We start from the raw sequence: 67,900 nt of genomic DNA, 5'->3' as shown, positions 1-67,900 counted from the left end.
ACAGGACATACATGAAATTTTACAAGCCATGTGACCAGAAGAAAGGCATGATCAACAATCAACTATTACAAATGCAAAATGCTACAGTAATGGGAAATAAATAGATACTATAACACTAATTTAACCAAAGTAAAATAGTGCTGCAACATTAAGAGAATATTAGTATTATTCAATGTACGCCTTTGTCACACATAACTAGGTATACCCATATCAAATTTATAAAACCCACAATGTGTCATCTGAAGAAACTTGAATGAACTTGATTCGTGCATGCAACGTTAATATGATTTAACAACCTCATCGAGAACTCCAAGACTTTTATCCCTTTCCTCAGACAAGCAGAGCAGGCGAGACTGAAGCTCTCTAACTTCTGTAGCCAAGATGGCCTTCTCACCGTATACTTCTCCTGCATGCTGCAACAACAATGACAAACTTTAGACAAAGAACACAAAAAAAATGTTCAAATAGTCGAATGAAAGATGCCACCGAGCAGTCAACAGAAAGAACACAACCATGTCATTTGCTTCTTTGGCATGTTGCAGCATTTGTTTGAGATCTTCCACCCTCTTGAGCATCTCTAAGCCACCATTAGCAGCATCTTGTTTTGCTTGTTCAGCAGCTTTCTCTTGCAATTCCACCTCCATCATCAAACTGATGACAGTCTCCATAGCTGAAAGCAGGGTTTTCTGCACCATTTTGATAATGGATATCTTAAGATACATTGCAATAAAGGAGAATAGACCTACCTCCTGTTAATCCCCTCTGACATATGCAGTGATTTTTCCTACCATAATTGACACAACCAAAGATAAGTGAAACTCCTAATTAGCATCCAATCTCCCATTTCTCTATCTTTTTTGTGCTTTCACATCATCCAAGCTACTAGGAGTTCAAAGCCATAAAAATTATCTTCATGCAGGTTAGCACAAAAGGCTGAAAACTGAAGGATCCAATGGAGCTGTACTCATAAATCAGGAACAATATTTAAAATCATCTAACCAGATAACATGAACTGATAAACATCAACCAAAGTGATCAGAGATCTGAGAATACTAATATACTGAGCCTTGCACATACAACAAAGTCCACATGACCTTTCATGACACAATAACTGGGAATGCAAAACAGACAAATATGCCTTATCACAGGGAGAATACCTTATTATTCCTTGCATCTGCAATAATATTTTCAAGAAGATCAATGCTAAAGACTTGGCCAGATCGTGTCACCACTGTATTCAACATAGGTTCTTCAACATCAACCATTTCATGGAAGGACTCCGTGTTAGTAGCAGCATCTTTAGGACCATTAAGTTCTTTCTCCAAATTAGTAATGTGATTGATAGGTATGTCTACCAACTGAATCGTGCTTTCAGAAGAAGTTCGAGTTACAGGTTCAAAGTTTGACTGAGAAAGAAGACCAACAGAATTCCCCACAGGAATGTTCATTTCAGAGTGACTATTATTGCAGTCAGCATGCAGACAATCATTTAACTTCTGAATGGACTCCACAGTCTCATGTTCCAGTGGTCTGAATGTTGGCTGCAAAATTTGATCATATCCAACTCTGAAGCTGCTTTCTTGAGGAGGAGTTGCTTCACTTGCATGGTCTCCAGATATTTTAACACCATCAGAAGTGGCCCCATTCCCATGAATCACTGAAACAGAAAAGGACATATCAACACCACTTGATATGCTTTTTTCATCACCACTTGATATGCTTATGCTTTTTTCATCACCACTTGGTATGCTTTTTTCATCACGTTTTCTCGCTGAGGTCACTATCTCAGGTCTGCTAACTAGATTCAAGTCATATGTGTCATCAAAAGTTTGATCGTGTTCATCTTTTGCATCATAAAAGGGGCCATGTTGCTCTTCATCTGGACATCTCACATCCTCAACAACATTATGTCCAGAAGAGTTTCCATTAGCAAAGACTTCCACGGCTGCAATAAAAAAGTTCAGCCACTAAAACCAATTAAACAAGATCAAAAAGCCCAGGAACAACAGAAACTCCAAAATCATGAAATTAACAAGTCAAAAGCACATAGGGCAAACATTACCTTCAGGTGATTGAAGTCTAGCTCCACTCTCCCAGGATAAGCTAGTAGTAAACATAGATCTTTCTGTCAGGAAAGGGATGACCTCAGTTAGAACTACCTCAACGGCTGAATCAGCATCTTTCTGGTGCTCAATTGCAACAGCCCTTAAAGCTCGAGAATCAACCTACCCAAAACAGAAAGAGTTAAAACATCAGTCAGAAGCATACTTTATCAAGTTTAAAGCAAACTAATAACTTCTCACAATTTTCAGATTGACAAAGCTACTCCAATCCAGATTGTCACAAATCTCTCTCTCTCTCTCTCTCTCTCTCCAGTTTTTTCTTTCTTGTTAAATTAAGAATCAGTTAAAAAGAAGTATTGAACCAAAAAAAGATATTCATTCATCCAACTTTAGACACCAAAAAAAAAAAAGTGCACGTATATCAATCTGAAATTTTCATAATAAGATGTATTTCCACCTGCTATACTTCTACGGTGCAAGAATTTAAGTGTTCAACTCAGCCTTTTTTTTTTTTTTGCCAGTGTACTGTGCAGTGCAAAAATAGTTTCAATACCACATGCTCCACTCACTAGTTACTACTTCACTTATAGTACACGATGGTTCCTTCCCCTCCCCCTTTCTGCCAGAAACACCCCAACACCCCCCCCCCCCCCCAAAAAAAAAAAGAAAAAAAAACTTCTCCAACAAGTTATAGAGATAATGTACAAATTAGTTTAAAGGAAAATAAGACCGCATAATACAAATGGAAGTGAAAATTCTCCTACCTCCGGAAATATTTCCAGCAACACCTTGTAAACTTTGTTGAATCCCATTGTCAACAACTGCTGTCACTAAATTCTACAAAAAAAAAAGGCGGAAAAAGAATCCTTTAAAATCACAAAAAGAAATTGGCAATACATAATATCAGTACCGCATTCATTTACAAAGATAAACATACAATCGCGTACCACATAAAACTAAACCAAAAAACAGAGTGATGATCCAATCGCCAATTTTTGTAAAAAAAAGAATTACAAAACTTTGAATTCCATTGCCTAATTTTGGAAAAAAAAAAAAGAAAGAATTGAAAAAAGAAAAAGAATTATAATCAACCAACGCAAAACAAATTGCTCTGCCAAAACTGACCCAATTCTTGAGACAGAGGACTCTTCTGGCTAAAATGAAATGCGGTGATAAAGAAAAAAAGAAAGAAATAAAGCGCGTGGAAATCAAGGGAAGGCGATGATTGAGGGAGCATGGATTATCAATATCATACTTATCACCGAAAATAGCAAAATCAATAAGAATTAGAAAAGAGTGAACCCTAATGCGATGCTAGGGTTTAAAACCCACTAACCTGTATTTGATGACCGCTCTTATGTGTGGTTTAACAATCCTGGTGAGAAAAAACCAGAGTCAGAGCCCTCTTTTAAGGAGTGGATGTATTGATTAGTACTGTTTATTTATTTCCTACACTACTGATCGGGCCTCCGGGCCGGGCTACTAGGTGTGGAGCCGGAGGAGGAGATCTACGTAACAGCTAAGGAATTGGGCATTTTTGACTAACTATTACTATGTACTTTTTTTATTACTAGTAGTAAGAGCCCAGAGGGTTTCCGCTTCCGATTACTTGGTGGAGGGTTCACAACTCACTGAATTACTAATCAGCTATCACTCTCTTCCCCCCCCCCCCCCCCCCCCCCCCCCCCCCCCCCCCCCCCCTTCCCACTTCACTACTTCCTATCCTATGCTACTTTCTACTTCTTGACCCTTTCCAATTTCTCAGTCCCACGAGAGAACGCCAACATGCTTCTGTCTGCTTTATGGTAACTATTCTATTTGGATGGATGGCTAGAGCTTTGTGTGGAATAATTATGGGAAAATGGCCATTTTCGTCCCTAAACTTTTTTCTAGAGTCGATTTAGTCCTTAACTTTTATTTCTGGCCAATTTAATACATAAAGTTAATTTTCGGATCCAATTAAGGACTTCTGCGGCGGCGCCACACCTGAAAGCAATTTATCTCCTAATTTAATATTAAACAAGGGCATTTTTGGAAACTTCAAATTATCTCATCTCCACTGTCAACCTCCGTCGCCAGTCACCCACCTCCTCCTCCTCTTCCTCCTCCTCTTATCCTTCTCTTTTCATCCACCTTTGAGTTTACATTGTAATTGAGAAAGTAGAAGAGGAAATCTGTAAATGCAGACGAGTGGGTTCCTCAATATTCCAGTGCTCAATATTCCAGCCCTCCATTTCTGAAGAACAAAAGTTGCACGATGTTCAACTCCCAAAACTCCCCAGCACCAGCACCAGCACCATCAGCACCGGCAAAACTCCCAAAATGATCTTCATCCTCAACAACCCAAGCTTGCTAGATCACCTTCTATTCTCCAACGTTTGAGGTCCATAAATTTCTACCACTACAGATCCCATGATTATAGTTCAATTGCAAAATTGTGATTCGGCATTCGGAAAATTGTGATTCGGCACCTTCTTCTTGTCTTGCTTCTGCTGAAGCCTCTGTAGCAGGCAAGCAATGAAAGACTAAGAAGGAACAACCCCACAACCACAGGCCAACAGGGTGATCGCCGCTCTCTTGAACTGTGCATCCATTTGATGTTAGATGAAAGTACTTGATCTCCTTAGACATCACATCTTTGGAGGGTTAACAGGAAAGAGGGGTGGCTGAGAAAATTAGTCGACAAGAAAGGAAAGGAAAGAAGGGGAGGCGGTGGCGGTGGCAGCAAGGAAGAAGGAGGGGTGAGGCAGAGGAAGAATTAAGAAGTTAATTAAAAATATTAAAAATCCCTTCAAAAAGTTTTAAATTTAAAAATACCCCAAATACTAATAATTTTTTTAATTTACTCAGTTTGATTACAATTCATACTTGAAGTTCCAAAAATGCCCTTGTTTAATGTTAAATTAGGAGATAAATTGCTTTTAGGTGGTGGCCCCGCCGCAGAAGTCCTTAATTGGATTCGAAAATTAAGTTTATGTATTAAATTGGCCAGAAATAAAAGTTAGGGACTAAATCGACTCTAGAAAAAAGTTTAGGGACGAAAATGGCCATTTTCCCAATAATTATTCGTGATAATTACATAAACCTTCCTTGATGTTTCTAGAAATTTCACTGAACTCCCTTCAAGTTTCAAAAATTAAACTTACCTCCTTTAATTTGATACTTCTAGCAGCCAAACCTTAGACTCGGTAAAAATTTTAAATGAACACCCTAAAAGACTCTCAATTTATGAAGTTTATACTACTTTTGAAAACAATTGTAAAATATATAGCACAAATATATAAAAAAAAAAAGTATCAGATCTTCAATACCTATATTTATTATTTAACAACCAATTATTATAATAGTTTTATCAATTAATATGATAGGCTACTACTATACATAATGCTTAACTAGGGATGCATGTTCCTTCTAAGTTAAAGAAGAAAGTACTGTCTTAATACTTTTAGAGTTTGTGGATTTCTGAATTGTCCGAACTATCATAATTGAGTAGTTGTTTTCTATAGTTTCATTTTAAATTATTGTTGCTTTTGATACAAAGAAGAAAAAAAAAATCAACAAGAAAAATTGGATCACATCCAGAGTTGTGAAAAAAAGTCATTAATTTAACATTTGGCAACGATAGGAACTAGAGTTAATATTTATAGTTTATAGTTCCATAGTTTTACTCCCAAAATAAAAAAGAAAAGAGAAATAAGAAGAGAAAAGGAAAAAAAATAATTATAAATCCCATTATTTCTATATGCATAGCCAATAAGGGAGTTTTATTAAAATGATAAGATTAATATCGTCATTTTATATGGATAAGGGAGATAGGTTTAATTTCTTAAATCTCGAGGGAACTCAGTGAAATTATTAGAAACCTCGTGAGAGGTTTCTCAAATTGTTCCTAATTATTGTTGCATTTTTTTTAACAATATGACAGATGTGGAATGAAAAATAATTAAAAATAGAAAACGCATTTACTATACAAATAAAATAAATATTTAAAAAATATATGTATCCAATCACACGTACTTCAATTAAAATAACATATGCTAAGGCTTGTTCCTTACTTTTTTTCCGCTTTGGGCATATGAACTTACCGTGAGAAGGGGAATAGAAAAAGGGGAGTGTAGCAATGAGGAATGGCGAATTGTTTCTACGTACATCAAATTGTTGATTTAGCAATGGTTAGCAGGTAAACAGCATGCTTTCAAACGCTTGATATCTGAATCTATATGAGCACTCACTCGTATTAACACACTTCACAGTTCAGTAGCATTGGTAATTGATGTGGAATCCACAAAAAAATTATTCTGTAACTAATGTAGAATCCCAAAAATTCCACTAAAATACTATAGGAGATAAAATAAATTTCATAAAACTTTAAATTTTTGAGCCTTGATTTAACATGTCAAGGTGTAATACAGTTTGTTTATTACAACACAGGCAGCGAAATTACATCCAGTCCGCACATAAATACATAATAGTATCTACACTCCAGCTTCTTCTTCTATCACTAACATCTATTCTACAGCCGCCAACATATACATTATTTTCTTTTCTTTCTATCCCTTTTTCAGAGGCTCCAGACTGGACTATGGAGCATTTTATGGAATCATTGCCTTGTCCATTTTCCGTTTTATGGATGACCAAATCTACAAAATTATCTCTTCCTTTAAATTACAGGCAGCATGACCTTGAGATCTCCTCAAATGCACATCATCCTTAAGTGGCTTCTTTGGGGTTTGTCCTTTCTTTGCCAAATCTCCCTGGAAATGATATAGAAGATTCAGCATAGACGAAAAATAGAACAAACACATTGAATCCAACTTCTGGTGGGTGGAAGAATTAAAAATTCTCAACCATGCAGGTTCGTTATCCTATTAGGTTTAAATTTAATAGGATAAGACTAACATCATAAACACCAAATCAATCTGAAAAGCATTTATGTTTTGGTACTCACCTGAGGGCTTTTGACCAGTCAGCCTCCTATTGGAAGGCGCTCGAGCAACAGATGAAGCAGCTGCAGCCGCAGCCACTCGTATTCTGCAACAATTACAGTAATGAAATCATCAAAATTCAACAAATGGCTTAAACAACTAATATTCACATATCTAAGTTAGGTTGAGTCCAAAGACATTAATAGCATGCAAAGCTCATTCAAATACCTTTTGTGCACGTCCACATATACATCTGTCTCATCTACAATTTCCTCCTGCATCAACGAATTGATGGTCATCAAATATGCACTAATTACATGTCAAGTTCGCATGAAATTGGAGATTGAGGTAATCAAGATTCTTTTCCTTGAAAGATGAGCATAGCTCCTTGGTACACATTCAATTTTTTATCAGTTGAAAGAGGTTAACAAAAGATGCCTTGCAGCAACTTGAGCAATAAGAAATCCCAGGACAAAACCCAGTTCAAGACTGAAATCTTGAAAAGCGAACCAAATAAAGGAGTTACTTGGAGAAGTTCTTCAAATACATCTTCCAGGGTAATGATGCCAATGACTTCCCCTTCTTCAATATCCTCAGGCAGATGGGTCAAACTGTTTGTCATGGCAACATTTTGCTTGAGAGTATGTTTGTCTATAGTTGTCTGAGATGATGCCTTATCCATATTGATTACAATGCTATCTGATTTTTCATCAACCTTGTGTAGCAAGGGGGAAGTCAATTGTGAATCTACACTGTTGACTTTCTTCTCTCCAACTTTTTCTCCTTCACCAGGAGGAAGAGAGTTACTGTCTTTTGCTTTAACCCTCACAACAGCTGCCATGTGACTGCTTCCTTTTTGAAACTCATTTAGAATATCATACAAAGGCATATCTGCTGGAACCCTGGGATAAGTGGATTTCATTACTAAGCAAGAGATAAGAGAAAAAAAATAAGCAGAAATATCTACCTTGGTATTCTCCTGATGGAAACAGAGCTAACTGGAGTCTCTGTTTCTGCCCGCACAGTCAGAAGACTTTTCACCTATTCCCCAAAACAGGAAAGTTCCAACCAAAAAAAAAAAAAACCAAATTTACAATCTGTTAGACAAATAGACAAACTAATATCTAATAGCCGTCAGAGTCTTGTACAAACCAGTAGAAGTCCAATAATGTTCTTTGGATTTCCTGCATAGACAGGAACTCGACTATGACCACGTGCAAGAATTTTTCCGATAGCTTCCCTGCATGTAAGAATATCCACAAGATAATCTACAGTCAAAATAGAATAATGTATAGTTTTGATCCGTCCAAAAGTGCAAGAAGAAACTATCATTTAGTAATCAGGCATATGAATTCAGTCATTCTATAAATTACTTCGTGTTGAATTGAAGGAATGGCCATTTAGTAAATAATGCTCATTGAATTGAAGGAAAAGAGGAAACTAAGAACCAAAAATAACTATGTAGGTAAACTAGAATATCTTAGGGTGGTAAGAATATGGCTAAGGAGAGAAAACAACTATCAGTTCCAAAAATCCACATGTTCACAAAGTGGTTAAACAAGAAGATTACAGAAACTGAGAAGAGGTGGCATAAACTCATCCTACGACTTCTCTTGGCTTCAAACAAAATCTCAACCTCATTCCAAGTGGAAACAAAACCCATGAAAACAGAAGTCAAGCCAACACACTTCGAAGAGCATTTGAGGGTACTGAAATCATGAACCAACCATGACCATTCTGAACATGTAGATGTTGTAGTTTTGAACTTGAACAAATGCTTTCAATGATGAACAAAATGAAATACAAAAATCAGGCCTTCTTTATGCATCCCTTAATGTGACTTTAGCATTCAATAAGTTTGATATTTTTCCTTTACTATGTTTCCTAAATGATTTTTTTTTTGTTGGGGGGGGGGGGGGGTGGTGGCATGTCTTTATACGCATTAATGACTTGTTATCTCTGGATACAATAGAGCCTATGCATGGCCATTTATTTTTCTATCAACAGTTGAATTACGCTAAGACAGCTTATAACCCTTGTGAGAACAGTATTCGATCCAGTGGGAGACAATAGATTAAGCTTGCAATCTTTATACATGCATTTTGGCTAGGGAAATCAGGTAAAAATAGCAGAATATCATCATCATCAGGTCTAAACAATGGTTTCATTGTAAACTAGGTCCTCGAACAATGAGACAAATGTGAAAAAATCACCAATCCAACTTGGAATTGACATCGAGGGAGAATGTTGATTCGATGGGTGTCATTGCCTCCTCTGCAGTCTGCAAACGTCCAAAGCACAACTTTAACCCAGACTATTACAGACAAGCACTAAAATCAGAACTTAAAATAAACATTACCAAGTCTTAAGACATCTAAAGAGTAACATGGTATGAAAAGCCTCTGAACATTTTTAGTGTCACTACAATTAGAATCAAGTGGCAAGAATTGCATGCATTAAAGAGATCCAAGTGGATTTTGCTGCAACTTACACAAACAAAAATTTAACTCAATAAAGTTAGTATGAAGCCACATTCAGATCATTCTTGGTAGGTATGGAACTAAATCATTTTCTTTTTAAAAAGAATAAAGAAATATGCATGACCAATTGACTTCACCAGAGGTTGGTGCTGAACAACCCAATACACGAGATGGGAGAGGTCAGCAATCTCATATGAAATCATATAAGGAAAGCTATAACAGTTTCTGCACTCCATCTCCATCAAGACAAACCTTTTCAGTCAAATCAAGTGCTCCACTTATAATAGTAGTCTCATCATGCGTGAGTTCACCCCCTTTGCCAGCCTAAGATGGCGCCAGAAAACAATTACTGACGTGAAAAGAAAAGAATTTACGAACTTAGACAAGTAAAAAAAGATTGTTCATTATTCCCATGAGATTGAATTGTTTTGCAATCATGCACTCTCACACTGAATTTACTGCGAGCATATCAATCTTTCATAAGATAATACAAAACTTTACGCGGACAATTTTGTCATTTTCTTTCCTCTCACCAATTAAAAAGCCAGCCTGAACTATATTACTATGAGTCTTCACTTTGCCCTAGCATATTTGTATCACTCTTCATTTTGCACTACCGAAGCTGAGTCCAAAGCACTCCGATATCCAAGTCCTAGTAAATTCAGGCCTGAATATTACATTAACAAAATGGAATAGATGCAGCTAAGAGTTATTACCTCCTGGCCATGGATTGAAACAAGTGCTTTCAGCTGAGCTCGTCTGAACAGAGCATCATTATGCCCCAGTACAGCATCCAGAACCTGGAAAGAGAATACATTGAACATTCAAACAGCAGTTTCTCTTTCATGTATCAATTCCCACAGACCATTTACAAAGCAAGGCAACGAGAAATCTGCAGAGAATTTACCTTTCCTATAGGGTAAGCAATAGGATAGCAAATAATCATCAGAACGCGGACTAGCCATGCAAAGTTTGCACCCACAGCAAGTCCGTACCTTGAGCATATTGATTGTGGAATAATCTAACACCAATGAGATGAAGCATCAAATAAATATCAGTTATTAAGTTCTTTATGTTCACGTGGTGCAGAAAATAAGTAGAATGTCGTAAGAACAGAACAAACCTCCCCAAAGAGTAGAACGAACGTCACAGATAGCACAACAGCAACAGCAGGATGAAAAATCTTATCCAGGTAAATTGGAAGAGCCTGCAAGGAACATGACCAAGTGAGTGAAGATGATACATAAATTACTTACTTTGCACAATCAAAATGTCGGGATATATGAAAAGGATCAAAACTCATATCACGGAGTTCTCCGAGGAAGAAGAAGATGACATTTTCCAACATGATAAATCAACAACTCTTGAGTCAAAAATGGGGGGAAAAATCCAAAGAAGGAATATCATCAATAAAAGGGCAATGCTCAAGTGCTATTACTTTCCTATGTTAAAATTCCCAAACTGCGTCCCCAGACCCTAATAAAAGTAAAGAGAACCACAATCTTACGTATTAATATGTAACATCGTCTGAAAAAGAAGAGGTCTGAACACATTCGTTCCATGATCATACAGAGGAAATAATAGCAAAACTCCTAAAAAAATTTTCAGTTGCGATCGAGACCAGAATTCGAAAGACCAAAATTTCACAAAGAGCTTACAAGAGTGTAGTCAAACTTAGACTCACCTCCATGGCAGCAGCATTACACAGAAGCAAGGTCACAAGAAGCTGGTGCTGCTTTTGCACAACTGGCAGAATAATAGCTGACGCAGGAAAAAAAAAAAGAAAGAAAGAAGTAACGAAGTCTTTTTTAGCTCCCATTCAGCTGAAGAAAAAAGTTATCCTCATCAAAATTTAGTAGCCCTCTCTAAGTACAGAACGCTCCCCCTCCCTTAAGGAAAACGTCCCCAATCAGAAAAACAAAAAAAAAGGTAATTAAATTAGGTGGACCTGCTTGCTTCTTTTCAGTGGTGCTGCCGCTTCGCTGAAGAATTTCAAGTTCGACAAGACCGAGGGACATCAATCCCAAGGTGAGGCCGGACATTATACCGGCAAAAAGCACGAGGATGCAAGATATTCCGGCATAGACAAACCACCATGGGTTCCCGAATTCAATGTCCTGAGAGTCCACCACGAATGCCCTGGTGGTGGCCGTCAACCCCACTAGGGCTAAGGCATTCACTAAAGACACCTGCATTCCCTCTCCTCTGCCAACAAATACAGTTAGTACTCCACTATTAGGACAGCACAGGTCCTCGTCTTTTGCAGCAGCAGCAGTATCCAGAAGCGGTCGGGAGCGGAGACGGTTCCGTTGACGGTAGCGGTGCTGGCGGTGATGGGGGTACTAGTTCATCCCCTGGTGTGGACTGTGGAGCCAGGTACTGAAGTAAAGAGGAAAGAGACGGAGAGAAAGTACGAAATTTTTAGTGTAGTGCTGAGGTGGACCAGCGTGCTTGACCCTGAGGGGCTTGTCTTTCATTGGGAATCAGGCAATTGTTTATAACGCGATTTACAATATTGCCCTTTCCCTCCTAAATCAAATCGTTACGGGCTTACGGCCTACCCATTTCATCAAAGTCTGAACCCGTGTTAAAGATTTCGGACTATTTGAGGCGCCCACGTCCCCCCGAGTATTCGAGCAACATCACCCGCTCCAAAGTCCAAATCCTCTAGGTTGCAGCATTTTACAACCTCCAAAACAATCAATGAAGTAGGGACTCTTTCATCTCGAAATCAATTCATCTTGGAGTAAACGAAATCTAGTAGGTTAGTTATGCTTTTCAGGCCCTATTCTGTATCTTCTCGCTCAGCCTCGAAAATCTCGATACTCAAATCTTGCATTCAGTTTCGAGCTTCAATTTCAAGCCTCAGAGTAGCGTGGCGGAAGGACCCCAAGCTAGACCAAGCGATTGAGAACGACAAGCAATGGAGGCTCAGCGCAAGGGTGGTCAGAGAGGTATTAAACGAACCGGGTCAAGTAATCCCACTCCGTTATTTAGAGAAACGCCGCGAAAGGCTTCGATTACCCATCAAAATCCAAACTTTCCTATCCCGAAACCCGGGATTATTCGACACTTATTCGGACCGGATCAGACCCAAATCCGACCCGGTTCCATTTATCCGCCCCAGCCGCAGGCTCAGGCAGTTCTTAGAAGACGAGAAAAGAATTCACCTCGAAAACGAGCCGTTAATTGTGTCTAAATTGTGTAAATTGTTGATGATGTCCAAGAACAGGGTGGTTAGTGCCGATAAGTTGGTCGAGGTGAAGAGGGAATTTGGGTTCCCCAGTGATTTTTTGGTTAACTTGGTTCCGAGGTATCCGGAATATTTTAGACTGGCAGGGGCTCCTGGTGAGGGAAAATCTTATCTAGAACTGGTGTCGTGGAATTCGGATTATGCGAAATCTGTCATCGAGCTGAGGGCAGAGGAGGAATCCAGGTTAACTGGGATAAAGATCAGGCCTTCTTTCAACTGGAAGCTTCCGCCTGGTTTCTTTATTAAGAAGGAAATGAGGGAATGGGTTAGAGATTGGTTAGAAATCCCGTACATTTCGCCTTATGACGATGTTTCGCATTTGGAACAATCATCAAGAGAGATGGAAAAGAGGAATGTCGGAGTTTTTCACGAAATGTTGTCGCTTTCAATTTATAAGAGGATTCCAGTGCCTGTTCTGGGAAAGTTCTGTGATGATTATAGGTTCTCGAATGCATTTACTAGTGTGTTTACTAGGCATTCTGGGATTTTCTACATGTCTTTAAAAGGTGGAATCCAGACTGCAATTCTCAGGGAAGCTTATAAGGGTGAGCAGTTGATTGATCGAGATCCTCTTATTGAGATAAAAGATAAATTTATTGAGTTGCTGGCCGAGGGGCATAAGCAGAGGACTGAGCAATTGAAGTTACAGAGAAAAATGATTGAGAAGGACATGGAATTGATGACAAGGAAAACCGAAACGAATTGATTGGTGCAGAGCTGTTAAAGTTTGTGAAAAGCATGCCAAAATGTCTGCACTTCCTAAACTAAAGCACGCGCTAAAGATGGTATGAGCATTTTCAGCTGGTGGTTCCACTGATACGAGTTAAAATTCCTTTCCATTGAAAAATACAGTTGTTGAAAAGCCTATTTGCACATTGAATTTACTTTGAGGGTGTGTATCTCCCAAAACTTGTTTACCTGTTGCGCAGATTGGATCTGTTGGAATACTAGAGCTGTGAAATGACATGAGATGCTCTTGGACATTTCTTTCATAAATCCTTGTTCAACATCTGAACCTTGTTGGTTGGCTAACTTCAGTACTGTTCTGGCGGTAGCTTTGTTTACAAAGCCGACGAACTTGGCCCAAAGAAAAGAGTAATCAGCGTCTTGAAAGAACACTTTTGGCAATATAGAGCTAGCACATTGTTCATTTGTTTCTGCAGTGTTCTTATATTTGCGGCCAACGGAATTATCCTTTCCTTTGAGTAAAGATTTTTTACTACCTCGTCATACATTTCGGGATGGTTTTGTTTTATTAATCAGGTACTTGCGGCACTTGGAAAAGGCATTCTTGCATTGCAGCTACCCGAGTACATCTTTGCTTTGGGTAAGAAGTTTTGTTGAAGAACTCGTCATCCACTCCTGGGATGCTTTTATTTGTATTCGTCAGACTTGATAGCACTCGGAGGAGGGGTGGGTGGTGCAGGGTGGCGGGAGTTAAGATTAGATGATTCAGAAGCATTGAAATCGTGTCTCATGGAGGAGTTGAAGCTAACATGGAAGATATAAATCTGCTGTTGTCTTCTCTCGAATTTCCTGGTACACAAGCAGGAAGCAGAGAAATCAGTGCCTGGTAGGGATTTTGCCGGACTCGCTGTCTCTAAGCATGTTCTCTTTAACATGCAAACCATAATGAACTTATTCAGCAAACAATATCTTTTTTGAGTTTTGGAGCTTGGTAGGAAGTTAGGATATTGATTTAGATCCAAAGTCAGCTTTTATTCTCGTGTGTGCATTATGAGTTGCAAATGCCTGTTGAAGAACCGGGTGTGGGGTTGCGATTTCATTTTTTTGAAAACTTATTCTTGATTTATAAATTCATCAGCCATGCATACTTTCTAACCCTTTTTAGTTTTTTCTAGTAGTTATTTTGGGTAGAGGTTCTTTTTCCTTTCCCATCTTCGAGCTGTTTTAACAACTGAACTGCTGCCTGGCTGTTCTCATGGCGTGTTTCTTCTATTGGGTTTCAGCATCATGGTAAAAGACCAACGTTTGACTTCATGTTGACCGAATACCATGAGAATGGTACTTTTTGTCAAACTTTGTCCACCGAACGTGAATTGATGGAAGGGATCATCTGCAACAAAAGCTTCACTTTGGAGGGCTTAAGTGTGATTTAATCAATTTCAAGGGTTGAACGGATACGTTATCTGCTTTACAGGGCCGAATCAAAATTAACCTTAAGATACATCTCTCAAGGTGGACGTAGGTTTTGCAGTTTTTAGCTAGGTAGCAGAAGTTGCTTCGTTTTGCTGTTTCAAGCCACTGCTCTGGCTCTTCACACGAAGTGAATGAGACATTTTTTAACTGGGAATGAATCACTTTCAAGGGTTGAATTTACACATCATCTGCTTTAGAGTGCCAAATCAAAATTAACCTTAAGATATAGTTCTCGAGGTAGATGTGAGTTTGGCAGTTTTAAGGTTAGACAGCGGAAGATGCTTCACGTAAGCCGCTGCTCTTCACACGAAGTGAATGAGGCATTGTTAACCACTTTGAGCCCATTATACTATGCTAATTAACCACCACACTTACCCAAACTTGTATCTACGTCATTCTGGAGAACGGCCAACTAGAGAACACGAAAAGCTTATGACAATTCTGGTATATAAGCAAAAGAAGGGATGCTTTTTAGCCACTCTTTTATGGTGGGTTTTCTGTTCTGACTAAAAAGGCAGGGGCATGGATGAACCCAAGATCCTGAAGCTAGCGGTCTTTCTTGTATTTCTGGTTGTGCAGCCGAGGACAAACGGCCAATGGATACCAAGGCCCATTCCTCCTCCCATTGCTCCTCGCCCGCTTTGTGCATCCCAATTTGCACTGGCAAGTCATGCATGTGCATTTCTGCCATATGTTCCTAGCCCTTCGCCCTCTCCTCCTCCTCCATCACTGATTGAGCGACATGACAGCCTAAAGCATCAGCTCAGTCATGACCATGAGCATGAACACCTGCACGGGCATCAGCACAGTCATAAGCATGAGCATGACCACGAACACGAGCATGAGCATGAGCATGAGCATGAGCACAAGGATGGGCACAGGCATGAGCACAGGCACAGGAGGCATAGGCACACAATGACACCTGTTGAGGCAAGTTGCTGCCATTGGTTGGGAACCATTGACAGTGAATGTGTCTGTGATCTGCTGGTTTACTTACCTCCCTTCCTTTCCAGGCCGGTCCATCAGTACACAGTGTTGGTGAAGGACTCATGTAATGTGACTTTTCAGTGTGCATCACGGTTAACAACCTAGTTATTACTCGTGCATATGCAGTGTTAAAAGTGGGAACTTAATGTTCTGTTGATGTCCATCTGACTCTAAGGTTAATAGCTTGAATTATGCCTTGTGCTTTCTCAATCACTCTCTGTAAGAGATGATAGCTTGTATGGGTTACATGTTGAAATTCTACCGTGAAAAGAATAAATTTTGTGCCAACATTTTCTAGATGAATTAGGTGATGATGCCTGTTGCATAGTCTTCACTTGGAGGCTCAGGGAGACTGGCTTTCAACCTCGCTTCCATATCAAAGATTTTTTGTTGGAATATCTAAGGCAGTGCCAGTACTAAAACTTGTGAATCTTTTGGATCTCCAATCTGCTGCTTAGAAATCCAAACTAAAAATTGGGATTTTGGCGTGCTAATATTTTGTTTGGGTGCTCGGATAATGCCCCTCGTAGGTCCACAATCTCCCACTGAATACTTGATTTTCCAGTGGAAGCTGGGTTTCTGCCAATCCAATAATCAAATATTCTACAGCTCGGGAGTTAGGGCATCTTTGGGCCTTACTTTCATTTTCTGATCAAAGAAAGTCAAGAATCAGTAAAAATTGGTTAATCCTGAGTGCAAAATTAAAGAAGCAAGCAAGCGCACCAGTCACACAAATTCATCGTCAAAACTAACTTTATTTCCTTTCCGAGTCTAGAATGTTTCTCAGCGAGTGCTGCCAGATACTAAATACTTGAAATTCGATTTCTTGATCTGTATCTTCAATTTTTGGAAACTTATAAAGTTCTTCCGCCAAACCCTGATCAATAAGCCTACAAAAGCCTTCAAATTGTATCTGATTAAATCCAGGTATTGTAGCCATTCCCTCATTTCCATCCCCGAGCATTTTTAATTTCCCATTTGTCAAAAAAATCCTACTATTAGTTCATTCTTCGCCGAATTATATAGATGATCTAGCAACAACGATGGAATTTATATTCCGTCCATCCTGTTTACTGAATCGCATGAAATTTTACCCAACTCCATATCTGGAATAGAAGATATGAAATGACCCCAATGGGGTGATGGGATTCCTTCAGTCAAAATTTAGAACCACAGAAAGAAAGAAGATTATTGCTTCTCGTAGAATGTTGTCTTGCCTGTGGATCAATACCGATATGGCTGAAGTGACATCGGTCTCTGGATTCCACATAGATGGAGTTTATTAGATGATCATCTCCCGATTGAATCCCCATAGATGGAGATTAAAAACCTATGATAGACTCTCTCAGTGATAGCGACCCAAGTAACTGAATGATTGATGAGACTTTATTCCACGCTTGTCAGAATGAAGTTTTTGGGAGCCATCATGGCAGCAATTAAATTGACAGATTGAGTGACCGCATTCGTCCTCATAACATGCACGACAGCGGCAACCAAAGATACTTCCAACTGGCAATATATATTATCGTCATTTGAGGTGGATCCCAGAATTTCCTGGGACCAACAAATGGCCTTGATTGAAACCTAGGAACTATGGTCACTTTTATGACAGTTTTTTTGCGCAACGTTATCTATTAGGAAGAAAAGGACGGTGCGTGGCTCCATAGACAAATTGCACAATTTCGTAAGAAAGCTGGCTCTGTTTACATGAAGATGACTTCAAAGGCATTGTTCAGCCCAAATTAAGTGGTACTAAACTTAGTTAACTTTTGGATTGTTAGCAGACTTCACGTTCAACTGGCCACTTTTATGAGCAGGACTGATCGCATTAGATCACATAAAACGAAAGAAAGAAAAGCTTGATTGGATGAGAGTTCAGACTTCAGAGTGCTCCACGTTAGATTATTTAACTTTTCCAAGATGACAGATTTACTCTGGCTCTCTAATCCAATCTCCCGCACACACGGGCGGCGTTTGAGCAGCAGAAAGTTGGTATGATATCAAAGGCAACATAAAATTAAGAGTGAGTAAACATGAAATGAAATGATGATTTATCAATCACATCGCGCATGTTCGTTCCACGGGCAAATGCAAATGCATACGTACGCAGGCGCGAGTCCTCTCATGCATTTGGGATACTACGTTGCTTTCACTGTCCGACTACTAGCTACTCATCGTCTCATTAGTTGAGCCGTCATTTTACTTACTACTACTAAGGAAGCAAGCAAAGGGACTTGCACTTGGGACCCCGGCAACCTACAAATTCTACTGCTATGATTGAACAGAAACAAATGAATAATACAGCAGCAGCAGCAGCAGTAGCAGCGCCTGGAAAAAATCTTCGCTAGCCACAGGAGCACCACCACTTGTTGAGTCTGGGCCCTGAAATTCCATTGCGATTCCTCTGACTAATGCTGAGCATCTGATGGATTTGTCATTGAGTTCATTATTTCTTCCAAAAACCATTACCAACTAGCACGATGAGGGCATAGGGCGAGGATAGTAGTGAGTCGCGTTCAAATCATTAGGATGCCGGAAGTTGGGTTTCGAAAAGTTTAATCTCGACTCATAAAATAAAATAGAATTTTCGGACTTTTGAGTTCAGGTTTCGTGTCCAATATCTAAGACTCATGCCCAACTCGCGCTTAATTCAGACTTTACTCAAACTCGCGCTTAATTCAAAATTATATATAATACGTATATAATATTCATTTATTTCTATCGTCAAATGTAGATATAAATTCTGCACGTTATTATACTTATAATTATTAAATAATATACATCATTATAAATTAAAAAAAAATGCTCATATCCTTAATTGGTCGGGTTAGGTTTCAATCGGGTTGAGTCTCATTAAACCTTTGTGAATTAATCAGGCCTCATGTTAAAACATAAACTCTGTTCAACCCAATAATATACAGGACTTGGTCCTAACAATCGGGTTGATCAGACCAAATTTGGGTTGTCCTAGCCGTGAGCAGTCCTAGTTGAATTTGAGTTATCGAGGAACACGCATTAAATCCTAGCCGTGAGCAGTCCTAGTTGAATTTGAGTTATCGAGGAACACGCATTAAATGTCACGAGTACTATTTTCTCGAAGAATAGGCTAGAAAAATGCCACTCTTAGCATGGATGACATTAATTGTAAGCCAGACAAGATATTGGTACAATTAGTCTTGTACTGGGAAAAGGAAAGAGTAATGGAACTATCTAATCTAATCTAATCTATTAAGAGATTCGAAAGAAGCTAAATAACCTTTGACTATTGGCCTGTTTGGAAGCTAGTTTTTTGGGCAAGTTTTTTAACAATTTTTGCTACAGGAACCTCAAAAAACTTCTCAAAGTTTTTTACCTACACACTTCAAAATACACAAAACACACACAAATTCCTCCACCATCCCAACCCAATACACAAAACACACATAAAAAAAATTCCCTTCCCTTTGGCTTTCTTCTTCCTTCACTATCCCAACCCGTCCACCACCTCCATCGCCGACCACCACCACCTCCCGCGCCATTTCCTTTTTTTTTTGGCCTTTCTCCCTCTCCCTGCCATCCTCCCCCTTTATCCAGTTTGACTACCTTCCTCTTTTTTTTTTTTCTTCCCTCCCTCGCAACCCTCCCCCTCCCGCGACCAGATCTGGTCCCGTGACCAGATCGCAAAAGTGGAGGGGAGGGGGGCTGCGATCTGGTCGCGCGACCAGGTCGCAACTAAGGGAGGGCGACGGGGCTGCTAAGGGTGACGGGGATGGGTGAGGGGAGGAGAAAAAGGGGTGGCGGGTAGAGGGGGTGGCGGGGGAGGGAGAAGAGGAGTGGCAGGGGAAGGAAAGGGAAGGGGAGGGGTAGGGGTGCTGCGTTGCTGCTGGGAGGGGGGCTGGTAACGGGGAAGAAGAAGAAGAAGAAAAAGAGAAAGAGAAAAAAAAAAAAGTTTTTCTCCTTAAAAACTTCTACAAAATTTTTCACATTACAAAAACTTCTACAAAAAAAATTTTCATCTTACAAAAATTTCTACACAAATTTTTTCAAAAACTTCTACAGTGTACTACAATAAAATTTTAGATAAACTCCCAAAAAATTCAGGTTCCAAACAGGCCCTATATTTCTTCGGCGCCCCCAGGGAGTCTCCTCTGATAGCCAACTGAGGACAAGATGATATCAATACACAACATTGGGTTCATCCAAGTGAGGTTAGGCTCCTCTCCAATATATTCTCTTCATTACATCCTAATAAAATTAATTTAAAAACTATTTTTGAAAAGCAACTCTAGCTGTTAATTTTTGAAAAGCGAGTTTATAATTTATTTTATTACTTGTGTTAGTTATACACAAAATTTCATATGAATTGACCGAGTTTTGCGTTTGATTAATCATTGCAAATTTTGACCCATATTTCACCATTCAAATGTCGAAACATTCTCAAAAAGAAAAAAAAAAAGATTTCTTAACATATTGATTTAAAGATCAAAAGAAAAGTAATGACACAATCGTATAATTGTATAATGTTATATAAATTTGGATATGAATAAATGGAGAGAATTTCAACGGAGAGATCCTAACCCCATCCATGTCGTGTCCTCAATAATATTTTCCCTTCGCGGAGCAAACAATAGAATAACCACTCCTGAGACAAAGCTAGCATTTATTTATTTTTTCACAAAAGAAAAATTGGAGGTAGTAGTACTGTATTAATTAACTGACCTTGTATAACCAGCAATATTTTCTCCTCTTCATCACACAACCATAGAGAACAAGCGATCTCATATTACAGCCCAGTCAATGGGCAGAGAGGTGGACAGCAGGGCTCGATTATTTGACGCTACTGCAAAGTATTAGTGTATTACAGGGGCAAGATGATAAATCCTGTAGTGTACAGATGTGACCTAAACCGAAAAGACGATGATATCATACTACTACTACTAGTGCAGTGCAGTGTCAACACTCAAACTGTCAGGTGTGGTCACTAGACGAAAATGGCTACTACTACTACTGCGGCTACTACTTAATTCAGCAGACATCAACATCGCCAAAACTTTGCTGCATCATGTAGCATAGTTGCCACCGGCACCGCATGATTATAAGTTAATAACAGTGCAACTCGTTCTCTGGTGAGTTGCAGCAGCTGCCACCGGCACCGCCTTCCCCACCCCCAACCTCACCTGCGCACTTGTGACGGTGGCATGGTTGTACAGGAATCTAGAGACGATTTTCGTGCTGGGACCCACCACAAGATTCTCCCACTCTTTATCCGCTTCTTCGCCACGTTTTCTGAACGCTGCGGTAGCATCTAGCCGGTGGATTTTCCATCCCTTCACATTTCTCAGTCGAATGATTTTATCCAGTTGGCGACAGGCCAGTTTGCACGTGTTAGCCTTGGTCTGATTTATGGCTTCCTCTCGCAGCCTGGCCTCGCAAAATGGTTTAGCTCGAAAGTACCGATCGAATTCAGCCACCCCAATTGATCTTTTAATGCCTCTCGAGTAATCGCAACTATCCGGGTTGAAAATTTCCCTTATCTCATCCACCATTCCTTTCTCAACCATCCGATCCACTCGCTCGGATACGAAGGAATGTAGCACGGGCAATGACACGTCCACCCAGAGAAAGCAACAATTGTATCTCGACCGGCCCTCACCACCTTCGATCAGGGTCTCCACAAAAGAATTGGAGCCCCCCACGATGATTGGAAGCTTGCCCCGGCCGACTATAGATTTGGTGACGGCCGAAGCCTTGCTGCAGAAACTTGTAGCAGTAAAATCCGCATTAGGATCGATCACTCCTAGCAGGTGGTGCGGGACCCCGCGACGCTCGTCATCAGTGATTTTATTGGTGACAATGTCAAGCCCTCTGTATACTTGCATTTTGTCGGAGTTCACAATTTCAGCAGGGAAACGGGTGGCGAGGTCGATGGAGAGTCTTGATTTGCCGGTGCCGGTAGCTCCCATGACCACCACAACATTGTCTAACCGCTGCGGCCGCTGATGGATGAGGAGTTGCATGTCAAGCCCACCACTGGCACTGGTAGGAAGGCGCCGTAAAGGTGGCGGCTTTGGATTCAGCATCGACATTGAGCTCATCGTCATTGTGTAACTATTTATACAGATGGTACAGTGGAGATTGATCGGGGATGAGAAATTAAATTATGCAGACGCAGAAAACAAAGCCAGAAGACCAGACTATATGCGATGAATAATCCTTCCTAGCATTCGGATCAGTTGATGTCGCATTATATACGTATATATATATATATACATATCAAGTGACGCGGCGCCTCAAAAATGTGGTGGGGAGGGTCAGGGGACGGTAGTTGATAGGCAGCTTATCTTATGCCATATATAGGAAAGTAGTGACAATTGTTTTGTTGCTCCCCTCAGCCGTCAGCCCCCACTAGAAACAGTAGCACTAATTGATATGGAGGAGAAGGCGCCGGTAAGATGAAAAACAAGGCTAGATATCAATCAATCTATAAATAGGCGTAATGCGAAGAAGATTTCAGGTATATATGCGCGAAACCGAAGAGGAGAAAAAGGAGCCAAAGATTAGCCACAAAATAGGCATGTCAATTGATAGGGTTTGGGTTGGGTCCCTTTGATCCAGATTCAAACCCATTTAATTTAATTAGACTCAAACCTAAATTCAGACCCTTTTAGATCTGAAAAGGTAAGTTCATGCTCAAACCTTTATGGATTTAGGTACCCAATGGGTATCCATGCGTGTTTTCTGAACATATTAAAGTAAAAATGTAATTAAAATATATAGAATTCATAAATAATATAAATACCATCCAATTTTTGTTTTCAAATAATAAAATTAACATTCAACAAGTTGAATGTAATACTGTGAACTCAAAGAAAGAATTATTATTAACTATTTCTATATATTTTAAAAGATTCAACTGCATACACATCCGATATTTTATTTGTTTGTCTTTACCTTTTCTCATTTTCTTGAAAAAGTTGGTACCAATTACAATGACAACTAAGATTAGTTTTTAAAAAAGAAAACAACCATAACATATATAAAATATTTAGTCTTATTAAAGAAATGTAATTTTTTACCTCTTTTCTTATTTAAACCTCAATGTTGGTAAATGTCTCGCAATCCAGCACTAAAAGACTGAATGATATAAAAGTCATTTGACTAAGGACCGATGGCAAATAAATAATAGAATAAGAAAATTTATAAACACTTACTCATTTTTTTTTATTCAATTCAATCATCAGTAATCATTAATGTTTCAACCACATCTAGAAGCAATTTGGCACGAGTTTCATCAATCACCTAACTACCAACACTAAATGCAAATTCTGATACTATAAAATCTTACTGTATTCGATCCAATAGCTATAAAATATTATATTATTTTATAAATTTACTAATATATATTATTTAATTAAAATATATATGGGTTTGAGTAATGCCTGGTATGGATCTGGATTTAATATGAATTCTAGAAAATCAGACCCTACCCAGACCCACGACTCTCTTACAGGGTCTGAGTCTGGGTCTGGATAGGATCTGAATTTGAGAAATTAAATCCAAACCCTACCTAGATATATTAGATCTGAGTTAGTTTGGATAAGACCCGACCCATTAACATGCCTAGCAACAAAGTTAAGCATATCCCTATCAGGCTATATATATTCTCCAACGTCAGTCGCCCTGTGACTTTGGCTTCCCGCGTCAAGCAGCAAATACCAAACTGACACACCTGGTGGAATATTTATGGTGGACTGGACTCTGACCCTCAACTTAACTAATCAGTAATCATGCTTAAGCTCATCTGCAACATTCGTCCCAGATACTTACTGTGATTAATTCCTAGCTTATAGTCTGATCTTTTCTTGTACTATGAAAGCCAGCTTCTGTCAAGAACTACTCACTCTCTTTTCTGTTTCACAAATGTCATAAACACCGAGTGTCTTGAATGAAGTTCGTATGGTTGGAGATATCTTGAAATTTCAAAATTCTCATTTGCTTGCAAATTTAGCAACGATCAAACAGAATTTAAGGAGTTTTTAAGAGTGTAGTTCCGATTTGATCGAGCATCTAACTTAATTCGTTCATCTTCGAGTAAAATCTCAAAAGGTGGGATTTTTCAAAATCAATTTCTAAAAGATAGTACTTGGTTTTCAAACATCTTCCCAAATGATAAAAAAATGAATTTAGTAAATGGATTGTTTCCTCAAAAAAAAAAAAAACACATTCACAATGCATCATTGTTCTATCTGCCCGGGTTTTTTTTTAATTAACGAATATATTTAATAAATACGATGTTTTACAATTCGCGCTATCTAAGAACTCTCCTTTTAAAACTACCCGAGAATTTACTTGTTGATCTTCTGTTTCCTTGACCATAAAGAATCTCATCACAAAATATTATAAATTGTCATTTGCGGATTCATTAGTTTTCGTACAGAAATAGAAACTCGATTCTGTGTTTCTCCAAGAAGTAAAGCAACGGAGATTCCTTTCAAAAGCTCTACAGTGGGTGGGATCGATACTTCCATTTTTCATGATTGTGGTAAGGATATGATGGTAAGACTAAAAGAAAAGGAGCATTATTCGGATTTAATTCTAGTTTTTTCTCTGCATAAAACTTCTCCATACACAGAGTTGCTTTTATTTGCTGGACAGGTCGCTAGATTGTGCGTTATTTCACTTTATTTACATCTTATTTACACACACTGATTTGCTTGCATCATCAACACATTTTTCAATCACCTTTTTATCTCACATATATCATATCAAAAAAGTGCTACAGTACTTTTTCACAAAATTATCTCAAATAATTTATAATCCAAACACACTCCACGTTTTCAACTAAGTTGTTAAAAAAAAAAGATGATATAAAATACATCTCTTCAACTTTTCTTTTGATTCAAGAGACACGATAATCCCTTCTTTTTTTTTCCTAGGGTCGAAAAACGGCCAAAGCAAATAAAAAATATAAATATGCTTTTTTTAGTAGAAATTCGATCACATTAATGCGTTGCTTTGAAATGAAGTAGAAGCTCCAATATGCAAGGAGAAACGGGGGGGCTAGCTAACCAGCTATTACAATTTTGGAAACTCTTAATTAATTACCGCGAAATGAGGAGGAGCATGATCGTTAGATTACTGTAACTCACTAGTACTACTACTAAAACTCTAATTGCTCCTGATGCGTAATTAATGGAAGTCGGAATCCCGATCCACCTTTTTACTGGCGTAATGGAACCCTTCTCTTATCTTTTCTGAATCAACCTTAAAGTTGACCAACCTTATCTGCCAAAAAGTCAACCAATGAGCCAAAGCTAGTGGCCACCAAAGTCGGGAGCGGTAGGTCGGATATTCGAATATCACATTATTAGTAATAAAAAAATTTTAAAAAGGTTGTCAGAACATTTCCTTTTACTTAGGCATGGCCACGGTTCCAGAACCGCCGGTTCTGGTTCTTCAAAGGGGTAGAACCAGAACCGCACCATATAAGATGGTTCTGGTTCTGGTTCCAGAACCGGCGGTTCTGGTTCTTCAAAAAGGTAGAACCAGAACCGCATAGTTCTGATTTCGATTCCTTATGGTTCTGGTTCTGGTTCCGGTTCCGTATGGTTATATACAATTTTATTTGATTTCTTATCCTTACCAATTTTAATACGAATATAACAATATATTTAAAATTTTAAATAAAATGTAAAAAAATAAATACAAAATAAATATCATATTTTAATTTTATTATTATTCTACAAAGTACGAAATAATAAATAGATAATAGATGAAGAAATTGAGAGTAGTTTAGAGATGGAAGAGAGAAGATTGATTTTGGTGTAGTAGAAAATAAAATTTCAAGTCTTATTTATAGGACAAAATGAAATTAAAAATTTGGAACGTTGTATTGTAACGTTCCAAATTTGTAACGTTGTATTGAAAATTTGGACAAAATTACAACGTTGAATTGTAACATTGTAAACTTGTAATTCACCCTAACCCCCAATTTGTCAAATTTAGCAGGCAGCCACCTTTCTTGTTTTTTTTCTATCCTTTGCTTTGTTTCTTTCTTCCGTTGAGAGCCTGAGGACCTTTGTGCAAGTCAGGAGGAGCCCCCGAGAGCAAAAATTGTGGTGGCATCATGGTGACCAAGGTCATCATGATGTCTTTACTTTTATTATTTTTTATATTAATTATTTTTAAATTTTTTAACGGTTCTGGAACCGGCGGTTCTGGTTCTGGTTCTATTTTTTAGAGAACCAGAACCGGAACCTTTATCCAAGGTTCTACTACGGTTCTGGTTCCACGGTTCTGGTTCCGGTTCTGGTCCGATTCCAAACGGTTCGGTTCCGGTCCGGTTCCCGGTTCCAAGTGAAACCATGGCCATGCCTACTTTTACTGAGTCTCCTTTCTAGTCAGATTTATATATTTGTTAGTCCCTTTTATTGATCCTCCTTTTTATAGAATAAGATAGATTAGATTATATAGATATTATCGTTAACGACCAAAAAATCCGCTAAAAAGTTGATTCTGACAGATGGCAAATTGAAAAACAGGGACTAGTTGATGGTGATGGATGGGTCCCTTCCTAGTATCAACTTACCTTCGATTCGATTCCGTGTGCAAGTGGGAGTTGCAATCGTGCGTGAGCAAATGATTTTCCGTCAATTATCTTGTGTTATATTATTATTATCAGTATAATAGTATTGTGACAACTACTGCCAAATACCAATAGACTTGAAGAAACAAAAATTCACCTAATGAACAGCTCGTCTTCTTCTAGTTTACTCACAGTCTAGTATCAATTATTAGAATAATTTTTTTCAAAATCTTAAGGTATCTGCAGATGTTCTTTGACTAATTTGTCTAGTATTTTAAAATGTCAAAATCAGAAGATGCTCAGTCATTAATAAAAAAAGAAAAAGAAAAAGAAAAAATTCGCTCTCGGGGAAGCAACTTTTCGTTTTTCCAACTTGGAAGTCAAGAAATAGATGCGCTCAAAATTTCAAACAACTTTCGGAATCACTTTTCATACTCTACTTTTTAGCATAGAGAAAAAAAAAGAAAAAAGAAAAGTGAAGCTCACAAGAACGGATCCTTCTTCAAGTCTTACTAGAACTATTTTACATTTATCAATTTACAAAATTTCCTTCGAAATAAGCACCGGTCCACATAGCTCAGCCAAGTAGTTATTGACAAAAATCCAGGAGCGACCAAAAGTAATCCGTCTGGTGAAAATATTGGGAAACGAAGATGTTTTTGAGGGAACCACTGGGCCAATGGCTCAGTGGCCATCAGAGAGGGGTTTAAGTCTCTTCTTGGACTGTAGGTGAGGGTTCAAATTTCATGTGCAGCGAAAAAAATATAAGGGTTGGATCTGTATACCCACTAACCCCCAACCACAACCTCCTTACGCTCCCCCTCCCCCTAAATTAGGATAAAGTATGTTATACAAATGTATCATTGCTGACAAAAAAAAAGAAGATATTTTTGAGAGAAATTATCAGATAAACTCATAAAAGGGCGACGACCCTCGGTGATTTTTGGGGGAGGGGGGGGAAGGGGTGGGGGCGGAGGCCTGTGGGAAGTGAGAAAAGAAGAGGGAAGAGGGAAAGAAAGTGAGTTTGTTTGGACAAAGATAATTTGGTTTGCAAAATTTGTTTTCACAAATTCCAATCACCTTTTTATCTTATCAATCACCTTTTTATCTCACATACATCACATCACAAAAAGTGTTATAGTAAATATCTCAAATAAATCATCCAAATAAATTCTTATCCAAACAAACTCAAAAATGTTCTCCTGGGTCGCAGTCATTGTGAGAAGGGGCGGTTGGAGGAGGTGGTGGTGTACCATCGGAGGACAAAAGGTTGTACTTTTCATTGTGACAATCATCCTGTCATGTCATATCGCTGCATCTCCTTCCTAAAAGGCCGCTGTTTCGATGGTTTTTGGTTGGATTAGCTGTTTTTAAAGATATTTTTAAAATATTTTATTATAATAATATAAATAAAAAAGTCTATATATATATATATAGCCTAGCTCTTGCTGATTAAATCCCGAGTGCTTGACAACTGGTTTGACATAGACGATGAGCATCCCCACATCACTGACCGGCCATTGGAAAATTGAGGTTCCGGACACCTTTGAAACAAATGATGTCCTTAAGCAACAAATGGTTCAATGAAACTTCCCGCAAAGGCAAAGCTTCGGCTAATTCCTTAAAATATACGTATAAAAAAAAATTATCCGTCAAATGCACGTCTGACTGAAGGACTTTCTTATTCTATACGGGCCGTGCTGACTCAGCACGGCCGAATCACAAAAAAATCTACCCGGTCAACATCCAATTTGGGCTGAGCATTTGTGTCAGCAGCAGTCAGCACGTCCGCACCTGACTTTGTGTCAGGTGTGCTAACACAAAGGTCTCTCGCACAACATTTAAAAAAAAAAAAGTTTTAGGCTTTAGGATTTTTAGAGTTAGGGTACTTTAATTTGGTACTTTAAATTTTGTACTTTAATTTTCAAATTAACCTGATTAAACTAAATTTTAATCATAATCCCAAATATACTTCATTTCATTAATATTTAAAATAAATACATTAACCTAACCTCATGATTCATGTCCCTAGATGTCTTTTCCACATGTATTATTATTAAATTATTATTAAATGCATAATAGTTGTTAATTAACGAACGATTCATGTATTCTAATAAACAGAAATTAATTATTATAATCGCTTTGTGATTGTGATTGGCATACATAATAATACAACCAATTCGGATAATTATTTTTTCGAGACAACATTTTTGCATCTATATTTTTACTATATTTTAACTACATTTTTAACTATATTTTGGATAATTATTTTAACTATTTTTTTACCTTGCACGCAGCATATATGATATCTTACAAAAGTCCTACTACGTACATGAAATATTCATCTACATCAATATCAATCCAAAATTTTTTTTATTAATATTTGCATATTACTTCATTTTTTTATGCAATCCAAAAATTTCTTATGTTTAGTTAATTAATATATTTTATGCATGTAAAAAGCAATAATTTTAATTAGATATTTCTAGTATTCCTATATGAATTATATTACATAGTAATTCGCCAAAAATTATACGATTAAACAATAAGTCGTAGTCGACAACACTATATCACTATATACACTAGTTAACTCTTTTTTAACACTTCAATATTGTAAAATTATAAATAAATTATCACACCTTACATTAACTATTAATTAATAAACTATAACAACAACACACAATGCAGAAAACAAGTTTAATTAATGTCATTTGATGACAGTATAATATAACATGTAAATACATAAATAATTAACATAATATAAATAATTAACATAATTATTTAACATGTTTAATTAACATAATATAAATAATTAACATAATTATTTAACATGTTTAATTAACATAATATAAATAATTAACATAATTACTTAACATGTTTAATTAACATAATATAAATAATGAACATAATTACTTAACATGTTTAATTAACATAATACAAATTAATATTATTATCCACCATTCAATCTCAATTTTTTAAAAATTAACTAATCAAGGTGACGAAGCACAGATGAACCTGATGGAGCTGCCTGAGTATACTTTCTGCAACCTATCAAAATTAACGAACAGAAGTTGTACTACTACCACCCTATTAAATAAAGTTTCGGCCAACAAATTTTTTCAAGCCTTCATCGTCTCTGTCTTCAGCAAAACTGACTAACCACGGGCTGCTTTCAACGACTCCGCACCTGATAGAAGGAACGAAGCCAAGCAGTGGCTGCTTTCACCGAATCCGAAGCCAAACTGAAGGAACGAATGCAAGCAGGAGGAGGAGCTGCTATGCTATACATGAGACAGAGAAAGCGAGAGCAGCGAGACGTGCCGACTGGGCACGTCCGCACCTGACACAAACAGGTTTGTGTCAGGTTTGTGTCAGGTGCGGACGTGCCCAGTCAGCACGTCCGCTGACACAAATGCTCAACCCAAATTGGATGTTGACCGGATAGATTTTTTTGTGATTCGGTCGTGCTGAGTCAGCACGGCCCGTATAGAATAAGAAAGCACCTCAATCAGACATGCATTTGACGGATAATTTTTTTTTATACGTATATTTTAAGGAATTAGCCCAAAGCTTCTATCCTTTTGGAGAGTGGAGAGCGTGAGACTTGGTCCAACTAGTGGCCACCCTATTTATCCTCTGTGTTTGACTTTTTCTTGTCCTTTTTGTCCCCATTTTTTGGTGTGGAGTGGAATGCGGATCAAAATAAGCTCCTTTCTTCGTGATCTCTCTGAGCTATCTGCCAATGTGTAGTTGAAATTCCACACAGATGCTGGGGAAAATAGACAATTTCATCTCTAAACTTTTTATTAGTGTTGATTTAGTTCCTAACTTTTATTCCTAGCCAATTTGATATGTGAACTTATTTTGCATTTCCAATTAAGGACTCCTGTGGCGGCTTCACCACCTAAAACTAATTTAGCTCTTAATTGACCAGTTAAAGAAGTGTATTTTAGAAACATCACTTATGGGGTTATAAAAAATTAAGTAAATTGTGTAAAAAATCACAATATCAAACTTTAAAAAAGTTTTATCTAGTGATTTTTTACACGATTTAAAAGTTTTATTTGGTGATTTTGTTATACCATTTACTTGTTTTATTACATTCTCGTGATAATACTCCTGTTTAATTAGTCAATTAGGAGTCAAATCAATTTTAGGTAGTGGTGCCACCGCGAAAGCCCTTAATTAGAACTGCGAGATAAGTTCAAGTATCAAATTAGTCAGAAATAAAAGTCAAGGACTAAATCGATACTAATAAAAAATGGGTAAAAAACAAAAAAGCCCCCTGTGATAAACCTAATACACAGAAAAGCCCCCCATGGTTTCAAAATATACAACACGACCCCTCATGCTTTGAACTAAATTGTAAAGGTGACAGAATCCGTTAAAGTTAACGGAAATGGACAAAATGACCAAAATACCCTGATATAATTAAGCAAAAGACAGCTCAAAAAAATCATTTGTTTTATTCTCTAAATAGAGAGAATTGAGGGTTAAGGGGTAGAATAGGTATATTTGATAAAAATTAAGTATAAAATTTTTTTTTTAGGTTCCAATAAGTCATTTCCGTTAAATTTAACGGATTCCGTCACCTTTACAATTTAGTTCAAAGCATGAGGTATCGTGTTGTATATTTTGAAACCATAGGGGGCTTTTCTGTGTATTAGACTTACCACAGGGGGCTTTTTTATTTTTTACCCATAAAAAATTTAGGGACGAAATTAGCCATTTTTCCCAAATGCAGCTGCTTTTGGTCTCTCCATTCTTTTTCAGTTGGCCATTCTGGGGGCCTCAAGCCGCGCCATCTGGTTTCCTTCACACATGGTTTTCTTTTTGGTAGCCCAGACCAAGTTTCGTGATTCACTACTGTTGCAAGTGCAACCACAGGCACAGAATTCTTTCCCGTTGAAAACTCAGGTCAACCACAGACGGAGTCCGACATATGAACCATCATCGGCCCAAAAGCGAAGATTTGAATCCATTCCCTTCCGCGGGGAAGGCCTAGCGTGAAGCTTTCGACTCCACTCCACGCCCCGAGCACTCTTTTCCGCCAACCAACTATTGAATCCCCAGCCCTATCAGCCAATAACTTTCTTGTTTTATTACTTGACCCTTCGATCCTAGTACTTATTAACGTTATAAACGTTCTAAACAGCAAACGTGCAACCCCGAATGCAGATGAATGCGTAATTATCTATCTGAAAGGAAAAAGACATTATTATTGCCTAGAAACTTTAGGAGCATTCTGAAGAAGGGGAGAGAGACGAGGGTAATGCTTCTTTTAAGCTGCGGTAAGCGTGCCCGGAAACAGGAAGGCAATACGGTGATGAAGATAGTGACAGAAAGAGCATAGCTCCAACTTTGTTTACTATAAGATATGAATTAGCAGATACTGTCAAAGCACTGACCAAGACTAAAAGCATAATACGGTTTAACATATAGCTTCCATCAGATAATCAACCAATCTCAACTTTGCTTAGTAAGCAATTGCCTTCAAGGATTCTGCGTCGCCAACCGTGTGGCAGTATAAGATGTCTGACTTCGATCTTCTTTGATTCTTGGAGGGGCTGGTGGTGATTAGGGGTGTACACCAAAACAAAGAAATTGGAGTGCCAACTACATGTCGAAAATTACAGGTGGTCCTGCGTGTGGAGATTCTAGTTTTGGGGGCGTAACCCCTCAGCCAAAGACATTGGCATCACAATAAGGCCTCCGCTCTCCAACAGCTGTGTTGCAGCCAATGGATTCACCTCCAGCAGCCTCCCCATCATCTCTTCCAGAGGTTCATTCTGCATCTGGTCACGAAGAAGGAAATGGCCATAACCCTGCACATAGCAAGAATGACATGCCATCCTTACACATCATTATATATGTTTTTTAGATTTTAGCTAGGTGGATGCAGGAACATACCTCAAGCAGTATGAATGGAGTTGAAGATGATTCTCCTCCCAACCTGCTTTGACTCAGTTCCTGCGCAGGTCAAATTTGGGCAAGGGCTAGTTCATAAACACTTGCATAATTAATTATTTAAAAAAAAAAACAGAGAAAACCTGGCACTAAATCTGCCATTGGCAGAAATTTAATGGTAGTTTAGTGCAAGCATATTATAGCATACTAAAGAGAATCTCAAATTTGAAGACACCCCACATGGCATGAAGAGATCCTCCAATCCTCGACGATGAACCAAATAATCTAAATAAACTCTTTCAAACAATGCAAGAACCATTCGGTGGCATCTAATCTCATAATCATAATATTGAGCATCTTCAATTCTTCAGGATTAGCAGAAACAAGAGGCAAACCACTCTATCCAAATACTGCAGATAAACAATTATTGTCGCTAGCTGTAATTATTTCCACAAACACCATTTGAACTATTATCTCATGTTCCGCAGCTTTTGGAAAACTACCTGTTTTTAGAAAGCACCAGACTCTGTATCTGAAAGCCAACCTTGTAAAACAACTAAAAGCAGGCCAATGCAGATTTTGTGCATCACAAGATTCAGTGGATTATTTATTGGACTTACATCAGCAGACATCTGAGCTATGCAATATGCAATGTTCTACTAAGAAACAAATGATAGACGCAGATATACCTTTACTTGAAATTGTAAATACTTTATATGATCAATAATATCATCCAGTACAGATGCCTTACCACCCTGCAAAACCAAGAGAAACAATTTATTTTAACGACAGGCAACAATCCATGTGTTTCATGCAGCAGGAAGTGGGCAGGCCATGTGAAAATCATGTAGTTAGGACCAGAAAAACACTGCTCAGCAAGATGTTAAAAGGCGGTCAATGATCGCTACAGAAGCCAATGTCTGCAGTGGTTAAGCACCCATCATGTGCCAAAGCTACAACTTCTTGATAGATATATATATATTCTGCCATACTTCAAACAAAAAGTTTCAACAACATTTATGAAGGCTTTTTCCTTTGCTCCTTGGTCCAGATCAATAAAATGTATTACCTCTCTTGGATGTGGAAGGAGCTCCTGTAACGCCTCAACTCCCTCAGAAATCCTCAACCTGCGACGCTGCATAAAAAGCCAGCGACGAAGATAAGTTGCTAACTCGGGATCCACAAGGCCAAATGGAAGAATTATAGTACTATGGAGGAATAAAATTCCTAAAAAGAAGTTAAAGAACTATCAAGAGACATAATAGAATGCTGCTAAGCACACAGGTCAAAGGAACAACTAGCTTGCTTGTAAATACAGTTGGTTAAGAGATTTGAAGCTCACACGATCAGCGGTAGCGGCTTTCTGTCTTGATGTGCTGCTAGGAACTGTGGAAGGAGAAGCAGTCGCAGCAGTGCCATAACTTTCATTTGAATTCTGCTTGCATTAGCAAAACTTCTTTTGTTAAGGTCTATTAAAAGTTCAACACAAGTTTCAGAAAGAAATAACTCTAGAAACTTGACCTGAGAGGGAATTTGAAATCCTAAGACTGTTAGGTTACTCGGAGGTACTCCTTCAGCGTGCGGCCTCTGTCATTTGAACAGTTGAAGAAAACAGAACATCAGCACCATTTTCATCAGTTACGAAGTGAAGTGTTTGAGAAAATTAAATACGACGGAGAAACAATTGTTAAAGAGTTGTGTGTGTGGGCGTGTCATGATGCCCAGAATAAGCAAGGGAAATACTCCATTAGAGAGAGAGAGAGAGTTTGAAGGTAAAGCATAGGAGTTTGTAACTCTACCTTGTAACCAACCATGTCAAAAGAAGCCTCAGGGGTTGTAAAACCAGACGATCCAGGTGAATTGTTGAATGGTAGTATTTCGTTATGGACTTGGGAGGCCCCATTTTCTGCGAGAAAATGAACATAATTCTGGGGTGTTGGCTGGCAGCAAAGCCAGGAGGGTAAAGTGGTAGGAGCATGATGAGGAGTAGTGTCGTTGCTAGCAGCTGCTGCGGCTGCAAAGTTGAGGTAGTGGCTATGATCAACTTCTTCTTGCATATAATAAACATTGTGATTATTGCTGGAGCTGCTCCCACGGCCACCAAAGGCTAATGTCGTGGTAGTAAAGGGGAAGGCATTGCAATTACTCTCATCTTCCATTGTCTCCAATCCAAGGAAGAAAATACCTGCTTAAGTGGAGAAGAAAAGCTGTAAAAAGAAGTTAAATTGCGGTATCAGTAATCATCCAATAACCGAAAACATTTGTGGGTCGTACTTCGTCGTAAGGCAAAACATCTGAATATCAAGACAACCAGGTGCATAGGTGACGAAGCTAACTAAACTAGAAAAAAAAAAAAAAAAATTTTGGGTCAAATGCAGATGCAAGCAGAGTTAAAAAAAAAAGGGGGGGGGGGATGTCAACAATCTCCATAGCATTCCAGTTACCACCTCTCTCTCATCTTTCGTTTCTTCTTGAGAGAGAGCGAGAGAGAGATTACTGAGGGCAGCAAAGACACACACCAAATGGTAAGGAAATTACTTTTAACGCCAATAAAGAACCTGATACTTGCAAAAGCAGAAGGGAATCCCAAGAAATGGGAATTCGAATTGTTGAATCAAGTAGAACACAGAGCTGTAATTCCAAAAAGAAAAAAGTAAAATAAAAAAAGTTTTGAGAAAAAAAAAAAAGAAAGAAGAAGAAGAAACAACAATAGTCCTAATGTAGTAAACGTAGTACGTACTGGGAGATGCGGGAGAGAGGTGAGTGGCGAGGGCCAGAAAACCCTAGCAACGGACTGGAGACTGGAATGGAATGCAATGGGGTTAGTTTGATGATGCTGCTGTCTCCAGTGAGAGAGACCATTGAGAATTTCAGAGTAATACATAGGAGTGTATAAATATATGTATATTTAATAAACACGTATTGTATTTGTGCGTACATTTCTCAACTGGCGCTCCTTTCCTGTGTCAGTTGTCAGTAATAAAATGCAGGGAGGGAATGCAATTAAAAGAGGAGATTGGAGGTTGTTTTGGGCCGGTACTACACCTTATATCTCTGATGAGCTTAATCGGTTCATCTATTTAATGTTAGGGATCAACCCATTAGACCATTAATACGGCTATGCCCGCTTACTTGTCTGTTCAAGGAAATTATCTAAGTAGTCACTAAACTTTTATAATAGTTGAGTTTTGGCTATTTAATTATTCATAATATATTTTTATCTACTAGACTATTAAAAATATAAATTTTGAACAATTTCGTCTAATTTCATCGTTAACTTTGTCAAATATAACTATTAATAATATATCTCGTAAATCATACGAGCATTTAGATTTCGCAGAATTAACATTAAAATCAGATGAAATGGTCTAAAATTTACATATTTGATAGTTCAATAGGTAAAATCTTGAATATTGATAGTTGATTGATCAAATCTTGACTATTCAAAAATTTCAATAACTACCTAAATAAATTATCGTGTTTGTTCTGGTTTTGCAACTTTTTTGCATATCAAACATAAGTAAGTTCAACTCGCCGTAACAAAAAAACCTCCCCTGTCCTGTTTCCTTTTACTCTAAGCTTTTTTCTTTTATTTAACTTTTCTTTTTAAAGTTCTATAAAAGGAGGCGAGTGTAATTTAAGAAGCGAGAGAGGGTCCAAGATTTCTAATTCCTAAAATATCAACTTTAATTACTAGACTGAAATCTACTTGACCTATAAGCATATGTACAAGCACGTATTTTAACTTTACTAGGTACATTTTATCATTTGGAATTCGATTTAATTAAAGGACTTTCCTGTTATACAAATTGCAATTCTTACTTTTTATGCTATCAAATGCTTTTTTTTTTATATTATTTATTGAAGAATTTTAAAATGTAAAGTGTGATAAGTTAAAATCTATGATTCTTTAATTTTTTTTTTCATTATAAAATTTTGTAACAACATTCATCTTTTGTTGGTGGATGATTCAGACCTTTACCTTTTCATTTTACCAGTTGCTGAAACAAGGATAACTTTGGCATTTGTTGGCCAAATGTATCAATTTGTTCGTTATAGAATCCAACCCCCCGCCGCAAACCCAGACCCCACCAAAGAGCACCAACGCATATTCCCAGTAGAATCTGATAACACACCGTGTTTGGTTGGTCTTCGTCTCCCTCCCTCCGAATCCCTTCCCCTTTTATTCTGATTTCTGCTCCTCTCCACCCTGCCTCCTAAACTACTCAATCCCACATAAAGAAAGTCAGACAGGAGCAGCTGAATCAACGAAACGCCCGCCCTCAACAAAGGACAAGCAGAGATTTTTAATTCTCAGACTCTCGAAAGTCAACTTCAAGAATATCAATTATGGCGACCCCTCAGATTTTGCAGAGAGAAGAAGATCTTCTCTTATGGCAGTCCCTCTTTGATGACCCCAAAGGTCCTACGATTTCCATCATTCTTTTTCCATTTTGTCAGCTGCCAGTTTATTGGGTTTTTTTTTTTTTGGGTTTTTTTTTTTTGGGTTTCTTTTTAATCGTCTGAACCAGTTAAAGCAAGTTTTTAAATAGCTTTGGATATTAGGATATTTGTAAATTATTTTCTGGTCCAGTATAAATCTTGCTGATCTAGATTTTCTTGATTCCCTGGGTCTTCCCGACAGACATTATTCTGTTTCCGGGATGTATTATATACTTTTGGGACTTTTGGGAAAAATCAGTGATTTTTCTATAGGGGATAATTGCAGGAGAAAATGAGAAGTGCAGAGGAACGGATATTGAGAAAAAGATCGAGTTCCTGGAGAGCTTGACTGGAAAAGTAACTTCCCAAGTTCTCATTTTTTCTTCTGCGCTTTTAGCAAGATTTTATCTTTCCCCTATTATCTCTAGCTTGGATACTGTTGTTCTTCAGTTACTAGTTACTAACAATAGTTATGGCTAAGTTTGCAGTAGCAACTTGCATTTGTAGGTTATTATTTATCTTCAAGACTGTTAGATTGCACTGCAGGTGATAAAATTGGTTTAATGTTTTTATCTGATTATCTAATGGAATGGATGCCTAGGACGTGCAGCTAGTCATGAATCTTTCTAAATTTAGGATTCAAATCTCATGGCAAATTTGAACGGTCAATGGTATGCTTGAAATGATGTAATCATTGATTCCACTCTGTTTCTATCATTTCGGCCATCAGATTCATAAATTGTGAACGTTCAATTGCAGCCCTGCTTAGCTATATTCCTCCTGATTTTTCTCAAATTGTTGCAGGTCAGCAACCGGAGATCTCGAAGATGGTTAAATGATCGCCTTTTAATGGAGCTCGTTCCTCGTCTAAATGCAGAAGAAATTAGAGGCTTGTTTGCTCCACCGCCTTGGGGTAGGAGACAACCCTCTGGAAGCAGCTTTGTCATGATTTGTATCAGCTGTTTAATACATATGTTTTCGCAGTTTTAATTTGTTAGCAGTCATCTTGGTGTAACTTCCTTACTATTCAGTATGCCCTGAATTTGTAAATATTTCTGATCTAGCTTCATCTTACAGGTGATGATGTGCCACTGTCCCCATTTAGCATGACAAATATAGGAGAATGGGACAAATTTAGAACCGTGGATATGGATAAAGAGGTATTATTCTCGTTACCACATGATTACGAACATTATCTCTAAACTATTTTTGCATGATATTTGGGTTGCATTACATTGGTCCTTTCACTGTTGAAGTCAACTTACGCTCTCTCCTGCTAACTTTAAATCTTACATAAAGATTACATTCATTAAGTCCTCTTGCATGGATAAACAAAATTAGTACATGTGTTTGTTGAGGGATCAGTAAACAAGGTGTGGGTGAGCCATGAACTTTAAAGACCATGGATGCCTTTAGCCCTTGGTTCACCTCTCCGTGTTGGATGATATGTTTTCTCTAACATTTTCGTGACTTATTGAATTAAATATGCCATTGTCTTCTTCCTTATTTTTCTTTATTTGCTTGCTATTTTTCATGTTGTATCTGTCATTTTTGTGTGTGCGCGTGCGTGTGTGTTGGCTGGTATATCTTCTTTAATATGGCTTGCTGGAATTGAGCGTTGGTGTAGGAAAGTATGGTTGTTGAGGAATTTGATGGGAGGAGGATATATTGCCTGATACGAAATGTTAGCAATGTTCTAAATTCTAAGGTTTACTAGTGTCAGATTTTGCTTGTTTGTGCTCTCTCTCTCTCACGCACACTCTGACAGGAAAAAAATATGGACACTTCATTATTTGTTTAGGTATTATTCTCCTGTACCTTTTGAATTTGGCCTGTGATATGGCAATATCGCCTGATTCTTTTAAATTTTTCTGTCCTTATGGTAGACGATGATGATAGAAGCCCTCAAAGGTTCAGGAATGAAACAGAAAAGTTGTGGTGATGCAGACAAGGTTGCTGTACTTACTGCATGGCATAGAGTTGATTGTAGAACTAGAGAAGCTTTCCGTCGTAGCTTTCTTCCAGAATTGATAAGTGGATATGAGGTAACCTTGAGATCGACAAGACAGAGTATAATTACTTCCTCTTCTTATCATCTATTACCCTACATATACTCTATTGTCGTGATGATCTTGTATTATTTGCATGCTTTATGTTGTCTATGATTCCTGTATTAATTTACTCATCCTCTTATGTGTTTTAGGAGTGCATCCGGGACTTTGTCAAGGAGACTGGAGATGGTGGTGTTCTTGAGTTAAATGTTCAAGATCCTTTCCGCCGGTTGTTGCTGCACGGTGTTTGTGAGGTATATCTGGCCACTTGATTCTTTAATATGTAAGACTCACTATTTGCACTCAGCATCGAAGAGTCATTATTATTTCCCCTTAGATGTTGATAAGTTGTTGATCACAATAACTTGTCATTAAAGGTGTTACCCTGCCAAGAAATTAGCTCTCTTTTCCTAAAAGAAAAAGAGCAGCAGTTGTCATTAACCGGCTGCTGTATTTAGTTATGAGTCTGATGTTGTGCCCCAAAATTCCCGTTCAACAGTTCTACAACTTGGTGTCAGTAACAGTGACGCAATCAAAGGGAACAGAGACATTGAAAATGACCAGAATAAGGAAGAAGAAGGCCGGTGATTTTGAGCTTCCGAACATCACTCTTTGTAACTTTCTCAAGATGGCGAAAGAAGGGATCTCGTGATCATTGTCCAATTATGTGATCATGTATTATTGCACAAATTTGTGCATTGTCTTTTAGTTCATGGAGATCAAGTTTGGCATTGAACCCTTGTACCAAAAAATAACGTACTCAGTGCTTGTAGTTCAAATGTTGTTGAAATGATTTGTTTCGTGATGCGGGTAGATTTGATTTAGGCCTATAGCAGGTGAAATGTGTATCTCTTGTAAATTGATTCTGAACAAAAGATTCCTCAGAGACTGACTAACTGGAAAATAATGCAGGCTTAGCTGTTATATGTAGTTGAATAAAAGTAAATTGCCAAGACACCGAATGTTTCCATGTACAGCATTGAGCATACTGCTTCTGCGTTGGCGCATTCCTTGTTCAGGGGCGGCGGTTCATAGTCTTTGCAAAGGCGAGTGGAACTGGCAAAGTACGCATCAATCAACGGACGCGACTGGATGCCCTTTGTCATTAGCGGTGCAGTTAAGGGGGCGTAGTTGCTGTTGCACCACCTTAATTTGGAGAATATTTTTATTGTGTTTAAAACTTGGAAAGTTTTGAAATTTTTTAAGTCGTTTCTCACTTACTTCTTTCTAAAATTTTTATTAGAATTCTCTTACTTACCATACATTTTGCTTTACACCCCCTTAATTTTGAGAAAATTATGTTGAAAACTTAGGCCTTGTTTGGATTGCGGTTTTTCGTCGAAAAATTACGTCGTTTTCCGTGATCACATTTCCCTATTATCTTTTTCCCTCACATACATCAAATCGCTACAGTAATTTTTCCATGAAAAATCATGGAAAATGCAATCTAAACACAACCTTAGAAAGTTCAGAAATGCTCAAAGTTGTTCCTTATTTGCTTCTCCCTAAAATTATTACGTGATTTACATGTAGTTATTTTTAGTATAAAAAAAAAGATCAGATTCCACTTTTTAGGAGAAAAATAAATATAATTAAAGCCATGTCCTACTTTTTTACCAATAAAAGTAAATATAGATTAGCTTATTTATTTAACTACAAATGAGATTTAACCATTTTATCCCTTAACAAATGATTATGTATGAGTTATACGATGAATTTGGGAGTGTGCAATTTCTAAAATATTTGATTTACCGACCAATTTTGATTTCAATTCGCAATTTCGAAATCGAAGAAAACGAAAAGCGGAAAGAAAATCGAAATTTTTGCTTTTGAATTCATGAATCGAAAACGGTAAATCAACTATCTATTTTGAATTCAAATATGTATATATAATATACATATACATGTATATTGATACATGTATGTAGTATAAAATATTTATATGATATAATAATACATCTAACTATTATTTGTATTGAGTTAGTTGTATAGAACAAAAAATAGCATCTAATTTAGCAAATTATGTTATAAACTTATAAGTTCAATTCACTAATTTTGGTAAAATGCCGAATTTCGAAATGAATTAGAATTGAAATCGAAATCGAAATTTGTGAATTCATAATTTAAAAATGTCGAAATTTCCAACTATCAAATTTTCGACAATTTCGAATTCATAGTTCCGATCTACCAAAATCGAATTCGATGCACACCCCTACATGAATTTAAGATAAAACATGATCAAAGATTGGAACCAAATTTTATCATGCATGTTTTCATGGATTTGCCTATATAGTAAATAGTAAATTATTGCAATCAGTAGTGTTCTTGTAGCGCAAGATTATTGGTGGAGAAGTACAATCACCTATATAGAAATAGTAATAAATTATTGCAATCAGTCGTATGCTTGTAGCGCAAGAATATTAGTGGAGAAGTACAATTTTGCTAGTTGCTGCTTGCATTGATCAGCTTGGGAAACAAATCGCAAAAGCCAAAATGGGACAAAGAACGTGAAAATGTGCTGTGGCATTTTGTATATATATAATACTTTTAGCACTTTCTCCTACATCTTCGGTCTCCCAAGCGTATAGCCTTTCCAGTGGTGTAGCTCACTTAGCTGGAGGACAGGAGGCCGGTGAAGTCGGTACAAAACGCTTCTATACTGTTGCAGTATGGCCAGAAAACCTGTTAAGTTCTGCGTGGTATGCGTTCTCCTTTCGCGTTTTAATTCCAATTACCGCATCACAGAATTAGGGTTTATACCTTCTTAATTTGATTGGGTCTAATTGGGTAAGTTTAGGTGGATGCTTTCGCGGACCAGGCGTTCAAGGGGAACCCGGCGGCAGTGTGTGTGTTAGAGGACGACAAGGACGAAGAATGGATGCAATCTGTTGCTACCGAATTTAATATCTCGGAAACTTGTTACCTCACTCGGATTGTCGACTCTGACTCACAGTCCACAACTCCCAGATTTAAACTACGTTGGTTCACTCCAGTAGCTGAGGTCAGTCCTCCCCTGTTCCGTTGTCTTTTGAGTCGGAAGTTTCAAGGTTGAGTCTTGGATATTGATATTTGAAAATTTTCCTTTATGTTAATACCGAAAGAATCGCATCTGTACTTTGCACTAGTACTGCCATTGTGTTGTGGTTGGGCATCTCTTTCCCTTCAGCCCAAATCTTAGATCCTAAAATAAAAGAAGTTGGCGCTTTGATATTGAAGTCAAGTATTCCAATTAGGCAACTACTACTGAAGACTGCATGAAGTCAAGTTTTCCACATTGTAGCAAGACATATCTGATATCCATCGAGTGCTGGTCATTTTCTGTATCTGTATTTGCAGGTTAAACTCTGTGGACATGCAACGTTAGCAGCTTCATATTTTCTCTTCAGTTATGGTCTGGTGAATTCTGATAAGATAGAATTCCTGACGCTATCAGGAATTTTAACAGCCAAGAAAGTGCCAGATTCCAAAACCTCAAATTCAATGGACCATCAAAATGGCGATATCCAAGAGGACTACTTTGTTGAATTAGATTTCCCTGTAGTCCCAATTGCTGCACCTAATTCTGCGGAGATCTCGGAAATCTCTAAAAGCTTGAATGGTGCTTCAGTGGTCGAGATCCATAAGACAACTACTGAAGAGGATCTCCTTGTAAGTTTCCTCTCTTTTTGAGAGACCATTATGTGCTTTTATCTTTCGCAAACATGATTTAACTACTAAGGATATTATGCTCAAGTAACCACTAATTTAAACATGATGTAACTACTAATTTAAACATGATGTAGCTACTGAGGATATTATGCTCAATTAAAATAGAGCGAGAACTTTGGTTAATCAACTATTTCCCAAGAGCAATCTTGAGAAAGTACATGCTAATGACAATGGTGGTCATGTTTTGGTAGGTTGTGCTCCCATCAGGAAAGGCAGTTGTAGAAGCAGAACCACTTTTTGATGAGATCAAAAGATGTCCAGGCAGAGGGCTAATTATAACAGGACCTGCACCCCCTGAATCTGGATTTGACTTCTACAGTCGCTTCTTCTGCCCAAAATATGGGATCAATGAGGTTATTTGTTTCAACCTTGTGAAATATTCTTGTAGATGAATTAATCACATGATTCCATATGCCTGATGAACCAAAAAAAAAATCCATTTTATGGTCGGGATCCTGTCAGATGACTTGCTTTCCAAATTTCAGGATCCTGTATGTGGGAGTGCACATTGTGCCTTGGCACCGTACTGGAGCAAAAAGCTTGGGAAATGCGATTTTGTTGCATATCAGGTTCTCTCTCTCTCTCTCTCTTTCTCTGCTTTTCCCTTTTTCTTCACATTGAACATGAACACATGAATATATGGACAGTAAGAAATAGAAGAGGTAGAAATCAAGGATTTTATCCCGTTACTTATTAAGAACCGATCTCCTGACTCAGGCATCACCAAGAAGTGGTGTGCTCCATTTGCATGTGGACGAGAAGAATCAAAGAGTGCTTCTGCGAGGGAAAGCAGTTGTTGTAACAGAGGGCTCTATTTTGGTCTGAATTTGATTTGCCCCCGTGAAAGTTTACATTTGCTTGGAGCTGAAAAACATCTTGGCAAACTTTAATTGATCATTTGTGTCGCTTCTTTTGTACCACAAACCATCTACCGAATAATCTGCTTAATTTGTATGCCTTTGTATTTGTGAGGATATATTTTATTTACCTGCATTTTCATACCCTGTGCAGTCACTCACTCATTGATGATCCAACTTCGTTTCCTGGCTGGAATTGATTAGGAAAAAGGAAGAAACTTGGTAACTTAACAGTGCTATCATAGCGCAACTATATGTTTACGAAGTCTTCTTTATTAGGCTGATCTGATGGGAGAGTTTGATTGAAAGTAAAACAACCTTATATACTTCCTCGAGCACTCCAGTTAAGAACTGATTCTATAATGGCGAGTAATTATGAGCAAAGCAAAACAAGTCTTGTTCTTTTTCTTTTTTTTTTTTTAATTATAGGATTATTCATTAACGGAGGAACGCTGACCGAGCAGCAAAGGAGGAAATACACGTACATTATTGTTAAAACAGCAGATTATTATATATATTTAGAAAAAAAAGAAAAGAAAGGGGCGCTTCATCATGAATGAATTATTGGAGTCATTTGTTGGTGATGAAATTGAAGTTGGAGCAAGTTGTGCTCCGGAACAGAACGGAAGAGCTGAAACCGAGCCTGTTGGAAACCAGGTCAAACTGGAGCAGATTGTCTTCAATCTGATGTCCTCCAATCACGATTGAGGTCCTGGGGTTTGGCCCGCCATCCACGAAACCCAGGCACAAGCCATTCACACCGTTGACTTTGACGCTGACCATCGAATTCGGGCCAAAGATCCTCCAAAACACATCATCACTCTGCAGCACGAGATCAATGGTGGGAACAGCCGGTCCCACGCGCGTGCTGGCTATCTTGTCCGCTTCGTAGCACAAACTGAATGGCTTCACCGGCGTTATTGAGGAGAGGTTGAGAGCGGCTGATTCCTGCTCAAACGCGGCCGTGAAGGCCTTGAAAATGGAGGTTTGCAGCAGGGTGTATGGCGTGGAAGTCGTAACCTTGGTCCCGCCGAATCCATTCTCTTGATTGATGGCAAGGAGGGTCTTATTTAAAGGCACGGCATTGCCGTTGACCTTGATGGAAGTCACCCCAATGAAATACTCATCCGATGGGCGGTTAGGGTAAGTGATTACGGTGCCGCCGTAGGGGTTTAAGAGGAGGGGAGTGTAAATCAGCGATTTTGAAAGGTCAATTCCGGGCAAGAAGTAATATGGCCCGGCGGAGTTGAAGAAAGCCGCGCCGTTTGCGGAGGGCGTACTGGGCAAGCAAATCGCGAATATCAATGGAGAAGAGAAGGCTCGGCTGAGCTGAGCCGGCAGGGAGAAATTGAACCTGCCTAAAGCCGCCAATCCGGTGACTCCTCTAGCCAAGCCCCTCAGCAACTTGGTTGTACCGCAAGAAAACACGAAATCCGAATCCAGGCCCAGTTTGCCCGGGTTTCGGCCGTCAGTGGCGGGCAAGGCAAGCGAGTCGAGCAGTATATCTCCTATGGCAACCTGCCGAGTCACGGAATTCTCAGGGAAGAATTCGCAGGAGTCGTTGAAGCACGAGGGACCGGGACTTTTGAAACAGTTGCCATAAATGCGGGTGTCGAGCTCAAGGCAGAGGGAGGCGTTGTAGAGGACGTGGCGGTAAGTGGAGGAGTTGTAGCGACGAGTGCAGTCAACCCAGGTGAGGGAGGCTCCCAAGTCGAGGTGCAAATTGGTGTGTTGAAGAGGGGTCTTGAGGTAAGCTGAGACAGAGTATAAGTTGGTGGAGGTGTCCTTTTTGATGGGTGTGAGGAGGGGTTGGTCTGCTTGGGCGGGGTGGAGAGATGAGGAGATGAAGATTAATAACAATGAGGAGGAGAGGAGGTTGGTGAAGGAGAGGGGTTTCGAGGCTGGAGCTTGCATGGCTTTCAACTTCAAATCAATAATAATATGCATGCCGCTGCCACCCATGCATGCTAAGATTTTAAGAATATATAAGACTAGGAGTAACGGGTTGCATTGCAGCGAAATCCATTTATAGTAGCGTAAAGAAGATGGTGGAGGATAAATAATAATGCTAGCCAGCTTCTTCTGCTACTACTTTCATTCATGTTCTGAAGTCAGAATATGATATTGTGGTTGGGAATTGGTTTTATCTTCTTTTTTTTTTTAAGATGGTAATTGTTGTATAATCTAATCTATTCTATACTAGAGGAGGGGACGGACTCAAGAAGGTTCAAAAATAATTCAAAGTGGATTGAACTGCAATCGACGGATATGCTATATATCCGTTTAAATTTTTTTTAAGCAAGATCACTTTAACGTAGCAATTGATAGGAGCCACACTAAACTTTAATACTTTGGCTGTGGAAACCGGCTCAAAAGCTGGTGGTTGGGAATTGGTTTTATCTGAGGATTGAGTCATCTGGGGTTGGACAGCGTGCTGTACGCGGTTCATTGCCAGTGCGAAATTTCTGAATATTGATATTTTAAGGTTTTTAATTTCAGTGGCATCCACGAGGGAAGAGCGAAAAACAAGCAAAACGCGGATTCATGCTACGCAAATCTGCAAATGAGGTTTTTTTTTTTCTTGAAATCTTTAAAAAAAAAAAAAGAAAAAGGTAAGGTGTTAGTAGAATACTAATGTATTAGTAGTACTGTCTGCCTTGTTTGACCGGAGGATTTAGTTTTGGACTAATGAAAGTTCTTAACTCTAATCATGTCATTACGGTGAAAGACATCTAAGCAAGTACGTAGCTTCCTATTTTACATTCCAAAGCTAGTTAGTTAAAACTTGATTCAGGCTACCAGGGCGATGCATAAACAAATGATCAGATGCTGGACTCAATTGACAATCTACGTAAACAGATAGCCTTTTAATTAATTAGTATATAAAGTAAACCTCATCGATGAAATTAAAGCGGCAGTCGTACATTAAAGGCTTCCAACTTTTCTAATTACGTAATCCAAATCTTTTACCGATTCAACGATAAGACTTAATAGTGGACTGGAGTAGCATATATTCATTCTTGTATTTCTAATAAGTTAAGGGATATGCTGCTGTTAAGTGTTAACCGTGAAGTTGAAGTTGGCGCACATGGTATCGTGTACCAACACCGAAGAGCTAAATCCTAGCTGCTGAGAATCCAGGTCAAACTGTAGTAGATTGTCCACCATCTGTTGCCCCCCGATGACAATCGTCGCCGGAGGATTCGCCCCACCGTCCAATAAAGCCAAGCACCACACATCTACTCCCTCCCTCGCCATCCTAACCATCGAATTTGATCCCAATATTCTCCAAACTACGTCATTAGACTGCATCACCAGATCAATGGTCGGTACTGCCGGTCCAGCGCTCGTTACCAGAACATCCCCCGCATCATAACACACGCTAAATGGACTCACGGGCTGCGTTGCGGTGAGCTTGAAGGCGGCAGCTGCAGATTCGTTCACGAACGCCTCAACTAAACTCGCGTAGATTGAAGACTCTAATACGGTGTATGGAGTTGACAGGCTGAGCGTGGTCCCACCAAAACCATTCTCATCGACGGTCAGGACGCTCCGGTTTAGTTTCACGGCGACTCTGCCGTTGACTCTTATGGAAGTCAAGCCGATGAGGTATGCTTCGTCTTCGTCGGTTGAGATAAGGAGTGGAGTGTAATTCAGATGTTTTGAGAGGTCAATCTCGGGCAGAAAGAAATATGGACCTCTAGTACCGAAAAAAGCCACTCCCGGAGCCGACGGTGAATCCGACGGGCACAGAGCAAAAACATTTGGGGAAGATAGAGAATTGCTAACTTGGGCCGGCAGCGAGAATTTGGACTGGCCAAGGGCTGCCAAGCCGGTGACACCTCTGGGGACATGGCCTTTGAGTAATGACCTCTCAGAACATGAGAATACAAATTCGGGGACGACCTCGAGCTGACCCGGGTTGCGACCGTTGGTGACGGGTAGTGCCAGGGAGTCAGCTAGTGCCTGCACCCTCACTCTTTTCCGGTTCCTTGGTCTTGCGAAGAAGAGATGGCACAAGCCGTCGGAGCAAATGGGATCGGTGGGTTCAGAAGAGCAGTTTGAACAAGCGGGTGAATTGAGCCAGTTGCAAAGAGGAGAAGCGCAGGGAAGCGGGTGGTAGCGGTACGTACAGGAAGAGCGGTTGCTGCAGGTACATTCCACCCAGCTGAAAGGGGCAGTGAGGTCAACGAGTAGTTTTGTGGGCTGCTGGTAAGGGGTTCTCAAGTAAAGTGACAGAAACTGAAGCCGAGTGGAAGGATCCTGGAGAATGGGAGCTAAAACAGCTGAAGAAGAAAGGTGAATGCACAGAAATGGAACGACGGAAAAGAACTGGAGCTTGAACTTAAAGAGGCGCCATTGCTTTTCTTGAGGATTGAATTCCATGGTTTGGATTGGAATGGGGCAGAAACAAATTCGTAGCGTAGGTGGAAAGTAGGAAGTATTAACCAACACACCAGATGACGCAAGTTCATGTATTAGACTATTAGTCATGGCCTTATTGACGTGTGTGTTGTGGGGAAGCATGCAGGAGGATGATGGTAGAATAGCAGTTTGCAACATGGAACCGGAAGAAGACATCCGCAATTTCATGGGATGATGATCCATCCTTCAGCAGTCTTGTTTTTTACCCATTAAGCATTCCCTGCTGGCTACGATTGCCCCTCCCCGACTCCCCAAAAGAAAATGACTCGAGAGTGAGTGACCTGTGCTTGAACTCTATACGGCGCCCGTTTTCTACACGGTAGAATTAAAAAATAAGTGTCAGGGGAACAAAAAAGTACTTCACTGGTTATTGGGCTAAAAAGAAAGCAGGCCTATGCAGTATTGTTGGTTTAAGCCCAATGAGCTTGACAATAAACTGGCCGAAATTTACAAACCCAACTGAACTTTTCAATCGCGTAAGTGCCCGTTGTCGTTGGACGCGAGACTGAATTTACGAAGTTCTGTTTCGAGTTAACTGCTCAGGTTTTGGAATCATCAATTCAACATAGACATTTGTTGTTTTATTTATTTTTTGAACCTCGCTTGAATTAACCTTCGGAGATGAGGTTTTCATAGATGGGCTTTGATGATGAAATGTTGATGTTCGTTCTTATGTCAGCCATAATATTAATTAGGGAGAACTGCACAAATAGTCCCTCACATATTGCAAATGTGAAAATTTAGTCCCTCAGATAAAAAATGATCAATTTTAGTCCTTAGCAAATAAAAAAGGATCAATTTGAGTTCCTTTTCACTTTTCCGACTGATTTTTGCCCGGAATATCTCACGGGCACACCACGTGGCCAACTTTTCAAGGGTAAAAATGTCAAACCACTTATCTGTTGACCAAAACCAAAATGTAAAGGACGAATACTTCCCAAAATTCTTCTTCTTCTTCATTTCAACCAAACCCAAAAGCTGAGCTTCATCTCCATGGCAGAACCCCCAACTTGTAATTGCGGTGTACCAGAAGGTGGATTTATTCTGGAACTTTTCGCTGTGATGATCATAAGAATAAACTTTTATAGAGCAACTGGAATCCTGCTGTGACAATTTAGTGTTGATAAATAGCAAGTGGCCAATCGGCAAGTTGCCCACAGGGAGGATACCAAATATAGATGAACCATCAAAACCTGCGGGATAGGGGATGGCATGCCTGGTCCAGGAGCTAACACCACCATCTTCGTAACTGTCCGGTGTATAAATGAATAAGGATTCTCCATACCAGGAACAAACAGGGCCAAGCGTCCCCTGGTTCGTGCAATATTCCACGCATAGCGACTGCGGCAGAACATGGCTTCCTGCAGTGGAACTTTGGCTTGCATCGTTCGTCTAAGAACCATTTGGGTAGCTCCCAACCCCTGCCTAAATTCCCCTGGCTTTCATTCTCCCTACCCGAAGACTCTGAAATCAACAGAGTTGTCTCCTTCATGCAAGAACTCTCCCGCTACCCAAATACAAGAACTCTGTTCCTCCCAAAACAGCAAATAACCAAGAAACTACACCAAAACAACAACCAATGAACAGATAAAAAGAACACCACCACAACCATAACCCAAAGAAGCGCACTATCCATGCCAAGAATAAAACGCTAAGCTGATATGCCAAAATACCATGATGAACTGACGTCTTAAAAGTACTACTGTTATTGTTAGGCTGCTCATATGCAGCCGTGGTTCTTGAGAGTTCGGACAGAATCTTCATCCCAGCCTCGGATTGTAGTACAATTTATGTTACCACGACTGTCAGACTTGAGTGCTGGACCCGATCCAACAGGATTTTTTCCCATTTTTATTTGAAACACATAAATTATTTTTGCCAATCTATATCTGGTTCGGTTACATCTCCCCACAGCAACCCCACACTATCCAGAAAAACCTCACCCTCTAAAACCCTACAGGCCCCTAAAATCACCACTAGAAAACGCCCTAAACATTCCATAGAAGAAAATACTAGAGGAATATTATCCATGGCTTCAATGTCCATAGATATTGCAACTACCTTTCTGGGCCTAGCCAAGAGGCAACCGGCTCCTCTCAATCGATTTGGCGCTACAGTCTTTACTCAGTTGTGGAAAAACGAGGTTTTTGTGAACCAGAGTTACTCAATCTGCTCTTCAGTTCGTTCAAGAATTGTGTCTATTAATTGTACATCAAAAGCGAAAAGGTTCTCCCGCAGATTTATTGCCTCCGCTGCTACTACTTCGACACCTCAGAGCGAGGATTCTGATATTTTGACTACTCGAGGTTCTGCCATGGAGATGAAGCTCAGCTTTTGGGTTTGGTTGAAATGAAGAAGAAGAAGAATTTTGGGAAGTATTCGTCCTTTACATTTTGGTTTTGGTCAACAGATAAGTGGTTTGGCATTTTTACCCTTGAAAAGTTGGCCACGTGGTGTGCACGTGAGATATTCCGGGCAAAAATAGTCGGAAAAGTGAAAAGGGACTAAAATTGATCCTTTTTTATTTGCTAAGGACTAAAATTGATCATTTTCGATCTGATGGACTAAATTTTCACATTTGCAATATGTGAGGGACTATTTGTGCAGTTCTCCCTATTAATTATTGTAGCTTTACATTTGCCTGAGGTGACTTGACCTCGTATTCAGTACAACGAGGGCGGTGGTAAGCAATTATGCTCAATCTTCTTTTCTTTCTTTTTTTTTTTTTTGGAGGGAATTAAGCTCAATCTTAATTTGGATGAGATCAAAAAGGGGTCATGTCAGAATTTATGACATTAATCCGTTTGAACAAGACGCTGGCTCCCTAATATTCACAGAAGTTGATGAAGCAGACGTTTTTGCCTTTTTATTTTTATTTTTTGACAAGAAATTCGTAGCCGCCATCTGAGAGAGTACGCATTGGATAAATTTCAATCCGTGCAATAACCCGTCAATCATATTGAGGAGTAAGACGTATTAGGTAAATGCTGTGTGACGGACAAATGTCCTAAAAAATTTGAACTCGAATTGGTAGGAAAATATGACACTAACTCTATCACCTCAAACCAACTCAAGGGATGATGTTTTTATCTTTGTTAAGAGCATAAACGAAATTTCTTCAAAAAAAAAAAGAAAAAAAGAAAAAATTATGTAGTGGGGCAAATCCGCGCATGACATATGTTAGGTCGGTAGACCACACGCGGCAGGTCGGCCGTGGGTACCTCGAGGCTGGCATGGGCCAGCTCGGCCTAAGAAAGCCAGCTCGGCGTGTCGGAGGTCTCCTATGATGGGCTTGATGGGCCGCCGTCTCCGAACATTTAGGGGCCGCCGCGGGAAACCCTAGGAAGACTCCGAACCCTAAGGGAACTTTGACTCCCATAAGGAAACTATAACTCGAACGGTCCTATATATACTCCACTATCAAGACTACACAAGGTACGCCCACGAGTATTCTCTACTATTACTATATCCTTCTACGACCAAACTAACTTGACCGTCGGAGTTATCCCAGGGACATCAGTCCCGCCTCCGTTCTCTCTTCTCAGGTCACCTAGCACGATCCCAGCTCAGCTTTTCCCAACCAGGTCGGCCGCATCAGCTCGGACACGGTTTTCGGCAGTCGCATCAATTGGCGCCGTCTGTGGGAACACGTTACACTTCATTGCGAGTCATGCCGAAGACTAGGTCGCAGAGGAACGCTGGCGGGTCCAAGGGGACCGAGCGTGGTGGCTCCCAAAACCCCTCTCGGGGTCCAACACCCGGAGAAGGAGGGGCAGGGCCCTCACGAATCCCGCCTGAACAACTGGTTCAGACAGTGGCCCAAAACTTGCCCACCTTCGAGGCAATCATGAACTACCTCAAAGAGCAGTCGGGAGGTCATCAGGACAAGGAGCCCAAGGTTCAGGGAGCAGATCCGTCAGAATCCCGAACTGGGAGTCCCACCAAAACTGGGGCCAAGCGAGCACACCGGGAAGTTATGACAGCCCCACTTTCCCCTAACGCGAACCAAAGGGGTTAGCGGACTGCCTGCCCATCTCTCGCCAGGACTACGGATCAAATTAGAGCTATCTATTGCGATCCGGAACTTACAAACGAGCGTAAACAGGTCAAAATGGTAAAATAACCCAAAATAAAAAATGAAATCCGGAGTCGGTCATGAATAGTAACCGATCCGTCAAAACCCAACCGAAAGAGCACGCAAACATTCACATCTGAACTTTAGCGATTACAATCCAAAAGGACATACAAAAAGCTTTCAAAAGATAACACATATACACGGTTTGCCAAATCAAAAGAGAAACGCCCCAAAAGTACACTTAGGGTTTTAATACATGAGCTATACAAAAGATATGTTCAACTAGCTCAAGTCGGCAACCGATTATCAAATCCAGTCCAAAAGTATTTATTTTTCCTGTAAGGAAAACAAAAGGAACAGAACGGGGTGAGCTTGCGTTCAATGAGGTACCAAACAGATAGCATTAAAATCATGGCATTTCACATTTAACAAATCAGATACACATGTCAGATGTAAAGCAAAGGAACCAATGATTCAAATCAGAAGGATACGGGTGGCTCTCAGGAGCCAAATTTCCAGCGCAATACTTGATCCTAACCGGTTGACTCTCCGTCAACGTATATAGAACCAATGCGTCCGTAGACCCCTCTTATCACCGAATTCCGTCCACCAAACACCCCTTTACCGGGCCCGCTCACCTCAAACGAACAAAAATGGTAATACTCGAGTATACCCGGAATCAAGGGTCTCAATACCCAAAATCCCCGAACAGACTACCGTGGTTCGTTATCTAATCGTCCAGGCCCTTGCCGGCCCGACTCGAATAACTTAGCCACAGGATTGAGCTCATAGGTCATAGAAATCCGAACAGATGCAGACACAGATAACAGATTCAAATTTTGCATAGTAAATTGGCATATGAACAGACTAGAGAACGAGTGTGATAAAGTACACCCTCGTCTCGAACAAATAAACAGATTGCAGAGCAGAAATCAAGTTAAACAGCAATGGAGGGGAGTGGTACACTCACCGGCTCAACTTCAAAAGTTTTCACTTCAGATTGGCCTTAATCGCCAAGAAACCCTAAAATAATCAAAATAAATCAATTGAAGGTTTTACTTCCAGAATCGAGTAAACACAATGCACATGAGGCTCGACTACTAGTCGTATGCCTCGCCAAAATAATTACTAATGCAAGGGTGGAAAACATGATTTTCTTGGAAACAAAAAGGTAACATGAAGACTTAGGCGCAAACAACCCAAAAGCCTTTCATTCTACCAAAAGGCAAATCCAACTTAAAGGAACCAACGGCCTAGAAAATCGGGCAGCACTTCCCCTAAAATTCTTACTTTTCCAGCCATTAAGGCTTCATTATTTTTCTTCAATCACAACCCAACAACACACAGACAAGCATTTCATGTCAAGAGCCGTTCCATAGGCTCACAATATCATAAAACAAGAAACCATACCGAGCCATAAACAACACCAATTCACAACCCCAATAGGGTTTTATAAACATATACCAGCATGAAAGCAAACCAGAAATTAAGAAAGGGCTTTAACCTAAGCCTTGATAAGAAAACCGGATTTGACCTCATAATGCGGTAATGGCACAACTCTCACTACAAATGTCGGATGGGGGTGTAATACCTACCGATTCGAAGCTATGAAACAGGGCTACAACAATGCAGAAGGGCACTCAATCCAGTTCCTAGCTTAACTAGGTCGAAAGTGCCAAATACTATACCAGAATTACCAAAACAGGTTTGCAAAACACAGAAAACTGTAATTACTATAACTCAGTCTATACAAGTCCAAATGCCGAAATTCCAAAGGCATATGATAGCTAAGACATCCAGTAACATTTTATCAGAAGACACCAACTTCAAAATCCAAACCAAATCCAGTCAAAATAGGCAATTACTATCGCAGTTCCGCACATTCTGTTCACCAAAAACAGCAACAGTAAAAACGGCATAACTCTCTCTATACTACTCCAAATTCCCTGAAATTTTGCAGGCACTTCTTACTCACCAATACCTACAACTTTCATGTTTTGAGCAAAGTCCAATTCGGCCTCTAGCTATGACCTAAAATTTCGGACAGAATAGGGGATTTAAGAACCCTAACTTTTCAATTTTCACACCAAATCCAAAATTGATTGCATTTAACCACAATTCACACTCACTAGAGTCATTTCCAACCATTACAATCCATCATACAAGCACCCAACATCAAGATCATATTAAACCAGAAAAATCATCAATAAAATGAAAAACTTCACCAAATCACTTCAAACCAAGATAAAACCAGAAATTCCAGCACTTCAAGCACTACTAAGCATAATTTAAGCTTCATAGGGTGTAAGAGGGTGTTCAAGCTTCACTTACCAAGAAACAAGAGAGAAGAGGTTGTTGAACACCTTAAACCTTCAACCAAGCTTCAATAAACAACTTACTAGCACTAGAAGGTAAGATTGTATGGAATGGAATTGGATGTAACCAATGTTTTTGGTTGATTTGCAACAAGTAGAAGCTTGAATGGTGAAGAAAGTTTCTTCCTTCCTTGCTCAAGGTGGCCGGCCAACAAGAGAAGAAAAATGGTGATTTTTTTGTGCATTTTTTTGATATATAATCCTTTGGTCAAAAAAAGTCAAAATTGGGAATAGTAATTCTTAAAAAAACTTCCAATGAGGAGGTGACAACAAGAGAAGAAAAATGGTGATTTTTTTGTGCATTTTTTTGATATATAATCCTTTGGTCAAAAAAAGTCAAAATTGGGAATAGTAATTCTTAAAAAAACTTCCAATGAGGAGGTGACACTTGTCACCTCCATAAATGCATTCTTATCTTTCTTTCCTCTCTCACATCAATCACTTCACACATTCTACTAATCTCTTAACACCCGATAAATTTTAAACAGTATCCGAAACTTAACCTTATTGGCCGAATTTTTCCGAACTTTTCGCACTAGTGGGTCCCACGTCCACTATTTACTCTTAATTTTCTAAAATTTCTCCAATGCTAGAAAAATCATCTTAAAACTATATTTACTCGTAAAAATAATCTAGAAAATTTTCCGGATACAGAAAGTGTAGAAACAAGCCATTGACTATAAGAAAGCCTAGAAAAATTATAAAACCTAATAAATGGAAAAGTTACGGGTTCTCACACTCTCTCCCCCTTAAAGAAATTTCGCCCTCGAAATTTTCTTATCAACGGAATCTATCAAATCTAAAGTACCCAACGGACCATACCTTCTACGTCCTCAGACGAGTCAGGCTTAACAACACCGTTTATATCTTAATCAAGAGTGATCAGGCTTAACAATACCCGAATAGACCACGCGAAGTTCCATGGAATCACATTTCTAGTTCGCCCAAGTCCTTTTTAACCTAGGCTCTCATCTCTTCCGTATCCGGGCACAAGAATCCCATCTAAGATAATTCACAACTCGAGCCGGCCGGTCCCAAGAGTAAACCATCCTTATTAAAGATTCCTACCCGACATACATACCTAGCTTCCTCGAGTCCTATGATAATGATTCGTACACTTATCACATGCCCGGTTCATAACTTACGCTCAAACGAGCACTTAGACATATTCATGAAATTAGGACCACAACACCACTTGGCCCAGTCTCACTCCGCGCAGAGACCACGCGAAGTGGCTCTGATACCAATTGTGACAGCCCCACTTTCCCCTAAGGCGAACCAAAGGGGTTAGCGGACTGCCTGCCCAGCTCTCGCCAGGACTACGGATCAAATTAGAGCTATCTATTGCGATCCGGAACTTACAAACGAGCGTAAACAGGTCAAAATGGTAAAATAACCCAAAATAAAAAATGAAATCCGGAGTCGGTCATGAATAGTAACCGATCCGTCAAAACCCAACCGAAAGAGCACGCAAACATTCACATCTGAACTTTAGCGATTACAATCCAAAAGGACATACAAAAAGCTTTCAAAAGATAACACATATACACGGTTTGCCAAATCAAAAGAGAAACGCCCCAAAAGTACACTTAGGGTTTTAATACATGAGCTATACAAAAGATATGTTCAACTAGCTCAAGTCGGCAACCGATTATCAAATCCAGTCCAAAAGTATTTATTTTTCCTGTAAGGAAAACAAAAGGAACAGAACGGGGTGAGCTTGCGTTCAATGAGGTACCAAACAGATAGCATTAAAATCATGGCATTTCACATTTAACAAATCAGATACACATGTCAGATGTAAAGCAAAGGAACCAATGATTCAAATCAGAAGGATACGGGTGGCTCTCAGGAGCCAAATTTCCAGCGCAATACTTGATCCTAACCGGTTGACTCTCCGTCAACGTATATAGAACCAATGCGTCCGTAGACCCCTCTTATCACCGAATTCCGTCCACCAAACACCCCTTTACCGGGCCCGCTCACCTCAAACGAACAAAAATGGTAATACTCGAGTATACCCGGAATCAAGGGTCTCAATACCCAAAATCCCCGAACAGACTACCGTGGTTCGTTATCTAATCGTCCAGGCCCTTGCCGGCCCGACTCGAATAACTTAGCCACAGGATTGAGCTCATAGGTCATAGAAATCCGAACAGATGCAGACACAGATAACAGATTCAAATTTTGCATAGTAAATTGGCATATGAACAGACTAGAGAACGAGTGTGATAAAGTACACCCTCGTCTCGAACAAATAAACAGATTGCAGAGCAGAAATCAAGTTAAACAGCAATGGAGGGGAGTGGTACACTCACCGGCTCAACTTCAAAAGTTTTCACTTCAGATTGGCCTTAATCGCCAAGAAACCCTAAAATAATCAAAATAAATCAATTGAAGGTTTTACTTCCAGAATCGAGTAAACACAATGCACATGAGGCTCGACTACTAGTCGTATGCCTCGCCAAAATAATTACTAATGCAAGGGTGGAAAACATGATTTTCTTGGAAACAAAAAGGTAACATGAAGACTTAGGCGCAAACAACCCAAAAGCCTTTCATTCTACCAAAAGGCAAATCCAACTTAAAGGAACCAACGGCCTAGAAAATCGGGCAGCACTTCCCCTAAAATTCTTACTTTTCCAGCCATTAAGGCTTCATTATTTTTCTTCAATCACAACCCAACAACACACAGACAAGCATTTCATGTCAAGAGCCGTTCCATAGGCTCACAATATCATAAAACAAGAAACCATACCGAGCCATAAACAACACCAATTCACAACCCCAATAGGGTTTTATAAACATATACCAGCATGAAAGCAAACCAGAAATTAAGAAAGGGCTTTAACCTAAGCCTTGATAAGAAAACCGGATTTGACCTCATAATGCGGTAATGGCACAACTCTCACTACAAATGTCGGATGGGGGTGTAATACCTACCGATTCGAAGCTATGAAACAGGGCTACAACAATGCAGAAGGGCACTCAATCCAGTTCCTAGCTTAACTAGGTCGAAAGTGCCAAATACTATACCAGAATTACCAAAACAGGTTTGCAAAACACAGAAAACTGTAATTACTATAACTCAGTCTATACAAGTCCAAATGCCGAAATTCCAAAGGCATATGATAGCTAAGACATCCAGTAACATTTTATCAGAAGACACCAACTTCAAAATCCAAACCAAATCCAGTCAAAATAGGCAATTACTATCGCAGTTCCGCACATTCTGTTCACCAAAAACAGCAACAGTAAAAACGGCATAACTCTCTCTATACTACTCCAAATTCCCTGAAATTTTGCAGGCACTTCTTACTCACCAATACCTACAACTTTCATGTTTTGAGCAAAGTCCAATTCGGCCTCTAGCTATGACCTAAAATTTCGGACAGAATAGGGGATTTAAGAACCCTAACTTTTCAATTTTCACACCAAATCCAAAATTGATTGCATTTAACCACAATTCACACTCACTAGAGTCATTTCCAACCATTACAATCCATCATACAAGCACCCAACATCAAGATCATATTAAACCAGAAAAATCATCAATAAAATGAAAAACTTCACCAAATCACTTCAAACCAAGATAAAACCAGAAATTCCAGCACTTCAAGCACTACTAAGCATAATTTAAGCTTCATAGGGTGTAAGAGGGTGTTCAAGCTTCACTTACCAAGAAACAAGAGAGAAGAGGTTGTTGAACACCTTAAACCTTCAACCAAGCTTCAATAAACAACTTACTAGCACTAGAAGGTAAGATTGTATGGAATGGAATTGGATGTAACCAATGTTTTTGGTTGATTTGCAACAAGTAGAAGCTTGAATGGTGAAGAAAGTTTCTTCCTTCCTTGCTCAAGGTGGCCGGCCAACAAGAGAAGAAAAATGGTGATTTTTTTGTGCATTTTTTTGATATATAATCCTTTGGTCAAAAAAAGTCAAAATTGGGAATAGTAATTCTTAAAAAAACTTCCAATGAGGAGGTGACAACAAGAGAAGAAAAATGGTGATTTTTTTGTGCATTTTTTTGATATATAATCCTTTGGTCAAAAAAAGTCAAAATTGGGAATAGTAATTCTTAAAAAAACTTCCAATGAGGAGGTGACACTTGTCACCTCCATAAATGCATTCTTATCTTTCTTTCCTCTCTCACATCAATCACTTCACACATTCTACTAATCTCTTAACACCCGATAAATTTTAAACAGTATCCGAAACTTAACCTTATTGGCCGAATTTTTCCGAACTTTTCGCACTAGTGGGTCCCACGTCCACTATTTACTCTTAATTTTCTAAAATTTCTCCAATGCTAGAAAAATCATCTTAAAACTATATTTACTCGTAAAAATAATCTAGAAAATTTTCCGGATACAGAAAGTGTAGAAACAAGCCATTGACTATAAGAAAGCCTAGAAAAATTATAAAACCTAATAAATGGAAAAGTTACGGGTTCTCACACTCTCTCCCCCTTAAAGAAATTTCGCCCTCGAAATTTTCTTATCAACGGAATCTATCAAATCTAAAGTACCCAACGGACCATACCTTCTACGTCCTCAGACGAGTCAGGCTTAACAACACCGTTTATATCTTAATTAAGAGTGATCAGGCTTAACAATACCCGAATAGACCACGCGAAGTTCCATGGAATCACATTTCTAGTTCGCCCAAGTCCTTTTTAACCTAGGCTCTCATCTCTTCCGTATCCGGGCACAAGAATCCCATCTAAGATAATTCACAACTCGAGCCGGCCGGTCCCAAGAGTAAACCATCCTTATTAAAGATTCCTACCCGACATACATACCTAGCTTCCTCGAGTCCTATGATAATGATTCGTACACTTATCACATGCCCGGTTCATAACTTACGCTCAAACGAGCACTTAGACATATTCATGAAATTAGGACCACAACACCACTTGGCCCAGTCTCACTCCGCGCAGAGACCACGCGAAGTGGCTCTGATACCAATTGTGACAGCCCCACTTTCCCCTAAGGCGAACCAAAGGGGTTAGCGGACTGCCTGCCCAGCTCTCGCCAGGACTACGGATCAAATTAGAGCTATCTATTGCGATCCGGAACTTACAAACGAGCGTAAACAGGTCAAAATGGTAAAATAACCCAAAATAAAAAATGAAATCCGGAGTCGGTCATGAATAGTAACCGATCCGTCAAAACCCAACCGAAAGAGCACGCAAACATTCACATCTGAACTTTAGCGATTACAATCCAAAAGGACATACAAAAAGCTTTCAAAAGATAACACATATACACGGTTTGCCAAATCAAAAGAGAAACGCCCCAAAAGTACACTTAGGGTTTTAATACATGAGCTATACAAAAGATATGTTCAACTAGCTCAAGTCGGCAACCGATTATCAAATCCAGTCCAAAAGTATTTATTTTTCCTGTAAGGAAAACAAAAGGAACAGAACGGGGTGAGCTTGCGTTCAATGAGGTACCAAACAGATAGCATTAAAATCATGGCATTTCACATTTAACAAATCAGATACACATGTCAGATGTAAAGCAAAGGAACCAATGATTCAAATCAGAAGGATACGGGTGGCTCTCAGGAGCCAAATTTCCAGCGCAATACTTGATCCTAACCGGTTGACTCTCCGTCAACGTATATAGAACCAATGCGTCCGTAGACCCCTCTTATCACCGAATTCCGTCCACCAAACACCCCTTTACCGGGCCCGCTCACCTCAAACGAACAAAAATGGTAATACTCGAGTATACCCGGAATCAAGGGTCTCAATACCCAAAATCCCCGAACAGACTACCGTGGTTCGTTATCTAATCGTCCAGGCCCTTGCCGGCCCGACTCGAATAACTTAGCCACAGGATTGAGCTCATAGGTCATAGAAATCCGAACAGATGCAGACACAGATAACAGATTCAAATTTTGCATAGTAAATTGGCATATGAACAGACTAGAGAACGAGTGTGATAAAGTACACCCTCGTCTCGAACAAATAAACAGATTGCAGAGCAGAAATCAAGTTAAACAGCAATGGAGGGGAGTGGTACACTCACCGGCTCAACTTCAAAAGTTTTCACTTCAGATTGGCCTTAATCGCCAAAAAACCCTAAAATAATCAAAATAAATCAATTGAAGGTTTTACTTCCAGAATCGAGTAAACACAATGCACATGAGGCTCGACTACTAGTCGTATGCCTCGCCAAAATAATTACTAATGCAAGGGTGGAAAACATGATTTTCTTGGAAACAAAAAGGTAACATGAAGACTTAGGCGCAAACAACCCAAAAGCCTTTCATTCTACCAAAAGGCAAATCCAACTTAAAGGAACCAACGGCCTAGAAAATCGGGCAGCACTTCCCCTAAAATTCTTACTTTTCCAGCCATTAAGGCTTCATTATTTTTCTTCAATCACAACCCAACAACACACAGACAAGCATTTCATGTCAAGAGCCGTTCCATAGGCTCACAATATCATAAAACAAGAAACCATACCGAGCCATAAACAACACCAATTCACAACCCCAATAGGGTTTTATAAACATATACCAGCATGAAAGCAAACCAGAAATTAAGAAAGGGCTTTAACCTAAGCCTTGATAAGAAAACCGGATTTGACCTCATAATGCGGTAATGGCACAACTCTCACTACAAATGTCGGATGGGGGTGTAAGACCCACCGATTCGAAGCTATGAAACAGGGCTACAACAATGCAGAAGGGCACTCAATCCAGTTCCTAGCTTAACTAGGTCGAAAGTGCCAAATACTATACCAGAATTACCAAAACAGGTTTGCAAAACACAGAAAACTGTAATTACTATAACTCAGTCTATACAAGTCCAAATGCCGAAATTCCAAAGGCATATGATAGCTAAGACATCCAGTAACATTTTATCAGAAGACACCAACTTCAAAATCCAAACCAAATCCAGTCAAAATAGGCAATTACTATCGCAGTTCCGCACATTCTGTTCACCAAAAACAGCAACAGTAAAAACGGCATAACTCTCTCTATACTACTCCAAATTCCCTGAAATTTTGCAGGCACTTCTTACTCACCAATACCTACAACTTTCATGTTTTGAGCAAAGTCCAATTCGGCCTCTAGCTATGACCTAAAATTTCGGACAGAATAGGGGATTTAAGAACCCTAACTTTTCAATTTTCACACCAAATCCAAAATTGATTGCATTTAACCACAATTCACACTCACTAGAGTCATTTCCAACCATTACAATCCATCATACAAGCACCCAACATCAAGATCATATTAAACCAGAAAAATCATCAATAAAATGAAAAACTTCACCAAATCACTTCAAACCAAGATAAAACCAGAAATTCCAGCACTTCAAGCACTACTAAGCATAATTTAAGCTTCATAGGGTGTAAGAGGGTGTTCAAGCTTCACTTACCAAGAAACAAGAGAGAAGAGGTTGTTGAACACCTTAAACCTTCAACCAAGCTTCAATAAACAACTTACTAGCACTAGAAGGTAAGATTGTATGGAATGGAATTGGATGTAACCAATGTTTTTGGTTGATTTGCAACAAGTAGAAGCTTGAATGGTGAAGAAAGTTTCTTCCTTCCTTGCTCAAGGTGGCCGGCCAACAAGAGAAGAAAAATGGTGATTTTTTTGTGCATTTTTTTGATATATAATCCTTTGGTCAAAAAAAGTCAAAATTGGGAATAGTAATTCTTAAAAAAACTTCCAATGAGGAGGTGACAACAAGAGAAGAAAAATGGTGATTTTTTTGTGCATTTTTTTGATATATAATCCTTTGGTCAAAAAAAGTCAAAATTGGGAATAGTAATTCTTAAAAAAACTTCCAATGAGGAGGTGACACTTGTCACCTCCATAAATGCATTCTTATCTTTCTTTCCTCTCTCACATCAATCACTTCACACATTCTACTAATCTCTTAACACCCGATAAATTTTAAACAGTATCCGAAACTTAACCTTATTGGCCGAATTTTTCCGAACTTTTCGCACTAGTGGGTCCCACGTCCACTATTTACTCTTAATTTTCTAAAATTTCTCCAATGCTAGAAAAATCATCTTAAAACTATATTTACTCGTAAAAATAATCTAAAAAATTTTCCGGATACAGAAAGTGTAGAAACAAGCCATTGACTATAAGAAAGCCTAGAAAAATTATAAAACCTAATAAATGGAAAAGTTACGGGTTCTCACAGAAGTCACGCGTGAGCAAGTCGAGGTCATGGAACCTTCTCACAAGAACTCCCGGACTGAACACCCGGAGCCCGTCCGGAGGCTCCCCAGGGAAAATCTCTCCCCCCGGAGAGAGAGACAGCAGGTGCGGGACAAACTGGACCTACTTCTGGACCCAGAAGCGGACAGGTACATTGCTTCCCCCTTTGTGCTCGATATCGAGGAGTTTCAACTGCCCGCGAAATTCAAAATCCCGAACATGAAGCCTTACGACGCAACTACGGATCCGGAAGACCACCTGTTTGTGTTCATGACGCAGATGCGTTTACAAACAGCCGCGGATGCGGTCAGGTGCAAGACCTTCCCAATGTTCCTAGAAGGAAGGGCTCGGCAGTGGTTCCAGGGGCTTCCCCCCAGATCGATCAGTTCTTTCACTCAGCTCGCACGGCAGTTCTCAGCACAGTTCGTTTCTTCACGAGCTTATTCTAAAAGCACCGCGCACCTCATGACTATCCAACAGAAGGCCGAGGAGTCCTTGCGCGAGTACATGGTGCGCTTCAATAATGAGTCCCTTCAGGTTCGAGATCGCGACGACAAGGTGGTCATGGCCGCCTTCATCAACGGGCTGCGCAAGCAAAAGCTGTACACCGAACTGGTGGAGAGACCTCCCAAGACAGTTCGGGAGATGTTAGATCGAGCCCATGAGAAGGCCAACGCGGAGGAAGCCAATCACCTTAAGAGTGCACAAGAAAAATTAAGGGATGACAAGCGCAGGAAGGGCGCCGACCAAGTGAGGGCACGGCCTGACCCGGGAAGGAGGGGTGCTTATGACCGCCTCCCCAGGAGTAGCCCGATGGGAGGGGACAAGTCCTGGACTGGCCTCACGGCACCCAGAGCTCGAGTGCTCGCAGTAATGGAGCAGGAGGGGCTATCCCGACCTCCTCGACCTTTGGTTGGGGACAAAAGCAGACGGGATCAAGGTCTGTATTGCGCTTATCATCGGGACGTAGGGCACGATACGGAGGACTGTCGTCACCTCAAGAAAGACATTGAAAAGCTCATCAAACGAGGTCATCTGGGGCAGTTTGTACGAGAGGAACGAGCTGACCAGCAACGGGGAAGGCCCAGGTCAGAACGTCCGAGCTACCTGCGGGACCGGCCTCAGGGGCCCCGGGGCCGAACTCCCGAGCAGGAAATATAGAACCTGGCGGGGGTGATTAACACCATCGCCGGAGGACCTGCGGGTGGAGATAGCCATGCAGCTCGGCGGCATAACCGTCCCCCTCCCACGGGGGAGAGCTCGGCCAAGCGTTTGAAGATGTATGAGGAAATAATCTATGGACCTGAAGACGCAGTCCCTTTGGCCTCTAATAACCATGAAGCCATTGTGATAGAAGTCATCACCTGTAACTTCAAGGTGAGGAAAGTGTATATAGACAACGGGAGTGCCATAGACGTGCTTTATTATAAGACCTTCAAGGAGCTGCAGCTGGAGGATAGACAGCTTGTACCGGTTCGAACTCCGTTGATCGGCTTTGCTGGTCCTCCTGTGAGGCCGGAAGGGATGATCACTCTCCAGGTCACGGTGGGAGTGGCCCCAAGGTGCCGGACGATCCCGGTAAACTTCGCGGTGGTTAAGGAGCCGTCATCCTACAACGTAATCCTGGGACGTCCCACGTTGAATGCCCTCCGGGCTGTTTGTTCTACCTTGCACCTCAGCATGAAATTTCCTACTTCTGCGGGGGTGGCTGAGGTGCTGAGAGATCCAGAAGTGGCAAGGGCGTGTTATATTGCCACCCTCAAGGGTAAAGAAAAACTGGTAGCTCAGACAATTTGTTTGGAATCCTGGGAACCCCTGGAGAAGGGAGAAAGATTGGAGACAGACGAGGGATTGGCCGAGCTGCCCGTCCAGCCCGACCGACCTGAGCGCACAGTAAAGGTCGGCGCCGGCCTGGGTGAGCTGATCAGAAGCTCTTTGGAATCTCTCTTGGAGGAGTACGCTGAGATTTTTGCTTGGAGTGCTGATGACATGCCAGGAATCCCCACCGAGCTGGCAGTTCACAGGCTACATGTGGATCCCAACGTCCGGCCAGTAAAGCAGAAGAAGAGGAACTTCGCTTCTGAGCGAAAGGAGGTCGTCAAGAGCGAGGTAGGAAAGTTGCTGGAGGCTAAGATCATTAAGGAAGTCTACTTTCCGACCTGGCTGGCCAATCCGGTGCTGGTCAATAAAGAAGAGAAAGCTTGGCGGATGTGTGTGGATTTCACTGATTTGAATAAGGCTTGCCCAAAGGACTGTTACCCACTCCCACGAATTGATCAGCTCGTGGACTCAACAGCGGGCTATGAGATCTTCTGTTTCTTGGACGCCTTTAAGGGGTACCATCAGATAGCCCTAGACGAGGAGGATCAAGAGAAGACCTCATTCATCACCGAGGACGGAACATATTGTTATGTTACCATGCCGTTTGGGCTAAAGAACGCAGGTGTGACCTATCAGAGGTTGGTGAACAAGCTGTTTAGAAATCAGATCGGTCGGAACCTGGAAGTCTACGTGGATGATATGTTGGTAAAAAGTCGGACCCAGGAGCAGTTAATCTCCGACCTGAGGGAAATTTTCGAGGTCCTTCGGAGTTCGCGAATGCGGCTGAATCCCAAAAAATGTACTTTTGGGGTCAGGTCGGGAAAGTTCCTGGGCTACATGATTTCTAAGGAAGGGGTGAGAGCTAACCCAGATAAGATCAAGGCTATCATAGACATGGCTCCACCCCGGAATATTAAGGATGTGCAACGCCTAACGGGGAGGATGGCAGCCTTGAACAGGTTCCTGTCCAAGTCGGCAGTTCGGGGTTCGCCTTTCTTCAAGGCCCTGAAAGGAGGTCGGCAGTTTGAGTGGAATCTGGAATGCCAGAGGGCGTTCGATGAGCTGAAAGCCCACCTCGCTCGGTTGCCAGCCATAACATCTCCCGAATTGGGAGAGACCCTGTTCATGTACTTGGCTGCGGGTGAGGGAGCTGTTAGCGCGGTGCTGGTGCGGGAGGAGAACAAGGTACAGAAGCCCGTATATTATGTTAGCCGCGCCCTGCAGGGGGCCGAGGCTAGGTACTCGGCGGTGGAGCGATATGTTTTGGCATTAGTACACGCAGCTCGGAAACTCAGGACGTACTTTCAAGCTCACCCCGTAGTAGTCATGACGGACCAGCCCCTGAAGCAGATCCTTTCCAAACCCGAGTCCTCGGGTCGAATGGTGAAATGGGCTGTGGAATTGTCCGAATACGACCTGGGATATCAGCCCAGGACGGCCATCAAAGCCCAAGCCCTGGCGGACTTCATAGCGGATGGTGTTTCTTTTGGATTGCCCGAAGCTGAGGTCGGTCATGTCAGGGACGTACAGGCCAGGAAAGATGGAGAAGATGCCAAAAAGGCACATAACGGACAAGCAGCGAAGCCCTTACAGACCCCAAAGACTACCAAGGCCACTCAGGCCCGAGAAGCAGTAGAGGTCTTACAGGCCAGAGACGCTGCTGAGGTCGTCCAGGCCATACCGGTAGCGGAGGATGGACCGTCCGAAGAAGCAGCTGAGGCCCAGCAGGCCGAAGAAGCTGCCAAGGACAGGCAGGCCGGAGAAGCGGCTGAGGTCGAACGAACCCAAGGAACTGTCCAGGTCGGAAAGACCAAGGAGGCAGCTAAGGTCGGGCGGGCCGAAGATGCCGTTGAGGCCATGCATCCAGAAAAAGCGGTCAAGGCAGACCTGTCTGGGAAGGCTGCTCGGGCTGGAAAGGACACAGAAGCGGCAGATCCCACCTGGACATTGTACGTGGATGGCGCATCAAGTAAAGAAGGATGTGGTGCAGGGCTCTTCTTAATTAGCCCCACTGGGGAGGAGTTACCCTACGCCCTGAGGTTTGATTTTAGAGCCTCTAACAACGAGTCAGAGTACGAGGCTCTGATTGCGGGGATAGAGATGGCCCGAAGGTTGGGGGCCAGATCGATAAAAGTCTACAGTGATTCACAGCTGATAGTGAACCAAGTAGGGGGGAGCTATGAGGTCAAAGAAGGCTCACTAAGAAAGTACGTGGCTAAAACATGTGAACTGAAGGGTCAGTTCGAGCAGTTCACGCTCGAGCAGATTCCACGGAGCCAGAACAAGCGAGCCGACGCCCTGTCTAAATTAGCCTCCACCTCGACTGGCTTCTCAGGTCGGGAAATACTGGTAGAGGTCGTCAGAAGTCGGGCCTATGAACAGGTAGGCGCTGCAGTCATTCGGGTAGTGAGCTCCTGGATGGATCCTATCATTCAGTATCTGGTTCGTGGGGAGCTTCCACCAAGCAGGACGGAGGCTCGCAAAATCCTCATCAAGTCACAGAAGTACGCACTCACACATGAAATTTTGTACAGGAAATCTTACTTGCAGCCCTGGTTGAGGTGCATAACGCCTGAGGAGGGCAACTACGTCTTACGCGAGCTGCATGAAGGCATCTGCGGCAACCACGTCGGCCCGAGAGTGTTAGCCAAAAAGGGGATGTTGGCTGGATACTATTGGCCAACCATCTTTAGGGATTCGGCTGAGCTGGTATCCAGGTGTAGGTCTTGCCAGCTGCACGCCCCCGTACATCACACCCCCACTCAGGAAATGATTCCTCTCAGCAGCCCGTGGCCATTCTTCCAATGGGGTATTGACCTGTTAGGACCGTTTCCCCGAGCCCTCGGGGGCTGTGAGCACTTGGTAATAGCCATTGATTACTTCACCAAGTGGGTAGAGGCCGAACCCCTCAACACGATCAGCAGCAGATCGATCCAGAAGTTCCTTTGGAAGAGCATAGTCTGCCGATTTGGCATACCGAAGGTTCTTGTCTCAGACAATGGCAGACAGTTCGCTGACCAATCCCTTCAAGAGTGGTGCACGGAGCTCGGCATCCAGCAGCACTTCTCCTCAGTAGGGCATCCCCAGGCCAATGGGCAGGTCGAAAATGTCAACAGAACCATCCTGCATGGCCTAAGGACGAGGTTAGAGTCCGCCCGAACTAGTTGGATAGAGGAGCTACCTACCATACTATGGGCTTACCGGACAACACCTCGAACAGCCACCCAGGAGACTCCATTCGTCTTGACGTATGGGGTCGAGGCGGTAATACCCGCAGAGGTCGGAATACCCTCAGGTAGGGTGCAACACTTTGTGGCTCAAGATAATGAGGAGGAGATGCGGCTTAACTTGGACCTGATCGAACACCGAAGGGAAGAGGCGGCTATACGGATGGCTAAGTACAAGGGCCAGGTCGCACGCTACTACAATGCTAGGGTAAGACACCTTTCTTTCAAGCCAGGAGACTTGGTGTTACGCAAGAACTCCGTCAGCCGAGCTGTGGGCGTGGGAAAGCTAGACCCAAATTGGGAAGGTCCCTACGTGGTGAAGGAGGTCGGCCGGGCAGGTTATTCCAAGCTGGCTCGCCTGGATGGAAGCGAAGTCC

The 67,900-nt window shown here is 40.3% G+C and overlaps 11 protein-coding genes across 22 annotated transcripts in view; 5 read left to right on the top strand and 6 right to left on the bottom strand.

The window, feature by feature from the left end:
- Positions 1-3,832, bottom strand: part of LOC113716857 (uncharacterized) — a 6,102-nt gene extending 2,270 nt beyond the window's left edge. The window contains exons 1-7 of one of the 2 annotated variants that reach the window (XM_072064577.1): positions 3,400-3,539; positions 2,828-2,900; positions 2,063-2,225; positions 1,739-1,945; positions 1,158-1,657; positions 513-686; positions 297-413 (exon numbers count right to left, since the gene is read on the bottom strand). In XM_072064577.1, the coding sequence (XP_071920678.1) occupies positions 297-413; positions 513-686; positions 1,158-1,657; positions 1,739-1,945; positions 2,063-2,225; positions 2,828-2,875 (1,209 nt within the window). In that variant the 5' untranslated portion in view covers positions 2,876-2,900; positions 3,400-3,539. Of the gene's footprint in view, positions 1-296; positions 414-512; positions 687-1,157; positions 1,946-2,062; positions 2,226-2,827; positions 2,901-3,399 lie in introns of both variants that reach the window. The other variant, XM_027241380.2, reaches the window with a different exon arrangement.
- Positions 3,833-6,405: 2,573 nt separating this feature from the next.
- Positions 6,406-11,906, bottom strand: LOC113716838 (putative DUF21 domain-containing protein At1g03270). Of its 2 annotated transcripts, XM_027241335.2 has the most exons (13): positions 11,417-11,903; positions 11,153-11,229; positions 10,592-10,675; positions 10,376-10,489; positions 10,185-10,268; positions 9,721-9,792; positions 9,202-9,269; positions 8,141-8,228; positions 7,956-8,029; positions 7,515-7,890; positions 7,217-7,263; positions 7,012-7,094; positions 6,406-6,817 (listed from the first exon to the last, which is right to left on the bottom strand). In XM_027241335.2, exons 1-13 carry the CDS (start codon positions 11,661-11,663, stop codon positions 6,774-6,776), a joined length of 1,458 nt encoding a protein of 485 aa, XP_027097136.1. In that variant the 5' UTR covers positions 11,664-11,903; the 3' UTR covers positions 6,406-6,773. The 2 variants fall into 2 exon arrangements, with proteins under 2 accessions (XP_027097136.1, XP_027097144.1); XM_027241343.2 differs by lacking the exon at positions 9,721-9,792 and having other exon boundaries at positions 11,417-11,906.
- A 134-nt stretch (positions 11,907-12,040) lies between these two features.
- LOC113716853 (protein WHAT'S THIS FACTOR 1 homolog, chloroplastic) lies at positions 12,041-16,167 on the top strand. The gene is made up of 2 exons (XM_027241366.2): positions 12,041-14,294; positions 14,692-16,167. Exon 1 carries the CDS (start codon positions 12,240-12,242, stop codon positions 13,425-13,427), a length of 1,188 nt encoding a protein of 395 aa, XP_027097167.2. The 5' UTR covers positions 12,041-12,239; the 3' UTR covers positions 13,428-14,294; positions 14,692-16,167.
- Positions 15,130-16,167, top strand: LOC140003693 (uncharacterized). The gene has a single exon (XM_072064571.1). The coding sequence runs from the start codon at positions 15,404-15,406 to the stop codon at positions 15,971-15,973; it is 570 nt and encodes a 189-aa protein (XP_071920672.1). The 5' UTR covers positions 15,130-15,403; the 3' UTR covers positions 15,974-16,167.
- Positions 16,168-20,549: 4,382 nt separating this feature from the next.
- Positions 20,550-22,310, bottom strand: LOC113690023 (adenylate isopentenyltransferase 3, chloroplastic-like). Its single transcript, XM_027207852.2, has one exon. The coding sequence runs from the start codon at positions 21,946-21,948 to the stop codon at positions 20,941-20,943; it is 1,008 nt and encodes a 335-aa protein (XP_027063653.1). The 5' UTR covers positions 21,949-22,310; the 3' UTR covers positions 20,550-20,940.
- A 9,458-nt stretch (positions 22,311-31,768) lies between these two features.
- LOC113716816 (uncharacterized) lies at positions 31,769-35,238 on the bottom strand. 8 transcript variants are annotated; one of them, XM_072064531.1, is made up of 9 exons: positions 35,080-35,238; positions 34,898-34,970; positions 34,139-34,524; positions 33,861-33,926; positions 33,682-33,774; positions 33,409-33,474; positions 33,029-33,094; positions 32,343-32,402; positions 31,769-32,257 (listed from the first exon to the last, which is right to left on the bottom strand). In XM_072064531.1, exons 1-9 carry the CDS (start codon positions 35,221-35,223, stop codon positions 32,090-32,092), a joined length of 1,122 nt encoding a protein of 373 aa, XP_071920632.1. In that variant the 5' UTR covers positions 35,224-35,238; the 3' UTR covers positions 31,769-32,089. The 8 variants fall into 8 exon arrangements, with proteins under 8 accessions (XP_071920632.1, XP_027097108.2, XP_071920639.1 ...); XM_027241307.2 differs by having other exon boundaries at positions 34,139-34,546; positions 35,080-35,121; XM_072064538.1 differs by lacking the exon at positions 35,080-35,238 and adding an exon at positions 34,614-34,679.
- Positions 35,239-36,407: 1,169 nt separating this feature from the next.
- On the top strand, positions 36,408-39,788 carry LOC113716810 (uncharacterized). 3 transcript variants are annotated; one of them, XM_027241277.2, is made up of 7 exons: positions 36,408-36,762; positions 37,069-37,139; positions 37,587-37,695; positions 37,860-37,942; positions 38,669-38,827; positions 38,986-39,087; positions 39,333-39,788. In XM_027241277.2, exons 1-7 carry the CDS (start codon positions 36,690-36,692, stop codon positions 39,483-39,485), a joined length of 750 nt encoding a protein of 249 aa, XP_027097078.1. In that variant the 5' UTR covers positions 36,408-36,689; the 3' UTR covers positions 39,486-39,788. The 3 variants fall into 3 exon arrangements, with proteins under 3 accessions (XP_027097078.1, XP_027097086.1, XP_071920628.1); XM_027241285.2 differs by having other exon boundaries at positions 37,056-37,139; XM_072064527.1 differs by lacking the exon at positions 37,069-37,139.
- A 1,493-nt stretch (positions 39,789-41,281) lies between these two features.
- On the top strand, positions 41,282-43,542 carry LOC113716802 (uncharacterized). The gene is made up of 6 exons (XM_027241265.2): positions 41,282-41,532; positions 41,631-41,834; positions 42,170-42,481; positions 42,733-42,894; positions 43,027-43,110; positions 43,259-43,542. The coding sequence occupies exons 1-6, from the start codon at positions 41,503-41,505 to the stop codon at positions 43,364-43,366; spliced, it is 900 nt and encodes a 299-aa protein (XP_027097066.1). The 5' UTR covers positions 41,282-41,502; the 3' UTR covers positions 43,367-43,542.
- A 342-nt stretch (positions 43,543-43,884) lies between these two features.
- Positions 43,885-45,490, bottom strand: LOC113716797 (probable aspartic proteinase GIP2). The gene has a single exon (XM_027241251.2). The coding sequence runs from the start codon at positions 45,358-45,360 to the stop codon at positions 43,969-43,971; it is 1,392 nt and encodes a 463-aa protein (XP_027097052.2). The 5' UTR covers positions 45,361-45,490; the 3' UTR covers positions 43,885-43,968.
- A 962-nt stretch (positions 45,491-46,452) lies between these two features.
- Positions 46,453-48,006, bottom strand: LOC140003691 (probable aspartic proteinase GIP1). The gene has a single exon (XM_072071567.1). The coding sequence runs from the start codon at positions 48,004-48,006 to the stop codon at positions 46,453-46,455; it is 1,554 nt and encodes a 517-aa protein (XP_071927668.1).
- Positions 48,007-62,754: 14,748 nt separating this feature from the next.
- Positions 62,755-63,636, top strand: LOC140020392 (uncharacterized). The gene has a single exon (XM_072071566.1). The coding sequence runs from the start codon at positions 62,755-62,757 to the stop codon at positions 63,634-63,636; it is 882 nt and encodes a 293-aa protein (XP_071927667.1).
- The last annotated feature ends 4,264 nt before the right edge of the window (positions 63,637-67,900 follow it).

This window comes from Coffea arabica, chromosome 1e (assembly GCF_036785885.1).
Source record: "Coffea arabica cultivar ET-39 chromosome 1e, Coffea Arabica ET-39 HiFi, whole genome shotgun sequence".
NCBI lineage: Eukaryota > Viridiplantae > Streptophyta > Magnoliopsida > Gentianales > Rubiaceae > Coffea > Coffea arabica.
This window is presented reverse-complemented; position numbering and strand designations above follow the sequence as displayed.

What these genes read in the sequence shown, in the direction of transcription:
- LOC140003691 (XM_072071567.1), bottom strand. Translation starts at nt 48,006, where the DNA reads ATGGATCATCATCCCATGAAATTGCGGATGTCTTCTTCCGGTTCCATG.
- LOC113716810 (XM_027241277.2), top strand. Translation starts at nt 36,690, where the DNA reads ATGGCGACCCCTCAGATTTTGCAGAGAGAAGAAGATCTTCTCTTATGG. An exon ending in CCTCTTTGATGACCCCAAAG is followed by an intron (nt 36,763 to 37,068) that starts GTCCTACGATTT and finishes GGATAATTGCAG; the next exon opens with GAGAAAATGAGAAGTGCAGA. An exon ending in TGCTGCACGGTGTTTGTGAG is followed by an intron (nt 39,088 to 39,332) that starts GTATATCTGGCC and finishes CCCGTTCAACAG; the next exon opens with TTCTACAACTTGGTGTCAGT.
- LOC113690023 (XM_027207852.2), bottom strand. Translation starts at nt 21,948, where the DNA reads ATGACGATGAGCTCAATGTCGATGCTGAATCCAAAGCCGCCACCTTTA.
- LOC113716816 (XM_072064531.1), bottom strand. Translation starts at nt 35,223, where the DNA reads ATGTATTACTCTGAAATTCTCAATGGTCTCTCTCACTGGAGACAGCAG. An exon ending in TCTGCTTTTGCAAGTATCAG is followed by an intron (nt 34,525 to 34,897) that starts GTTCTTTATTGG and finishes CCACTTAAGCAG; the next exon opens with GTATTTTCTTCCTTGGATTG. An exon ending in GATTTCAAATTCCCTCTCAG is followed by an intron (nt 33,775 to 33,860) that starts GTCAAGTTTCTA and finishes TAATGCAAGCAG; the next exon opens with AATTCAAATGAAAGTTATGG.
- LOC113716853 (XM_027241366.2), top strand. Translation starts at nt 12,240, where the DNA reads ATGCTTTTCAGGCCCTATTCTGTATCTTCTCGCTCAGCCTCGAAAATC.
- LOC113716802 (XM_027241265.2), top strand. Translation starts at nt 41,503, where the DNA reads ATGGCCAGAAAACCTGTTAAGTTCTGCGTG. An exon ending in AACCTGTTAAGTTCTGCGTG is followed by an intron (nt 41,533 to 41,630) that starts GTATGCGTTCTC and finishes GGGTAAGTTTAG; the next exon opens with GTGGATGCTTTCGCGGACCA. An exon ending in CAAAATATGGGATCAATGAG is followed by an intron (nt 42,895 to 43,026) that starts GTTATTTGTTTC and finishes TCCAAATTTCAG; the next exon opens with GATCCTGTATGTGGGAGTGC.
- LOC113716838 (XM_027241335.2), bottom strand. Translation starts at nt 11,663, where the DNA reads ATGCAGGTGTCTTTAGTGAATGCCTTAGCCCTAGTGGGGTTGACGGCC. An exon ending in CACTGAAAAGAAGCAAGCAG is followed by an intron (nt 11,230 to 11,416) that starts GTCCACCTAATT and finishes TTCCTGCGTCAG; the next exon opens with CTATTATTCTGCCAGTTGTG. An exon ending in CACTTGATTTGACTGAAAAG is followed by an intron (nt 9,270 to 9,720) that starts GTTTGTCTTGAT and finishes GGACGTTTGCAG; the next exon opens with ACTGCAGAGGAGGCAATGAC.
- LOC140020392 (XM_072071566.1), top strand. Translation starts at nt 62,755, where the DNA reads ATGCGTTTACAAACAGCCGCGGATGCGGTCAGGTGCAAGACCTTCCCA.
- LOC113716797 (XM_027241251.2), bottom strand. Translation starts at nt 45,360, where the DNA reads ATGGGTGGCAGCGGCATGCATATTATTATTGATTTGAAGTTGAAAGCC.
- LOC140003693 (XM_072064571.1), top strand. Translation starts at nt 15,404, where the DNA reads ATGGATGAACCCAAGATCCTGAAGCTAGCGGTCTTTCTTGTATTTCTG.